The following is a 60,948-nucleotide window of genomic DNA, read 5'->3' on the forward strand; positions in this document are numbered from 1 at the left end:
GGAAGACTTGTAAATTCTTTCCATCAATTAAGGAAGTGAGCTGGACATGAAAAAACATTGTGTGCTCATTTTCAAGCAATTACAAATTTCTACTCTAATTGAGCTAGGTACCTGACTAAATAGCAAAAAGGCCACTCAGGCCACTGCCTGTAAATAAATAAGAGGACTTCCTCATAAGCTAGGTATTCTCATGTCATTTCAGAACCTATTAACAGCTGGGTGATTAGTCATAAGGTGCCCATAGTTTGAGTTTGGTGGAATCTAAAAACAGTGCGCCTGGGGGATTTGATCAAGTCTGCTTGAACTTTGTTTGCACAAATCATGTATGTGACAATAAGCCTGTGGAATACAGCAGAGGGGGAGAATTTATACGCAGTCATATGACTAAATATGCCTTCTGGTGCCCTACTTTCAGATTCCACCCAAGTAGTTCAGGTCCACAGAAAAAGCAGAGCCTGACATTCCACAAGAGTGATATGGTATCTGACACATCATCTTGATTGTTATGCACATTCAGTTCCCTGCATTTTACAGGTATAAATGTACGAAAAGCAGTAACTACTGCCTAGTACAAGCTTTCACTTTAACTTGGAAGGAGACACTCTTGTTGCAAAAAAAAACATTCAAACCATGATTCAGTGAAGTGAAACAGTACAAGAAAAGAGGCGATCGAATGCGGCTCTTGAATAGATATGCACAGATTCCAGACCTTATCAGTTTCAGATAAGTATTCACGGAAGAAATAAAATAAGAAAAATGGCACTGCCTTGGGCACTGCAATTACAACGCATCGGCAATCTAAATACATATTTGGCGCAGGGCGGCGAGCAGGACGCAGAGTATACTTGCCTGTTTTCTTTCGTTAAATCCAAAAACCAAAATATCACTCCATAGCACAGATTTCATGTAATGAGCTGAAGACAATTATGCTAGCAGCTATCAATTCATCTGTCGTTTCGTAGAAATAAAACGAGAAAACGCGGCCCACAAACAGATCGCAAGCCTCCACTGACTTAGTGACGGCAAGAAATTAAAGATAAGAACCTACTTTTTTAGATTTTTAAACATTTTTTCCATGGAATTATCATCCGAATGCTTCTGGAAATTTAATAATTTCAACATTTGTATTGGTCTGATCTTGTGTCAATAATTGCTAGATTACTCACTATGCCAGAAAGCAGTGGCATCTAGCGAGCATTTCTAAAACTTTAGTTCAAAATTTATTCGGCAGGTCGCAGAGTGGGGTGGGTACAGGGGGTACAGGGTATGTACGGCCCTCCAGCAAAAGAGTGGTTGGTTAGCCTATGTGCTTTTGGTGAAATAACTTTGAATGACAGAGACATTCCTGTAAAATGACCCAATAGAAATGAGAAGAGGGTTCGTGCACACATTTCGGCAGTGGTTTTCAATAGCCATTAGACGTATTCATCAATGCAGATCGCTTATTGTGATGTTGGCAACCAACCACTTAATACCTGGAGGGCCGTACAGGAGGGCCTTGGGTACAGGGTGCGGCGAGTTGGTTGGAGCTTGTGAGTTGTGCTTGACTCTAACCGGACAACACATCGTAAGGCAGAAGATCGTAGGAAGTTGATCGTATGCTAAAGATCGTAATGGATAAAGATCGTAGGTACATACGACACAATGCTCAGTCGTATGGACAAAATATCGTATTCGCTAAAAATCGTGAACGGGAAAATGATCGCAACTATGCCAAAGAGTCGTTATAATGGATAAAGATCGTACGACATAATGTTCGTATGGACGAAAGATCGTATTCGCAAAAGATCTTCGAGGTACCTAAATGATCGTACGCCAAATGATCGTATGCGGTATGAGATAATAAAGATCGTACAGTCAAAATGTGGTATTCACATGGTGCAACCCAACTCCAGCGCATACAAAGCTTATCAATTTCTTTGTTCGCGTATAGTAAGTGGCCGTCGTAAGCTCTGCTCGACCATACATTGATGTTGTCTCAGAACTTAGATGGCTCAATGGCACCAACAACGGCAACGCGTTGCATATGTGCCGAATAAATGAATGTATGTGCTGCCGTTTTCAATGTGGGTAACCCCGGGGGGGGGGGGAAGCCCGGCCACCCCGTTTCCGGCTAAATTATTCATAATAAAATGCTTAAGTGTTTGTCCTTTCAGCATGGCAGCTGAGGTAGCGCCAGCGTAAAAAAAATACGTTTACAGTGAGGGGCTAACTTAAAAAAAAACTATATATCAGTCGTGAAACCATATAGTGGGGAGAGTGTGGTAAGATGCCCAGGGTTTTGCAATGTCATATATTATTCGAAAATGACAATCGAAAAGCAAAAACTTGGAGTTTCAACGGAAGCCGACATCATTTTTCTCAAAAAAATATCACACTTTTGTGCCTGAAATATGATAGTTTTTTTTTTTTTTGCTATCAGGCATTTTCCTGAAGAAGTGAAAGGGGGCATCTTACCCCGCAGGGTGAAAAAGACGCCCCCTGGCGTTGGGGAAGATGCCCCCTGCACTGTAAGTGACATAAATGTGCAGTGTGCACGTAAATCGCCTGAAAGAATCAGTAGTCCCTTCGAGCCTGCAGTAGACACTAAACGTCATCGTAAGGGCCCTCAAAAGTAGTCGTAAGGGGCTTCAGAGATCATCGTTAGGACCATCATAGTCCAGCACGGCCAAATAAGCCTCCGTGGTGGCGTTCGGAGACCGTTGTGGGGCCCTTATAGGTCTTCATGATGCTTGAGGGCCCTCGAGCCCGTCATGGGGGCCTCAGATGCCAGCGTGGCCCGTGGAGCTAGCGTAGGAGCCCTCAAAGGATGTCGTGGCCGTGAGGGCTCTCAGAGTCAGATGCCGCCCAAAAAGTCGCTGTGTGGGCCGAGAGACCGGCATGGGGAGCACCCGACCGTACTGGACTCTCAAAAGTCCCAGGTCGGCTTTTGTCGCTCATCACAAGTATGCAGGCGCGTAACCACGAGTCTGAAGTTACTGGGGACCACATGGTGGGCCGCGAAGATCAAATACCTATTATATTTTAGGATAATTTTTTGCCCGAATGGAGAGGGGGGTTGCCCACACCTGCCATTTCTTTTTGCGCGTGTAAAGAAAACCGCGGCGCGCACCGCCGCTAAACTTTGTAGGTATAGGTAGCTTGTGATACCTCAATTTCGCATCGTGTGAATCTTTTGACCCCAGGTCACCTAAGGTCAGGTCACCAGGTCAAGCCTCTAAAAAACTTTATGACTGTCATTCCTAGTGTGGGGATGCTGGTTGTTTTGCATTTGAAATGTGCTTCCTGGATATATTTTTCTATTTGCTTCTGTTTTAGAATTGTTTTGTTGAATATTTTATTGTTAACCCTATTCCTGGCGGGGGGGCCTCAGGAGCCCCCCCCCCCTGAGGTTTTTTGGTTATTTCTCCCAAACGCGTTGAGCTAGGAAGCTCAAATTTTCTGACTTTTCCTAAAAGGCTTCTACGCAGCATGTCTGAAAATTTTGAGTTGATCTGACCTCAGGTCAGGTCACCAGAGGCGGTTTGGTGACCCTACCTCAGAAAAGTTTGCAATCACGCCAGAGCTAGAGTTTTTGACCGATCAATTTCTTCTCTTCAGGCTTTAGTTAGGGTACCAGTATGTGCAATTCGTATATCTCGGAATTTTGATATCGGTGACCTAAGGTCAGGTCAGTTTCGCGACCTCCCCATTATAAGTCAATGGGGGAAAAATCAACTCCCTGTTTTTACCACTAAAACGGGTCGGAATGGCCCCATATACCATACATGACTTCATATACGATCAACCTTCACTACCTTGAGGTCTGTTTTGCTGTTGGGCAGCTGTGAGGTCATGTGACGTCATCAAAGGTCACCAAAGGTTTTTGGCCAATAACTCCGTACAGGAACAAGATACAGACGCGTGGATGGTCTCATTGTGTTCAGCTCGTCAAGACGCATCGAATGATATACATGATGACCTCGAGGTCACGTGACCTGAGGTCAACCTTTGACCTTGACCTTTCGAGGTCAACATATACATCATTCGATGCGGATTGACGAGAGGACCACGATGATGCCCTTAGTTTGTTCCTATCTTGACTAATTCGAAAGTTATTCGAGAAAAACTCTCTCCATATCTAGCGCCGCCATTTTGACTTTTTCGACCCCTGTGACGTCATCTTTGACCTGACCTGAAAATGACCTTAGTAAAAATTGTAGACCTTGTCCATGCGTATCCGTTGCCGTTTACCGCTTGTCGCTATCTTGCTTCGTTCTCGAGATCTCGGGGGGGGGGCCGAATCGCCCCCCCCCCGCCAGTTTCTTGTCCCGGCGGAGCCCGCCAGGAATAGGGTTAACCTGAGCAAATGCACCAGGCATTGTATTTTGCATTAAAAAAAGAAGAAAATTATTTTATAGGTTCTAAGATATGACCGCCAAATACCCGCCAAACGACTAAGTTGTGCTTCTTGAACCCGCAACAAATCCTGCGGATTTTTAAAACCCGCAGAAAGCGGGTTCGCGGGTTCAAAAGTGGCATCTCTAATTCCTACAGTTTACATCCCAGAAGTCTGAAACTCGAGATTTTGCATGAGGAAAATCAGTATGGACAATTCGTATACCTCAAAGTTTTCACGTTGTCGACCTAATGTCACGTCAATTTTGCGACCTCAATTTTACGATAAGTCAATGAGAGAAAATTGAAATGCTCTTCTTTTGTCCGAAAACACATTCAAACACCGTGACACGGGTAAACATGACACACTGAACCGGAAAATTGTTCCTGTGGCTGTGACCCCTTCCATGCCCCTGACTCCTGAGGTCATCTCAGGTCATGAGACATCTCCAATAGTTTTTTTTTACCATAACTTTCGACAGAAACATGCTAGAGCGCTAAAAAACACCATGAATGAAAACAGCTCAACAATACCAATCGAATGACAATGCAACATGACCTTTTCCGTGACCTTGACCTCGGGTCAAATAGGTCAACTTATACTTCATTCGACGCGTCTTGACGAGACAAACGCGATGCCGGTAAAATCAGCGTCATACAAGTTTGGAGTTAAAAGTTATGATACAAAAACCTTTTCCGCAAAAACGCCTACCTGGAGGCTAAACCGTTGACCTTTGGTCAAATCTGAGAACACTTCAGAAAAGGCCTTTGAAAGAGCTATCGAATGCACTTTCCCGCAGCACTGCAGCTCTATTGGTTGCCGATTTATGCGCCGATTTGTGAAAAGTTGTCAAAATTGGGAACAAAAAGTTCGTGAAAATTTTACCTTTGGTGACCTCCAGTGACCTCAGCGGTGATCTGATCAAAAATGACTTAGGTAATTCTGAAGATACTGTAGCGAGCTATAGATGTTGCTTTTTACCGCGTCTTTCTAGCTTGTTTCTTTCCGAGATAATCTTGTTTGGCCAAAAAGAACCCACCCCCACCATGGCGAAGTTGCTGAGAGGCCTACTCGGGCGCGGGCTAAACAAAACATCCATAGTTTTGTCTTCCGTTGACCACATATTACGTCATCATCATTGTGTGTTACTTCTTATGGACCCAGAGTCTGCCAATAAAGGGATCTCTCTCTCTCTCTGTCTCTCTCTCTCTCTCTCTCTCTCTCTCTCTCTCTCTCTCTCTCTCTCTCTCTCTCTCTCTCTCTCTCTCTCTCTCTCTCTCTCTCTCTCTCTCTCTCTCTCTCTCTCTCTCTCTCTCTCTCTCTCTCTCTCTCTCTCTCTCTTCACGTCAATTTAGAGACAATATTTGGCTATTAAAGCAAGTTGAGGAGGTCATCGATTTTACTGGGGACGGTCCCCAGTAACCCAAAAGCTACTGGGGACCGGTCCCCAGTGTCCCCAGTGGTGGTTACGCGCCTGCAAGTATGTAATAAATAATTTGACGGATTGCTTGAAGGGCGGCCTACGGATTTAGGGGGGCTCTTTCTCCATCAGGGCAGGTGGAATCTTTCCCCACGGTACCAAATTAACATTAAAGGGACCCTCCCACCTTCAAAAAAGTTAATGAATTGGCATGAAAGTGATGTCACTCGGTTCAGAAAGAGCAAAAACGAATATCTACCAAATTTCATCGAAAAATATTCACCGGTTTTCAAGATATTAGACTTTTACTTTTGTTTACTTTTTGGGATCTCCGCTGTTCCTAGCGACTTTATTTGAAAGTGCGGCATTTGTTGCGCGCAAAGCAGCATATACCACCGCGTGCTACAAAACGTTTTAGTCAAACATTTAACGGACGTTCGAAAGCCTGATGACGTCATCAGATTCCCGTAATGGTTAAGAGATAGGGACCACGCTGGTCCCACCCTGCAAGTAAAGGGAAGAAATTTCTTGAATACCATAAAGCTGCGGGGGTTGCGACCAGGATAAATGGTGGTTTCTGAGCCTGGCCGCAAACTTGGCTATCTCAACTCAAAACTAATGTTAAGGTGGGAGGGTCCCTTTAAATCAGTACTATTCGTTAGCCATAAAACTCTACCCTGAAACAAACTGTTCGGGACACAAGTACACGCATGTTAATGTATCACGACCATAGCAAGGGACCTACAAATTATTTACCTTCTTTGATATTTACAATGTTTTGACACCCAAATATTTTTTTGAAAGCAGCAAATAAAAAACATGCGATCACCAGCCAGCCGTTGCTCAACTGAGCTTCGCAATTTTTTTTTAGTTAACAAGGCAGGCCTCCGCCGCTAAGAACATTAATTTCCAGGTTCGATTCTTTGTTTCGCCGCTAGAGGGGGTAGGGCGTCTTTCCCACCCTGGGCATCTTCCCCTACTCTCCCCTATATAGAACAACGGTGAAATGTACCAAAGTCAAGAGAGAACACGATGATCTGGTGCTGCTCCCTTAACTCCCCCCCCCCGCTCTCTTCTCCATCAGCTATAATGGCTGAATTTCTGCACCGATGCAGTTACCCACAATGTTCCAGCCATTCCTACGCCCATGCTTGAGAGTCCGTTTGTGAAAAATTGTGGGGCAAGGGCAGTGCTCCCATACAGCACCAATGTTGAGAACTTTCGTATGATCAGCGCCGAAGAAATTGTTCTCTTCACGCGTGACTATACTGACTATGACTATCAGGAACGGTTGTTTTATATCTATTTTGATTTATTTATTTATTTATCTATCTATTTATCTATTTATTTATCTATCTATCTATCTTTTTTTGTTTGTTTGATGGGAGCAAGCTCTTTCGGCCTGAAAAGACCATTGCAGAGCTATGCGATGATGGATAGGGCGTAGACCATGGGCTGTGCGGGACACCGACAGTGAGCCGCGGAGGCGACACCATCCGGGTGGGACCGGATTATCCCGTTGGTAACTATACAGTCCGCCCGCCTCCCACACGGTCAACGCGGAGAGGATTTACAGGTCCTGGTGTGGACCCAGCCTCATCCACCGGTTGTCAGGTGGGGTGACCGCCAGCCCGGAAAGGGAATATGTGGGAGATGTGGCGGGCTGGTTCTGAAGAATGGCGAGGACGGCTGAGGTCAGAAACGCAGCCAGTTGAGCTTATGTGGGCCTTCTTCCGATTTGCTCTTTCCAAGAAGGAATCAGCGCTGCAATGCCTATCAAATCTAATTAAGTTTAGCGGTGTATTGCACAATTTGTCGGTCTTATTAGTTATTACAGACTGTAGCAGCGCGGTTATGACTGTGAGGCAATTTGTTAAACGGTTCGGGTCGATCAGACTCACTAGAAAACTTAGACGGTCTAAAACTAACACATGGCATGCAGACTTGAAATACCACTGATCAGTTTGATATTTTTGCTTTTCACTCAAATACGGATAAAATAAATTTACCGTCTGTTACGTTATCTATTTTCATTTTCAAATGGGATTGCAGTTAGTCTCCTCATCTCTGATGCATTTGTCCAATATGCACGACAGATCCCACATCTTTCACCATAATGATCTGTCCTATCCCACCGGCATCATCTTCATTCAAAATGCGTGTAAATTCGCGCATTTGCTCAAACAAATTGCTGTAGGTATATATCATATACAATCGCACGATGAAATTCATCCACAAGCTCGGCTGTGGTATATAGGTATGGTGGAGATAGGGGAAAGTGGGGTAAGACGGGCACCTTAACACGCGCACCGACGGGGGGGGGCGGATATCCGCCCCCCTGAGGTTTTTCGCAAATAGCGGGAAAACCGCGGTGCGTAGCGCCGCGAAATTTGGTACGACTATTTTCTCATCAATTTTACACATGGTGTGCAAGTTTGAACCTTCTAACTTTTAAGGTCAGGTCACCAGGTCACTTTGAATGACCCAACCTCAAGTCACTTTTTTCAACTTTGTCACCGTGCCAGAGCTACAGTAGATGTCGGAGGTCTTTGAAAGTCGCAAGATGTTACAAGGTCATTAGTAGCTACAATTTGTTTATCTCGGAATTTTGATATCAATGACCTAAGGTCAGGTCAATTTCTCGACCTCGTCAATGGGGGAAAAATCAACTCCCTGTTTTTACCACTAAAACGGGTCGGAATGGCCCCATAAACCATAAACCCCATCTCATATACGATCAACCTTCACTACCTTGAGGTCTGTTTTGCTGTTGGGCAGCTGTAAGGTCATGTGACGTCATCAAAGGTCACCAGCGGTTTTTTGACAATAACACCGTACAGGAACAAGATACAGCCGCGCAGATGGTCTCATTGTGTTCAGCTCGTCAAGGCGCATCGAATGATATACATGATGACCTCGAGGTCACGTGACCTGAGGTCAACCTTTGACCTTGACCTTTCGAGGTCAACAGATATGTCATTCGATGCGGATTGACGAGAGGATCACGATGCTGTCCTTAGTTTGTTCCTATAATGACTAGTTCGAAAGTCATTCGAGAAAAACTCCATACCTAGCGCCGCCATTTTGACTTTTTTGACCCCTGTGACGTCATCTTTGACCTGACCTGAAAATGACCTTTGTAAAAATTGTAGACCTTGTCCGTGCGTATCCCTTGCCGTTTACCGCTTGTCGCTATCTTGCTTCGTTCTCGAGATCTCAGGGGGGGGGGCGGTCATCCGCCCCCCCCCCTGCCGGTACGAAGTTGGCGCAGACCCCCGTCGGTGCGAGTGTTAACTTTTGAGCCATTTTTTGGCCGTTTAGAAACATCATAGAAACGGGAAACTGAGTGAAACCCCTTTTTTAGGCATTTTACTTCCATTTGCCGGAAGTTGAGACTTACATAGACCTGATTCAACAAATAAACTGCAGCTATTTTTGCAAAACCTTGCAAAAACCCATCTTACCCCACCCCATGGAGTAAGACGGTCACATGGGTAGGGTAAGACGGCCAGCTTCTTTTACCGGCCAGCACAGCTCGCAACAAATGCCCGAGATTAGCCGCATTGATACAGTCGCTCGTTGGTCTCAAGTGCTTCGGAAATGGCAGTATACGAGATTCGTGCAGAAGGCGTATGCTCGTATAATAGCCCCTAGTTCAGAAGCCATGTAGAGCCGTTTTTCACATTCATTATTCGAGAATAAACTGTGTCGAAGGAATATTGCTAATATGTCTGTGAGTATCGGAATCGAACATATTCTTATTAGAAATGCTTCTTTTTTTCCTACAGCAACAAAAATATTTTCGACCATTACAAACCCATTGGATTCATAGTTGACCGTCTTATCCCAAACTCAATGTCAGAACTTCAGCACGATTTTTCTCTGGGGACAATTTGATGCAGACAAAGCAAATCCACGGTAAATGAACACTGGTGGCATATGAGTGTACCACAAGTGATTGTGAGTTTTTAACTCTATAGTGCTGCACACAAAATCTTGCACGATACATTATGGATGTTTTCAATGAAATGAGTGTTTTAAAGAAATTAAAATAAAAGTTAATTGACTGAACACAAATTCACCGATTTCAATGGTGGTGTATAGAGGGAAAGGCAATTCTGGTTCTAATTTTTCTCGCTCGTAGCGCTATTGGTTTGGTCTGCAGAAGGGGTGCCCGTCTTACCTACCCTGACCGTCTTACCCCACTTTCCCCTAATGCACAGTGCGATAGAACGCACTTACAAAACAGGTGAATGAGAAAATTTGGGAGCGTTTTCGAGACTAATGAAGTAAGTAGCTTGATTTTAAGTGACCTTTTCCTCTATAATTATTGAAAGGACGCCATTTAATTGCGTCCCAGAAAAGCTATTTCTGGCACCTAAAAGCTGACTCGCCCCAAAATTGGTCCTCAGCACCTATTTGGTGGATACCAGCACCAATCATGGAAAATGACCTTAATTAGCTGTTTCTGGCACCTATTCATCGGTACGCCTTACTCTTTTTTCTGAATCTGGCACCTAAATGCTGAGCGTAGCACCAATCTAGTAGAAAAATGAACTACTGGCTGGTAGAATCATGTTGTTCTGGTATAATGACCCCTGGAGTCTAGCCTAAAGGTTGCCAGTGCAGCTACACTCTAAGACAGCCCCGTAGTGATCTCAGCATTGTAGGTATATGACGTTTAAGTAAGCAAATAATATTAATTTGTTTAAAAAACAATGTCATTTAAATATTTAAAAGTATTTTTTGTAATGCTTAAAGGGAAACATTTTTGTGAGTAATTGTCTCGATTTTGACCATTAAAGCGGGTATTGTATTTTTTGACGTCATCAAATAGCTCCAAAAAAGAAATGTAATGTTTTCATTCCGTTCAAGGCCGCTGAAGAAATGCGGGATCTTGCGTGGGACATTGTCCGTTGTTTGCCGCGCAGAGCTGTGCCGTGGTTGTGCCTTTTTCATCCGTTTCTTACGTATGGCATATGTGTGCATGAAGCTTTGATTTTGTTTTTGGTTATTGTGTGGCCGGTCAGTCAAACGCCCCTGTAGAAACCGGATGCTGCCTTTGATCGAGATGGAGTCAGACGATGATTGCAGAAAGCTAATAATATTGAAAAGAGGGCTCTCTCTATCGTCTGGAGGTTTCGAAAGATGCTCTCCAGAGATGGCGCTAGTAAGTTTGGCTGACATGACGTCATGCTTAAAAGTGATGGGTTTTGTGAGAGCAAATGTAATAATAGTTAAAAATTTTGTACTTTTGCTTATTTGAGAAAAAGTAAATATACAATCGTTCAAAACAGCGTTTTTCTCATTCATCCTTCATTGTTTCAAGAGGAATATAGACAGTTTAAATATTTTTTCTTGACCGCAATTCGCACACGCACTAAATTAAAAGCTGGAGTTTTGTGCGTTCGTAAATCGTGATTTGAGAAAATAAATTGACAATAATCGTTTGCACTTTTGCTTTACAATCATTTTTCAATGCAGATAAATGCATAAATTATTCAAAAATAGGCATATCTTTGAAATATTATGATTTTCCACAAGCAAATTTTTCCAAAAACTTGAACTACTTACAACTGACGAACGCATCCAATAATCTGGATGTCTTAGGATGAGTTCGTCATTTTTTTCCCAAGGAAATACAACACAGTTTAAGCTACTTTACCGATTTATTAGGGTACTTTTGCCAATGAATTAATAAATAAATGACAACAATTAATCTCATTATCAACGATACTCGGAAGAATTTTCTTCGCATAAGCGCGAACACATCCGCGCTTTCATGAAAAGTAACGCCTGTAGATGTCAGGACTGCTGCTTTATGTTTCGCAAGGTGGCGCAGCGCGCAGGGTACCGACTACCGAGGCTGAGGCCTCCAGACTCTCCACCACGATTTAGCTTGGAAATGGCCAATGGGGAAGGTCTCACCCAAAAAACGGACGCCCTTTTACACAGCTGCATGACGAGAATGAATTATTGGCATAGCTGACCATAGTCCCCTCCCCCTCTCTGCCCCAGCTCAATTGGAAATATCGCCTATTTTCCTTAGTCAGTTATATTCTGACTAATTTCTCACTCTTCCCAGTAAACCTTAACATGCATGATGCAGATGTCAACTGCGTAAGTCGTGTGCTTGCTTAAGTGTGCCAACTATATAGTGCTGCCTACACTCTACAGTGCCTACTGCTTCCACCATTGTCGTTATAATTGGTGATTCTCAGGTCAAAAGTTACAGTGGTCTCAGAGAACAATCGTTTCAACAAATTAACGATTCAAACCGTTGCATTCTACTTATATTCCGGTCAGGTCTGCTACTAAACGATTCCGGCAAAACACTCTTAAGGTTATGTATTAGCGAACCACCACACAAAGTTCGCCCAATCAATGGTCAGTTATTACTGCTGGGCTGAGCCGTCATACGCTATATAGCCTATTGCAGTCAATATTTTCAGAACGATACCGACTGACGAAACACAACGTATTCGCGGATTCGCACATACGTTGGCACCCAGGTGGCCTGTCAGCAGCCGCACAAATTGAGATGGTACACCGTAAAGCATGCCTTTCCACACAGGCACAAGCACAGGGACACAAATTCTCAAAATCCAAACTTATTCCAATACTGGTCAAATACTAATAGGCATAAAGTTTTGAGGTTTTCTCATGTTCATTCTTCTTTCAACACACGCGGCAGACTGCAGCAGAGCATCTCACAGAGCTGCGCTGGATGCAGTCATGAGCTGGGACACGGTTTGTGACCAATGACCGATCGGGGGTGCCAGCCTCCTCCCGGCACGCGATGCACTGGCCGCCGCGCAGTCGATGTCGGGGCACCGCCGGCATTCGCCGACAGGGTTCCATCCGATTCGGTGTATTGGTGGCAGCCCGAAGAGTGACCCACGCGAAGCTGGTGGACGTCGATGGCCGATGAGCGATGCCCTTCCGCGACCGGCGGTGGCAGTCTGTTCCACATCAAGAACAGATACCAGTCATGCGGTAGGTCGGCGACGGCGCGGTCGCGAGCCGATCTGATGGTCGCGCGGTGGGCGTTGCCGACGTCCACCGGGACCGTCGACTGGGGGAGCGCGGCCGCCGCCTCTGGTCGGCGCGCTCGTTGCGCTGTGGGACGGCATCCACTGCAAGTCGTTCACTGTGAAGCGGTCGTTTGACCGGGCCTGGCAGGCGGGGAAAGGGGGCCTCAGATGAGGTAAAATCATCCCTCAGGCCAGCTACCTCTCCACCTCACCATGGCAGATAAGCGGACACCCTCGTGATCATCGCAGCGATGATTGCTTATTGGTGTGTCATTATGGGAGAGGATGCCAGCCTCCTTTGCAAGATAGTCTGCCTTTAATATAGCGCAGCCCAACCCATTGCCTGTGGCAGCAGACTGGGCTTGATAATGCGGTGCAGGACACACCAAACGTAAGCGGCCATCTGTAACCCCTGTGCAGTAGGGCTGACTCAAGAGCCCAGAGTTGCCCTCTCCCACCATTCTGCGCACGTGATAACTGGATGGGACACGCCATGGTCAGCATCTGTTCAAACGCTGCCCTAAGCATGTAAAGCTCCACTGGCATGCTCCAGCATGGCCACAGTCAGTTCTCACTTCTCAGTTGAACCTCCAATGGAAACCCATCATGAAGTAGAGATCAGGGCGCCTCTCACACTGCAGCACACTCAACGACTAAGGTGCCATCTCATCACTTGCAGGTGGTTCTTGCCAGGAGCAATGCCAGCCACTCACATCAGGTGATAACAGCAGTGTACAACTGCAATCTTTAAGCATCTATGCTCTTTCTGGTTTTCTCCTGTTGAGATCCACTGCCATAATGGGCTTTTGTTGCGCTCCTCCCATGTGCAGACAGGTTTCCACTGAAACAAAGTAAAACAAATGTGATTAATAATGGCCCTGTTTCACCACCCAGACACTGTGTGCGCTGGTAGCTACGGCATACCATAGCGTCACTCAAATGACGTTGCATGTGATCTCTTAGTTTATGATGAATCGCGTTTGGAACAGAGTGAGAGAGGTCTAGAAAAACTAAGTACCTACCAAGAACAAAGGTTTGAGTTCAAATACTGCTAGCATGCTGCTGGCGCTGGCGCCGCAGCGTGCTAGCATTCTGGGATGCTGTCATAGCTTAGCGTCAGAGTGAAGTTTGTTGACACTACCATGGAAATCCAATGTTCTGACACACGCAGCGCACTGCAGTGATCTGCCGTGAAACACCACCCATGAACATTAATTGCATGACCAGGATCGGAGCAGTGCGGCAGACAGTGATTTTAATTTTAACAGTGATTGCAGACAGGCAGACTCACTTCGCAGGTGTGCAAAGTCATGGAGAGGATACTGAAGCGACACATTGTTGAGCACCTGGAGCAGCACAATATCATCAGTGAGCATCAGCATGGATTTTTACAGAAGAGGTCGTGTCAAACCAATTTGTTGGAGTCATTCGAGGAGTGGACGGAGATATTGGATGGGGGTAAGGGACTGGATGTCGTATACCTAGATTACAAGAAGGCATTCGACACCGTACCGCATAAGAGACTGTATCGCAAGCTAAGTGCCTATGGTCTGAAGGGTAGAGTATTGAGGTGGCTGATAGACTTTCTACATGCACGGCAGCAGCAGGTGAAGGTTGGTAGTAGCCACTCAAGTTGGGCCCACGTCTCAAGCGGTGTCCCACAGGGCTCGGTTTTGGGACCGGTCATGTTTCTGCTTTTTGTCAATGAGATTCCCGAACTACTACATAGCAGAGTGAAGATGTTCGCTGATGATATGAAAATGTACGGGGCAGTCACCAGCACCAACGACACACAGGCACTCCAACAAGACATGGACACACTCTCGCACTGGTCACAGACATGGCTGATGAAGTTCAACATATCCAAATGTAAAGTGATGCATTGCGGCACAGGAAATCCTCGAAGAGTGTACCATATGACACAGGACGGAACCTCGGAGTCGCTGGAAGAGACCTGCAAAGAGAGAGACCTGGGAGTGATTGTGGAAAATACATTGAAGCCGACACTACACTGCAAGATGGCAGCCAGCAGAGGCATGTCAGCCCTGAAGCAGCTCAAGGCGACCTTCCGCACAATAAGCAGGAGAAACTTTAAGCCACTCTACAACGCTTTTGTCCGACCCCACATCGAGTACTGTGCCCAAGCGGTTGGACCGTACATGGCGCAAAACTTCAAAGCGTTGGAGAAAGTTCAGAGAAGGGCGACAAAGATGGTGAAGGGGATGAAGAACGTACCATACAAGCAGAGACTCATCAATCTTGGTATGACAAGTGTAGAACAGCGCCTACGGAGAGGAGACCTTATCGAGACCTACAAGATATTGACGGGGAAGACGAAGCTGAAGCCGGAGCACTTCTTCCAGCAGAGCCAGGAGGGGAGAACCAGAGGACACTGCCTCAAGCTGACCAAGAAACGAGTGACCCACCATGCAAGGATGATGTTCTTTTCTCAACGTGTGGTGTCCCCCTGGAATGCTCTGCCAGAGGAAGTTATATCGGCACTGACTACGAACAGTTTCAAAAACCGGTTGGACCACCACTGGGCCACAAGGAATCCTCACTGAGTCATTTCTGACCTTATCCGGATGTGGGCCCTGAATAGACCCGGTCTACCCAAGCCCACTAGTAAAACCTAAACCTAAACCTAACCTAATTTTAATTGCACGAGTAACAAGTTGTTGGTGAAATTGCTATTCATTATTCTTATTACCATTGTCTATATTTCACATTTCAAGACAGCATTGACATGTTATCTAAAATAAGGTTTAGACTTCAGGTGGTCCTGGATTCAGTTATTAAGTAGAACAAGGGCAAAAAATCGTCAAAAAAATATTAAAAAATACCTGCCTTCATCAACACCTCATCTAATGACATATCTCAATGCAATCAAACACAACAATTGGCCCTAAAAGCAAGAACCGTTTGAATAACAATGTAATATTTTGCAACCGCTGCACCATTACTGTCACGTACGCTATCCCTAGATTGGTTGCTGGTAAGTAAGTGGTTGTCGTCATCAACTCGTCATGCAGCAGCTGATTGGGATGGGCGGGGCCTATTTTTATCCAGACGATAGAGAGAGCCGAAAAGAGGGCCGGTTGCGTGGCATGTCTGTTCAGAGTTGACATTTTGCTTTACTCCAGTTTCAGTTTATGACCTGAGAGCCTGGCTGGAAGTGACGGATCCAAACTTTTCACGTTAAAATGGCTGAGGGTGCAATAATCTCTAGTCTCTACATAGCGGGCTGGTATAGGAGCGTCTTGCTACGCTGCACCATAGCTGGCTAGTGATTCTCTTTTGGCTAGAAATGGCATTAATCATTATCTCCACTGGCGAAAATGGCACTTGACATCACCGAATGCAACGTTCATGTTGTTAGAATACATAAAATCAGGAAGATTACGCGAATTAGGTAGGCAAACGTGGAATAAAATAGGTGCTGGATGTTTTGGTTTTGGTGCTGAATCAGCAAACAGCAAATACGGAGTGCAACTAGACGATCTGGCAACTTTAGGCTGTGTGGGAGCAATTAGGTGCCAGATTCAGATATTAGGGTCGAATAAGCATTTTGGGGCTGATCAGCAATTAGGTGCCAGAAAAAGCTTTTTAGGGACCAGAAACAAATATTCCCCTTATTGAAATTGGGATTTGGGATACAAATATATATATATATATATATATATATATATATATATATATATATATATATATATATATATATATATATATATATATATATATATATATATATATATATATATATATATATATATATATATATATATATATATATATATATATATATATATTACATTTGCTTGGCAGATTTTCCAAAATTGTTTACCACCCATTGCCGCTTGTAGAAATTGACAGTATGAATTCAAGCCTCTATCAGGCTATGAACGCCAATACATTTGTGACGACGCCAATCGAAATGGAAAGTCCCGCATTTTTCAGGTATCACGCCGGTCAAAATATATCAAACACTCCCCACTCTGGATACTATCATCCTCGGTGAGTGTTTATTCAGTCAACGACTTCGGTATGCAGTATTTGCTGTTGATATCTGCTTCGATCTTCAGACATCGGGGTGCGACTGCAGATTGACATGCACCAGGCTGTCAGTAGATAATTAAGATTTCGTATGTTTTTGCAAGCTTTAGAACTTGTACCGAGGCGTGCAAAAGGCATATCGCATGACCATGGGGGAAGACCCTGTATGTAGAACACGCAGTAGCCTGAATTCCAGCGGGTGCATAATAAACTTTGAGCATAAGCAGAGCATCGGTGCATTCCAGACCAGTTATCATTTTTGTTATAATTTGGTATACCTACGCTATTTCCCGAACTTGCATTTTTAACAGCCATAAGCACCTGGTTGGAATTGGGATCCATTGCATATTCATGTGAATTTAACTTATATTGCAATAAGTAGAGTGTAACTAAGCTTATAAAAGGTTTTAATTTAGACAATGAGCCAGTCTCCAACCGTTTGGAAGATTCCTCTTCCTCCGTCCCAGGTAGTCATACGGAGCCTTCGAACCGATCGAAGCCGGCTGACCCATATCTGAAATAGCAGCGGCATACCCGTGGGCACATCTGTCTATTTAACTCACCCAGGTGCTCAAGAGGTCAATTATGACCTAAATGGTCACGAAGCTGCGTACAATTATATTCGAGAATCTAAGGTCATCAGATACGTGGCTGGGCCACTTGTCGTTTAGACAGCCTCGCCAGCGCTTCTGGTCAGGGTCGGGAGCGCACTGGCCAAGGCTCAGACTCCTTTCTCAGGCAACACGTCACGGTAAGATAACTGCACAAACGGTACCTAGTTACAGCAACAACGGGTTTGCTCTTTTTTAGACTATGGAAGATTCCTCTTGCTTTGTCCCAGGTGGTCAATCTGGGGAGTTCAAGCTCATCGAGGAATAAGTCGCGTTGACAGAAGTTAGTTTGTCAGTGTTTTCAGGTATTGTAAAATGACGATAATAACTCAAGTTTATTATTGCAAGAACGTTGGTATCCTATTCGGTGTGTGTTTTTCTCTTTTCTTTTTCATTATTGTTGGTTATCTGCATGGTCAGCAACTCCTCCGGCTTATATAATGTCATGTTGATGCTGTGTCTCCAGATACAAAGTGGTGCTATTAGTAAGACTTAGTTATTGTATACAGGACAGCAGGGCAGACGACAACTCATAGCAAGTACGCTTTCATATCAATATGCTACTTCGGTACACTCTTCCCGCCATTCATTTGTGTTCGGACTATCATGTATTACGAGCATGTTCTCACTAATTACATGAATCCATCCTAAGAGAAATTAGCGTTTGAAGAAGATTGCGTCTTTTCGAGCGGTCATTATCACTTAGCATTCTCTTGGCAAACCGTATAACTACTCGCACGACCTGGCGGTGTCCGCTCCAGAGTGTCCTGTTTTCCAGACGATGGAACGCTACCAGGGACGGGTGGCGGTGGTCACCGGCGTCAGCTCCGGCATCGGCGAGGGCCTGGTCAGGGCTCTGGTAGCCGCCGGCATCCGGGTGGCCGGCTGCGCCAGAAACGCTGACAAACTCCAGGTGAGACGAGTCCGGCGTAGTGTCACCGAATCATAGAGCGGATATATGATCAGCAATAATCACATCATTAGAAGATTGGTTATGCCTATACACCGTATAATTAGGATATAGATGATCCGACTGGGGGACAGGTAAGTACTCAGTGACCTGGTTCATGGTTGAATCAATACCGCATTAAGAATATTTAGGCGGTCAGCTCAGTACAGGCAGAAGACATAATAATGAAATAGGCGCCCACTGCGCCATACAGTCAGCAATGTCGCTAAGTAAGAATCCTGCTGATCTGTACCTCGGGGGCGGGAGGGCATGGAGCTTCTGAATCTCAGGCCTAAGCCGACCAGCGTGCTAGGGAGAACTCGGTTTTAGCCGCTGGTGGGGGGGGGGGGGAGGGGGAGACTCTCGGTTCCTAAGTTGATGGGATGGTCTGCACTCCGCGCTCTGCTGCCATGAGGAGTGGAGACGCTACAGACCAGCTTAATCCGGCAAATGCGAAGATATATATTATATGTATATAGTTAAAGTGTAAACTTCTGACGCACTGAAGCGAAATATTTTTTTTTTCGAATACACGATGGAGGCTGTAGCCTACAAAAGAAGCAATGCTCTTGTGATATGACCTATCAAATCTAATAGCATTATGTGGCAGCATGGAGTAGCGACCGTGTTAACTGTTTACTGAACATAACATTTCAATACTAATACGAGCTGTGATTTCATTCTATGGACCCCAGCAGCGTATCATAGATTAAAATCTCACCCCTTAATCTCTTCTAACCATTGTTTGTCTGGTGGGCACTCCTCTGACCATTGTCTGTCCGATGAGCTCCCCTGTCTGTCCAGTGAGCACTCCTCTGACCATTGTCTGTCCGATGAGCTCCCCTGTCTGTCCAGTGAGCACTCCTCTGACCATTGTCTGTCCGATGAGCTCCCCTGTCTGTCCAGTGTCCAGTGAGCACTCTTCTGACCATTGTCTGTCCGATGAGCTTCCCTGTCTGTCCAGTGAGCACTCCTCTGACCATTGTTTGTCTGGTGAGCACTCCTTTCTGTCCAGTGGCATTGCGCACACCTCTAACTATTGTTTGTCCGCAGATCAATCCTCTTACTATTTGACTGTCAGTGTAACTATCCTCTAACGACGGGCTTCCCGACTTTTGCCTGTCTGGTGAGCACACAGACGCTGAAGGAATCGCTCGGCTCTAATTCAGAGCACTTCCTGCCGGTGACCTGTGACCTCACCGAGGAGCAGCAGGTGCGCAATTTCTTCGAGCGCGTGCTGGCTGAATGGGGTGCTGTCGATATTCTGATCAACAACGCTGGCCTCGCCTTTAATTCGTCTCTGCTGGGTAAGTAAACGCAGCCCCCGTCTCACTGGGTGGTAAACATTCTTTTACAACAAAATCGAGCATAGCTCGAAGGCTACGTTATAAGTTGAGAGTTATAAGAAATCAATCATAACACAGAGACGCACAATGTTCTCCACTATCAACTGGTCCACCATTAAATAAATTGTCAGCCCAGTTTAAAAACAAAAAGCATAATTTTCTTTTAAGGTCAAATGCAAACCTATGTCTAGTGCCGCCAAACCGGGTGAGAGAGAAAAAAAAAACAGACAATCAGGTGCCCAATCTTTGGTGTGGACCTAGCTCGTCTTGCTGTTATGATTTCCGGGTGACCTATGATGTACCCTTCCAACTATTCTCGGTATTGTCAAAATAGCTACCAAGTCGTGAGGCAGGTCCTGAACAGTATACATGCATAACTTTGCATACAGCCACATATAGCCTGTAGTCATTGCCGCATACGCCAGGTTAGTCGAGACCTGTTTTGGTCGAAGGAAATATAACGATTCAGTGAGCGTATACTGATGCGCATGAATATTGCATGCCCCGTGTATGTGCATGGTTGAAATGTGTTCGCGAAGTACCTGGCATGATTGCATACTGCTCCGTTTCAAGATGCAGATACATGCAACATATAGAGCGTAACTGGAATTATAAATATGCCAGTTAGAATCATAGGGACGGAGTCATCCATTCTTATTTCGGTTGGCAAAGCAAGTGAGTTCCAGGTACCTTCACTTGTAATATTACATCAGTAGCGCATTGCTTGGGCTAAAAATCAGCATGACACGGTTGACAGACAAACATTAATGGTGCTAAGGTGGGTCGTGTCTTTTTCAAGCCGTCGAGTTGGAATGCCATAGAATGATAATGTATTAATTGCATATCTGTCTAGTTTATATCCTCATTTTCAGATGGCACCGTGGAGGAGTGGAGGACTATGCTCGATACAAATATCGTTGCACTTTGCTTATGTACGCAGCTGACAGTTGAGAGCATGAAGGAATCAAACATATCAGATGGCTACATCATTCATATCAACAGGTGAGGTACTAGGCACTTTAGATGTGCAAGTAAATATTCATTGTCATTCACTGTCTCATAATTGTCCAGAATAGTTTGTTTCTGGATTTTTGTGCATATCCTGTGTCTTTTATGAAAAGGTCCCACTAGCGTGTAGAACCGAAGCACTGCTACATTTGTAATTATCTGTGCTGCAATGTTTGTTTGAAATGAACAAAAACAAGCATCCTCCCTTGCATAGTTTATTCGCCACAAGTCGCTCAAACGTCAGCTAACTTTTTTAACTTTGTTCGAATTTAATTCACAGCGAATCCGGCCATATGCACCCGGTGCCGTCAAAGTTTCATTTTTACTCTGCTACTAAGCATGCCGTGAGAGCTCTCACAGAGACGATGCGGCTTGAACTGGCAAAAACTCTCCCAGGATGCCGCATCAGCGTAAGTCAGCTGTAAGCGATAATATTTTCAGGTAGGTATGCAACTGTTCGTGCACTTTTTACGATTTATTTTCATGTGTTTTACAATAACATGCCGCCATATCTGAGGATTATCATTAAGTTCAATGTCTTATCCCGAAACTCCAAAGGAATTCCTAAATCCTAAGCTACTACTGCACCAGGCTCACTTCGCACGGTAGATGCACACACTAGACGGTAGAGTGTACCGCCGTGCGTGCGTGTACTGCGGTACAGTCTATCGCTGCGCTGACAGGCGGCTGCGCGCCGTTTCAGTCGGTGAGTCCCGGCCTGGTGGAGACCCAGTTCTTGGCCAAAATGGCCGGCCGACCCGCCGAGCAGCTGAAGGTCTTCTCCAGAATGAAGGCGCTGGAGGTAGAAGATGTCGTCCAGACAGTCCTCCATCTGTTGCGGACGCCTGCCCACGTTCAGGTGCGGAAAAAGCTCGAAAGAAACTGGGCACCAGGCTATGTTCCATATTTTTTATCCTTCTGTATACATAGTTGTAAGTTAGATGCGATGTATACTTGGGCTCAATTATCATTTAGCTGTAAAAATTCATGCTGCATTTTTACCGATTATTTTATTTCCAGGTTCACGACGTACTAATGAGGCCGGCTGGTCAGACGTCGTGATGGGTCAGGCGTTAAGTTAGGCTGCTGAAACAGACTTCAATGCTGCACTGGTCCTCTTAGTTACAAAGTCTCGCGTCAGGCAACAGAGCTGATTTGACGGCAGGTAAACCCATGAAATTCAGCATCTGGGATATTTGAAGAAGCGATCGAAGCATTAAACGATATTAATGACGGATATAAAAAGACTGACACTGCAAAATAATCCTAATAGTGGTAAGGAGGCACGCAACCCATTGTTGACTTGTCCTAGGTAAGAACTTAGGTACTTGCCTTGTACATGCCTTGTACATTAAACCATGGATGAGAGATGTGAACCACAGTATTTCTCAACCACGATTAAAGGATGAAAAACATTTTTAGGCAATTAGGTGAGGGAAAGAGGAAGATTAAAAACTGATAAACGTGAGCGAAGCTATAAACACAATTAAAGGACTAGCGAAGAAACCGGAAATATATTATCGCCAAGGCCTGAATGCGTCTGTATCAGTGAAAAATATGTTGGTACACATACCTACGCATTTCGCTATCATTATTCTATAGGTCTCGACACATCGGCCTATTATGTCTGTCTCAGTACCAGAACTGCACGACGGGAAGCGCCTGAGAAAATAACAAGGATCAGGGCCAGTAGAGCAGCAAAGCACAAGAGGACAAAACTAGATACCACATATCCTCGTATATTCGTTTACTTATGGCAATTTCCGCAAATAGCAGACATATCCGAACATATTTTGGTAAGCGTATCCTGATAAAAGAAGATTCGATCAATCAATCGACTGCATATAATGGCCAGAAAACAGCTTCTGAAGTGGTCGGCCTGCCAGACGGCAAGCAAAAAATCACAGCAGCCAACAGCCTTGTGAGCGACACAGTCTCCTAATATTTTGGTTTGCCCGATTTGGTTACCTCTTGTAAGAACCATAGAGACTTTCACCCATGAAAGTCTACATAGTTACGTGTGTGATGCACAAACTCAGTGATTATTTATTAGACCCCATTAATCTATGATAACTTAAGGGTTACTGTCCTTTAGAAATTATGCCTTTGTCAAGTAAACCTGACTTTATGAATTAACCTACCAACATGTCTTCCTTCTGTTTTAGCTAACCATGCATCGTGTTATGATATTGCAAATTAAACGGAGTGTGACATATTGAGTAGCGTAGCGAGTTTTCTTGTCTCGCGACGTGCCCATAAATTCTATTTCAGCATCTAAGATTTGTCTTGGTGATGCATTTACTGTGGGTGCTTTTCGTTGGCATCTTACCTGATTGTTTGATTTATCTATTATGTAGGGGAGAGCGGGGTCATTTGGCCGCCCGGGTCACTTTGGCCGCCCCATGCCTACGCGTTTTGACGGTCCCGAGCGATTATATTTTAATATGACTTCATCCGCCGTCATAAGAACTACTTTGGAAAGAAACTAAGGAAACTCGGCGACGCCCAGTTTTTTGTAAAGCCAACGATATTTGAATTTTGGCTAAAAAACGTAACTTTTTCTTCTTAACGAAAAGTTGCATGGTGTCCCTTATTTGGGTGACATCAAAATTTTAACTTATTGGTAGAACAATCTGGTAATTCAGGGAGCTGTCTGACCCTTTTACAAGTTTAAGTAACAATTTTTGCTTGTCTGCGGACCCCTTTTCCTAAAAATGTCACATTGGGGTAAATTGGCCGCCCCATACGGGGCGAATTGGCCGCCCAGCGACTCAGTTGATTTTTTGCCTAGTCTGCGAGCGACGCGCTGCGCTGGCTAAGTTCTGCGACTGAGAAGGGTAATGCGGCGCAGTCTAAATGCAAGGGACGATCTAACCAAGGTGTCCGCTGATTGACTTTCGGCACCCGGCGGCAGATGGTGAACCCGGGACGTCACATCGACCTCTACCAGGTGGCGCCGATTTTTCGTCGTGCCTAAGACGCCACCTTCACGCGGAAGAACATCCTTAAGGGATTCGAAGCAGCCGGGATGTCGCTGCTCTACCGGGATATCATCGACGACGAAGACTGCGCCGCCGGCGGTCTTCGCACCGGTCGTCGCCCCAGCGACGGCAGATCAGCACGCCGCGGCCCCGGCCGTGCTCCAGCCGCCAGCCTCAGCCGTGCTCCAGCCGCCTGCCGCGGCTGTGCTCCAGCCGCCAGCCCCGGGGCCGGCCGTGCTCCAGCTGCCTGCCGCAGCCGTGCTCCAGCCGCCTGCTGTCGCCGTGTCTTGTTGCTTGTCGGAAGCCCAGAGTCCATCTGACCACTTCCGCAGCTGCGCATCAAGGTTCGAAAAGCCGGTCGGAAGAAAGGGCGTTCTAAAATCATGACTAACAGCCCGGAGCGGACGGCTTTGGAGGGCGAGCAATAGGCACGTATGGCGAGGAGTAAAAAACGGGGTCTACAAGCTGGACCGTCGAACCATCGAACGTCGGGAGCTGGATCGTTGAAGAAACAGGGGCGCAAAGGTGAAAAACAGTGAAGCGCAGTGATGACTGGACATGTGTCCATGCCGCCAATAACTCCGACGGGGGGGGGGGGGCGGATATCCGCCCCCCCGTCGGTGCGCGTGATAAGTGCTGGGTCGAAGACGGGGCCTGCTGGAATCGTTTTTATTTCATGTTTACGACAGAGTTTGAAATAAACAAACAACTCGTGCACAAATGACTTCTTTTGCAGTGTGATTGTCGTCTAAAGCAATCTACGATTTGGCAGCCATTACAGTTGGCTGTTGTTATCACTGGGCAGTGCTCAACTCATAAGTCGTAAGCTCGTAAATCAAATGTGGCTCCTCACTTGCACTGATTCAAATGAATCGAGTGTAAGCCTAGTCTTTGGAAAAATTAAGGATTTCAGGCGAATCAAAGATGAGTCACGATGCTCATCATTTGTGTCAGCATTGGGGCGTCTGGATCGTCACATCAGTCATGCGTCGAGTCAATCCAGAATTCATGAGTTAAGCACAATCTTGGGCGTCAATATTTCAGGTTGTCTCAGCTCTGTAATGGGTATATCTCTGAATCACATGCCCGGCCAAATGACCCCACTCCCCCGGCCAAATGACCCCGGTACCGGGGTCATTTGGCCGCCGTGCAGTCTTTGAAAGAACGGTTTAATTGCTACCAAAACGAGATGTCCCGGCATGATGCAAGTAATAGGCCGGAACAACAATTAAACGCCCCACACCCCTCCATGGAGAAATCGACCAAACGCGCACTGGTTTTCTCAAAATATCATTTTTACAAAAGGGCGGCCAAATCGCCCCGTTCTCCCCTACCTAGATGTTTCCCTGATTTCCATTGCTTGTCGAGCATGATAGACACTAACCGTGTTTGAAAATTACATATCTAAGCTATCGATTTACTGTCTTTATTGTAGAATATGTATATTGGCATATCCTTCTCTCTCTTGCACATTCACAAGTCGCAATGGAGGTCTAAGGTTATAAGGTATACTCGTATGTGAACGACTATGAAGCGATTCAAAGAAAACAAATGTCCCCGGCAGCAGGCAGTCGCATTTGTGCGCCATCATTCAAATCAGATTTATTTCTGCATTTCTTGCATTAGTATCGCAATGATAGATATGAAATATACAAAACAATAGTACAGAACGTAAATGACGAAAGTTATGCCACATAAAGCATTGACGACCAAGGTTACAACATAAGTTGAACAGCCTTTATAATCTGTAGGTACGCACGTAATTCAGCATTTGGCTCACACTTTTATCGGTATAGCAAAACTGTAAAATCTATGCATAAAGCGGTTTCAAGTCGCTTAGCGTAAGACAGAACGACAGAACATCAAACACATGACATGCTATTGAATTGTCACTGTTATACCAACGAATCGGCGAAGACTCTCATTTAAGACTGCAAACAAATGTCGATTATAAATAAACCATGCTAATTCATCGAAATGTTTCTAGATATCAAGCCTGAAAATCGCTCAAGAGGTTCCTGTCCTAGTTATATTGAGCCTTCTGAGCTGGGTCCTTGGACTCAATAGGCGGCGTTAAGGCCTTAGTGACTGGCTCGCCAAACCGACAAGACGAGTCATCGGCCTCTGCTACTGTTTGGTACAAAGCACAACGCAAACAAAACTGACCACCGGGCGCCGCACGGAGCCTGTTGATGACAACGGTGTGTTGCGCGCCACCGAGGGTCGCAGCGACACGGCACCGCGGACGGCACGACGGCGGAGATCGCGCGCCGCGCCGCCGTCGACGGCACGGACAGCCTCCCCAGCCACTGGAGAAGGCGCCGGGCCGGCCGGCTACGGCCAGGCCCTGCCGAACCTCAGGAACACGTGGTCGACATCCTGCCGCTTGGCGCCGTTGTCACTCACGCCCAGTTCGCCCCGCACTGCGAACAAACGGGGTGTGAGCATCGTGTAGGGGAGAGTGGGGCACATTCGTGCATGGGGCACATTCGTTTTCAGCAGTTTATGAGAACACGAGTGACTGCACGAGCTCAAGGTAAATTATGGAAATATGTCTATCATTGCCGCCCTTCGTTCACCGTAGAAGACAACACTGTACCTGCTGTCATGCTTGATAAAAACGCAAATTTGTAACATTCGTGAGCTTTCCAAACTTTTCTCATATCATCCATTTTCGTGATCCTGACTCGGAAATGTGGTTCAGCTTTTCAAAATTGGGGGTGAAGAAGCTCACTCTATTCACGGAACTGCTGCAAACTTGTTTGTTGAAAAAATGTCATTTTTTCAAAAAGAAATTTTGAAATATATTACTAATAACGTTGTGGGGCAGGTTCGTGTACGCACTGCCTGGGGGCACATTCGTGCATATTTTTTTTAGTTTTTGCGATTTATGACTTTATCTGTAGTAGGTTTCTCTAATAACGTTCGCCTGACTCAGTCTCGACTGCTTGCGACGTCGTGACGAGCAATTCACGCGAACTTGGCGAGGTCACGGAGGCCGGCAGTTGGCACATTCTTGTTGGCCAGCCCATTCTTTCTACATATGTTGTGCAATGCATTCTTGTCGAAAGGAATCAAGTGAAATGACCCCCTGCCAATTTCCTTTGGTAAATTTCTGGTAATGCCCGGTAATTTCTCGAACTTTGCAGGGTGAACGGAAGTGCCCCACCTCTTGAACGAATGTGCCCCATAGGTGGGGCAGTTTCGTGCAAATGTTCAGAGTTATTAAAAGTCATTTTTGCTAATGGAAGCAATAATTTTAGAGGATAACTTTTAAAGAGGAAAACTATCTGCAATAGTTCCTTTCCATACTACAATCAACAATTTTGCCATTGCACTAACCAAAGAACAGATATATGGGTTTATCCATTTTTTGCACGAATGTGCCCCACTCTCTCCTAAATAAACAGGCCACCTCATGGGACTGGTGCCAGTCGCTGCACTCAGGAATCCGTGAACACACAGTAGCATGCTTAATGCGAGCACGGGGAAAACAAGTTTGCTAGCAATTGGTGATGGTGTCCATACAAGTTGCTGCTGTATTTTGTAAAGATAAAGAGCCATAAGTGCTACATGTGTATTGTGTGACCAATCCAAGATATGACACCTTTATTCATTAACGGCATGTATGGCTCAGACGGGCGTGCATACTACACACTGTGCAGTGCGTAAAAAACGATAATTTCGTCTGTTACACCGGACAGTCTCCATAGACAGCAGCATTGAGGCAACTTCCTTGCTTTTTTATTTGTTTTTCATCAAGATTAGGTACTTAGTGACAGCGTGAGCTAATAATACAAATTCTTTGTTAATTCTCTTTGTAAATAAATTAAATTATTTACTTTGTAAATACTTTGTAAATAAAATTGATACTTTGATATTGATAAATAAATGCTTTGTAAATAAAATACTTTGTAAATAAAATTTAAATTCTCTTTGTTAATCTTTTGGTAGCCAGTGTGGCTTCTGTTTTTATCATGAAGGATTTCGATATTTTTTATTGAAGCTAAAATGTTTACGACGGGTTACGATATTTACGATTTAACTTTACTACCAAAATGCTGTCTTCTTGACGAGCACACTCACAACTCGGGCAATATTGACAATAATGTCCAACTGCAAGGTTTGTTTTCGTGCTTAGCTACCATTCTTTCTGCTCAATATTGAATATACATATATTTTGGAAGTGCGTGTCAAATCGAAAGAAAGGACTTTGAAAACCCGACACCGCCATTAATTCGAGAGGTTTGCATTTTTATTCTAAAAGACTGAAATCCAAATTAAATAAACAAACATTTAGACTTTTTCTTTTCTTTTTATTACCCCCCCCCCAAAAAAAAAAAGTATGCTTTAATGAATGCAAGAGCCACATGTCCTTGTCTAATAGAAACTTGGAAGAAACTGTAACCACAGAATTGCTCATTTCGATGAAGCTAGAGCCAATAAACACAATTTCACATTCTCCTTCACTTGATTTCTTTTAGCTCGCAATGTAGCCCTTAATTGACATTGGCTGTCAGTTCGATAGGCTGTCTGTGTAAACAGCTCAAAAGTACACCGTAATCAAGGTGCAGTGCCAAGAAAAATCTGTCGGATGCTCAGCAATTAATGTGTCGTTGGAATTTGCGAAAGGCTTTTGTGTCACTTCGAGCAATCATTTCTTGTGAGAGATTTAACCTTTTATCGGCATCATGCTCATTGTACAGAGTTTTGGCTAAATACGTATACATCTTTCAGACTAAAACAGACCATTTGCAAGTAAAAAAAAAAATATGATCGCTTATCATATATACTCGCTTGTTTAGTATCGATTTACAACGAACCCTTGAAAACCTAATGCAGGCAAGGTCCCGATTTTAGCCCTGAGCCTTACGAGCAGCCCAACTCACGCTAGTCACCCAGAAACCCACAGTGAGTTCGTGTGGAAACTCACTCCCGTCGCCCCAGCACTCACTCTCATCTCCCAGGAACTCACTCTCGTCGCCTAGATAGCCCTCCATGGCGCGCTGAACCTCGCGCAACGCCAGGATCTTGGTGCACAACTTCTTGGTCCGCTTGGGCATCAGTTCGAGCTGCTCGAGCTGGCAGCCGGCGCCCACTGAGAGCGCCCGTGACGTCACGAGCAGGCTGAGCAGCGCGCACGTCACACAGACGATCGGTAGCTGCATCATCACTGCAACTGAACAGACACAGCCCGTCACAGACGATCGGTAACTGTATCATAGCTGCAACTGAACAGACACAGCCCGTCACAGACGATCGGAAGCTGCATCATCACTGCAACTGAACAGACACGTAGCCCGTCACAGACGATCGGAAGCTGCATCATCACTGCAACTGAACAGACACAGCCCGTCACAGACGATCGGTAACTGTATCATACCTGCAACTGGACAGACACAGCCCGTCACAGGCAATCCGAGCATATAGCTGCAACTGGACAAACACAACCCGTCACACAGACGATCGGTAGCTGCACCATAGCTGCAACTGAACAGACACAGACCATAAGAGGTGTGTCCCGCAGTCTGAACCACGGCGGCTGGCGACAGCAGACCTGATGGGAGCTACTGGCAAACACAAAATGTACCTATCGTAAGAATCATTTTATGGATCACAATCAATAATTTAAAAAAATCTAGTACCTATGTATAATCTAAACAAATACAACAGGACACTTCAGCTGAACAAAAGGACGGTATCATTCGTGTTTTTGATGAATCTAATCGCCGCCTGGAAACACTCTGGACTTGGCTGACGGCCTGGTCGGAGCGGCCGGACCGGTCGCAGCGTCGGCAGCGTCGGCACCGCTGGTATGCTGTCCGATGTCATTCAATCGCCACCCGCTCTACGAAATGGAGCCGCCGACCGGCGGCTGCCACCGTCGTGACCCGGCCGCCACGAATAGACCATCAGCTGTCGGCGAGCCGTGGTCACAATAGCTCGAGCGGCAGCCCTTTCGGAGGTGACCGCTTCCTATGTAGCGCCTGGGCCTCATTTCTGTCGACTAGTCTTACACAAGTCCGGTACAAAGAAGCAACAATAACAGGTTTTGGTTGGGCTTTAGTGGGTAGCCTAAGTATCCAAGAAAATACCAGGGAGTGATGGTGAGATGCACATGTTATGAAATAATTTGGGCTTGAGATAATATATGCTCACAGTAGGTAGGTGTTCTACAGTTTTGGTTTAGTCATTCTCGCTGGCTGCTTTAAATCCAACTAAACACATATGCTATAAATAAAACGAGTCGATGACAATCAATAAGCTGGATGGAGAGCTTGGCCAGTCGTTAGCTGAATGATCTGGTACATTCTGGTATTTTCCCGTGCTGCAGCCGTTGAAAATGTAAACATATCAAGAGCAGACCACTCAACGGAGCCCCTCCAACATGCCAGGGCCGAGGGACCACATACCGGGAGGCCGGGGGGAGGTGCACTCCGACCCGGCCCAGCCGCCGGTCGGCAGTTACCTCCTCGACTCGGAGGCGAACGGTCACCCCGGCCCATCTACTGCTGGGCTATTCCGTCCAGCATGGCCGTCCGACGCCTCGGCAGCTCCGTCTGCCTGCTGGCGGTGCTCTGTGCGGTCTCCCGGTGCGCACTAGCCGACAGCGACTCCGGTGCTGGCACCAGAGACGCGCTGGATGATCTAATCGGGCAGTGAGAGAAACTGTGGACCCCATCTCCGCCGAGCTCCGCAGCCAGCGCGAGCTGATGAGCGACATCTTGAGCAGGCTTAGCAGCCAGGACGCCCGCACTGATCAGCTGAACTTGCGACTGAGTGAGCAGCAGGATACCTTCAACTGGCGACTGGATCAGCTCAACGTAAGACTGGACACCATTAGCGCCCAATCTTTCTCTCAGTTGGACTCTTTGCGGTCTACCCTCGTCGCTCAGGCAGAATCGGCCAATGCTCGATTTGATACAATTCAAGTTGCATTTGACTCTCAATCTAAATCAGATAATACTCGGCTTCATTCTATCCAGGAGGCCTTAGAGTCTCAAATTCAGACCGTCAATGCCCGGCTTGATTCCTCGCAAGAGGCTATGGAGTCTCAATTTTCCCCCGTCAATGCTCGGCTTGATTCAATGCAGAAGGCTTTGGAGACTAAACCCCAACCCGTCAATGCTCGGCTTGATACCATTCAAGACGCTATAGAGTCTCAATTTATGTCCATCAATTCTCGACTTGATTCTATGCAAAAGGCGCTGGAGTCTCAGCTTCAGCCAGTGAAGTCTCAACTCGGCTCAATCCAGACTGAGCTTGGTTCTCAGCTAAATTCGTCCAACAGCCACCTCAGAAATCTGCAGTCTGAACTCCACACTTCGCTGGACTCGGTTACCTCCCGACTGGAGTTGTTCGGCACACGAGTGGACAAGCTGGCAGCGGCACAGCAGAACGCGACCACCAGGCCACGCGACTGCAGCGAACTGCCAAGCGGCTCCCCCAGCGGGGTCTACACTCTGCGTCTCGGGTGCTGCCATTCGGACCCGGTGGAGGCATTTTGTGATATGGAGACGGACGGAGGGGGCTGGACCGTATTTCAGCGACGCGCAGACATTCTGCCCAGGGAGGACTTCTACCGGAACTGGACCGAGTACAAGGACGGCTTCGGAGACCTATCAGGAGAGTTCTGGTGGGGACTAGAGAAGCTGTGGCTGATGACAGAGACGATGGGAAGGCGATATGATCTGCGCGTCGATCTGGGAGATTTTGACGGGGAGGAGAGATACGCACGGTATGAGGACTTTATAATTTCGTCAGAGTTTGACGGATACCGAGTAACGGGTGGGAACTACACAGGAAACGCTGGAGACAACATGGATTATCACTTCAGACAGAAGTTCACGACCAGGGACAAGGACCAGGACAGTGACTCCGGTAAAAACTGCGCGCAAGCCCGTGAGAGTGGCTGGTGGTTTAACTCTTGTTACAAGGCAAATTTGAATGGAGTGTACCTATCGGGAGAACTTAATGATACGGAGTGGAGAGGAGTCGTTTGGCAGGCGTGGAGAGGCTACCACCACTCCCTCAAAAGTGCTGAAATGAAAATACGTCCGTAAAGTTGCAGGGTCCGGCTACTTTTGGAAAGGGCTTGGAGAGCATAGGGACCCATGTTTTATATATCATTTATTTTTCTTTAACTATTTGCGTTCCTGTTTCATGTTTGCATATTTATTTATCACGAATATCGACGCGAAATTCTGGAGTAATCACGGAGCTCAAAATTCATACAACAGCATATATGTCAGCTGGGTGCATCTATGTATAGGTATATGGTCTATCGGCGATACAGACAGCCACGGTTTCGTGATCGTTCATATATGAGTAGGTACTGAGTAGTGCTATTATAGCTTCCAATGCGCCTATACATTTCAGTGCATGCATTGCGGGGACAGTGCGTTCGATGCTTTGTGCAAGTTTGTTGTCGCCCGTCGCGTCATACACATGTATGCTGAGCTCATTGCACATTGCACACTGGACAATCACATGTCGCTTAGGGAATAGGGACACTGCAAGTCAAATACATTGTGAGACAGCAAGACGACTATGTTTTAGTATCACTTTATATACATTTAGCATTGGCTGATCCTAACGGAGCCTGCTGCGTTCGAGTAGCCAATGACTCTTGTTGATCACATGTAAAAGAGTTCCATGTCCTCCCATTCCTGACTTTTTTGGCGGTTTGTGTGTTTTGATCTCCAATGCCTCCGTAGTACCATCGATCAGTTTCTTTATTTGCATAATTATTTTTTTTACGATTATAGTTAATGCGCATTCAACCACGCACTTGATATAAGCTCATGTGCAAAAATATTATTGCTATGGGATATCAGTAAATTGGGTGGATAGAATGCGATGGGATATCTTGCAGACAACAGTTAGCCTAGCCGATTGATTACCTGAGGGATTATTGACAAGCTCAGAAACTGTACTTAAGTGCTTTTTACATTCCACTCTCAAATAACGGAAACTGACATGCCCAAATGTGGTTCGATTACATGAGCTAGATAAATTGCATGCATTACATCGATCATCATATGAATGTGGGCGGCAGATAATTTGTCTGTTCCGTCGGGATATTAATAAGGAAATCTCAATAAAAAAACTTCTAACAACCTTTGACATTGTGTGAGGTGTCATTGACCTGTACTAAGTCTATGGCTCTTGCCTCTTTCACTTAATTACATGCCTACGTATTATGTACTAAAAATGAATCGTTTTGTCTGAAGTCTATGAGACCTACCATCGGAAACCGCGACTTGTGGGCGATAACCGCTAATATATGCATATTTTAATTCCTGGAAAATGACGTTTTGAGGATAACGACGCAGCAAAGAGCAACGACCGGAAACCAGTGGAGACTCTACCGAGGCCAATGACTCAGAAACGAATTGCTTCAGCATGAGCCTTGAGAGAGACGGGCTTATATTTACACTGTCACCATTCACGAGGCTGCTAGAATAATAAACTAGGTACCAGCTAGCATGAGAATATGTACACATAAAATCATTTACCTCGTATCGGCGTCCTATTCTTGTGATTGTGATCTTAATGTATAATTTGTGTCTAGGACAGTGAGAGTGGCTTTAAAGTCTTTATGGTCTGAGCTCAACCGGTGACCTCTGAGGTCAGGTAAAGTTGCCCAAGGCAATGGTTCGGTATTTGATGAATAACTTTTGATGAATAACTAAAAGCTACAATTGCTCGCAGAGCCGCAATTTTGGCATCATCGTGTGTGTCTATCTCAGGCTCTTTGAATTGAATACTTTTTGTTCGGGTAAGGTCAACTTAAGGTGTTGACCTCGGGTCAAGGTCAGGTCAAGCCCATCAGGTCACGAAGTTGGTATAAGGAGGAAATATTGCATAAAGCTTGATTGGCCAGGTCTTCCCGAGTCCAATGGTGGCTTTCTCGACTCGCTAGCTCAATTTGATCTGGAGTTATTGACGAAAAAGTCATATGACTTTAATGACTTTATAGATGACGTCACTCAAAGTCAATAATGCAAAAGTGAAGCTTCGGGCCTGGCAAGGAGTGCATCAAATCACGATTCCGTCTTCCTGAGATAGTTTTAGATCATTCCCGGTGCAAAAATAACATTTTCCATATTCTCCTTCATTGACTTATAATTTATGGTGGGGTCATGCGACAGATCTGACCTCATGTGACCTTTAGGAAAATCCGAAATATAATAGCTATGAGATCTCTTGATGATACTAGAACCTGTAACTTTCATCTCCCCATGTAAAAGCTCCTCTGGCATTGAGGGCGTCCGTCGCGAAGTTGCGACATTTCAGGACCGTGCAGAGGTTTACTTAAGATGTCATAGGTCAGTGGCCTGACCTGACCTGACAATGCGTTTAGTGTTAAAAGATCCGGCTTAAAGCAAGAATCATTTATGCCAGATTTCAACTCTCTATCGCCGGCGTGTTCCAAGCTATCGCGAAAAAAATGGGGGCGGGACCCCTCGGCTGGCGATGGTTAATTCTCAATGGAGTTTTTTTTTGATGTAGTTCAGTCAATACCTACCTAACCAGTATAACGCCTTTTGGGGCGACTAACGGAGCGAGCGAGAGGGTGGGCCTTGCACGTGCGAAATTGCGAGGAGGTACCTCCAACTGACTTGTGCACGGCACCCTACTAACCGGTCTCTAGCGATGTGCCAAATTTGAGCACAATCGGCCCAGCCGTTCTTGAGATCTGGAAGCGGCACCCTGCACGTGCGCACGTGCAAAATGGGTCCCAACTGACTTGTGCACGGCACCCTACTAACTGCTCCGTAACCGTGTACCAAATGTGAGCGCAATCGGTCCAGCCATTCTCGAGATCTGGGAAACGACCCCTGCACGTGCGCACGTGCAGCAGCACCCCAACGCTGGCACTTGGATATGCAGTGCCTAGTGAGTGCCTACCTACATGCCAACTTTCAGCGCAATCGACCACGTAGTTACCGAGATATTGCAACAATTACAAAACTGACACCTCTTCGTTTTGCACGTGGCACATGCATAAGGGGTCACCCACATGCATCGGGAATAGTCCAATACTTGGTAGAAGGAATGAAGCTACCCTACAAAAATTACCGCGTGTAAATCGGTCAAGTGGTTGCTGAGATATAAGCCTCGCAAAAGCGTCCGCACGGCCGGCCGGCCGGCCGGCCGGTCGGCCGGCCGGCCGCTCATACTCAGAAATTTCCGTTAATCTAAGGAAAGACTACGCTCGCTTCGCTCGCTCCGTAATAAAAAAGACTCGGGCGCGAATTCGTTAACAGTACTTATCCCGTGAAATCAGGCTGAGGCGTTTAGGGCTAAAAACTAAGCGTCCTAAAGGCTAAGGCCTAAACCATCAGCAATGCATGACTCTCAATGAGTGCATAAATTGCATAAATTGCAAAAATGAATACTTAACTCACAACTCTCTTTGAGTTATCTCAATGAGAGACATAAATTTCAGAATGTCAGTGGTCACACTATCAAAGCTTTCGTCTTCTTATCTCAGCGTCCCAGTGAACATACTCTGCAGGGTGACATGACTTAGCTAAGCGTTAGGTGTGTGCATGACGCATGTACCCAGATTCATTTCTCCTCACTTATGACTACATAAATCAGAGCTCCCAGTCCCAATTATCGATCGCCTTTAGAGACGCAGCAATAAATTGTCAGCTCAGCGCCGGAGAATGTGTAAAATTGTCAGCTCCGTGCCGAGAGAATGTGTAAATGTATGGAGAGGAAGCGTGGAGAGAAACCGAGTCGGAAGAAGCTCAGGTGGCCGCAAATGCGCTCTCTCCTCTCCACCTCCGACTATCTTGACTCGACTCCCTTCTCTGTCTCCGTACGGTGGGAGAACACTGACCACTCTATACCTTTCGCACTCGACGGGCCCGCGAGAACGAGCCCATCGCTGAGACCTCTTCCGGGATCAATCTGAATAGCGTAAAAAAGCTTTGGCAGCACTGGCTGAAGCTCAGCAACATGAATTGGCAATTAAAAGTAAAATGTTTTTTTTTTGCGCATCTCCTTCCACCGTATACCTATTAGATTTTCCAGGAATCGTTTCGTAGGCTCGGATGCACACTTGCAAACAACAATGTGATTTTATATGTTCCCAAAAGCGGCAAGTGTAACATAAAAATCTTCTTTTGGATGGGTTTCTGGTGCCACTGGCTTTTCCCACGTCACAGGCTTTCATAGGCGCGGGAGCCGGGTGGGCAGTGAGGGCAGCTTGCCCCCCCCCCCCAATTCTGGGGCCTTGGGGGCGTTGCCCCCACAGCTTTGAGACGGAATACCACACTTTTTTTTTGCAAATGTTTTTTTTTGTTGTTGAAAAAGCCAAGGGATGAAAAATAAGTGGCCTAAAACCGGTGAGAAAACTAGACTTGGGGGTACCCTAGGTTGATCTCTATTATGGTGTGCCCCCCCCCCCCCCCAGTCTGAACGTAGTTCCCGCGCCCCTGCAGGCTTTTTATGACAATACAATATTTCGGCACAATAATTTTAGCTAGTTCTGGATAATGGATATGCTTAAGATGCAGAACCAAGAAAATCAATGCACCCGCTATTTACCTGTAAATATCAGACAGCGCCCCATGGGCGCTCATGTTCATCCATTCTTTATGTGGCACTCTTGAACAAGACAGATTCGCACATAGGGTATGAATTACATAGTAGGTACGCGTTTATCCCCAGTGCTGCTCGTGTCCGAAATTAATGGTGACCTACGATTACGATTTTTCACATGGCCATGTGTCAGATGTAAATTACTCTCTCATTCATTGGCGGAGAGTAACTGCCATCGTGCATTTTGAGCTACTTCTAACATAGGTCACATATGTGAATTTATAACGATGTTCGTGCATGTGCACTCTGTAACACATGATGATTGTTTTCTAATTATTTCAAGCGAGTGGATGTGGAATTGGATAGTTATGAGAGTGCCCATTAGGTCAACACACCAGACACCAAACCAAACAACGTCGTACCCGGCGAAAACTTTGTCAGCATCGGCCGTCGCCAAGATAGTATATAATGGGATGTAGCACAGGTATTCGTCTATATCACACTACAAACAGTGACTTGTGTCCATATTTATAATGCGGCCAGGCATGTGTCATCAGTCAGAGTGGTACCAGTTTGACCTGCGTGACCCCTGCAGGACCCCGTGGCTGCCTGCGGGCGCTCTGTCTGCCGGTACGTGACCGAACAATGGCCCACCGTCCGAGTGAAGCGAGCAGCTGTCTAGCGTCGCGACCGTCGCGTCGACGGCAGGTCGCGCAGCCGCACGGCGCGCGCAGCGGGCCGGGGGGGGTGGGGGGTGGGGGGGGGGCGACTGGATGTCTCAGACGCAGCCGTCCAGGGTGACTGGTGGTTGGGGGAGGGGGAGGGGCGGCATGTCTTATCGAGATGAATGCAGCCCCAAGGGAGACGCAGTAAGGCTAGGTAAAACGCCGCTGATGGTGAGCTGCGATGCTTGTGTGGAGACTAACTGTCAACAAAATCGTTACGAAAAGAACAAGCATTGTTATCTAGATGCACGTGACTACTTAGTGGAAGTAAGTATGCACCTATAAACCACGAATTTTATGAGTATGATACAGGAGCAAGAGCCAAGCGATGCAAATGAATTTACTCGGAGCGGACGTGACACAACAGTGCTGGTGAATGGAGTGAAAACAGCACCTGTGGCATAAGGAGTAAGGAAGGTCTTGATATACCTCAGGGTAGACATATAGGACATAGGTATGCCTATTTTTGATCGAAAAAGTGTTCTACTTTTGAACATAAACGTGGAACATGTTGTCACCAACTGTCACCAACATCAGATCTGCCCGAGAGTTCAAACGCGCTATTCAATAGAAAGTACCATAGATCTCTCGCTACTATTCGTCACTCAGTGCATTCATTTTGTGTTTAATTTTCATGCAACACATTGTGCGAAGTCTTCGCTTTTAGCCTCACATTTTAAACCTTCACCTTTTTATGTATTTTATGAATATGGCGAGTGTCTGCTCTAATGTCACGTTTTATTCTGTCGTTTTATGAGTGTGCTATCTTGTAATGACGCAAATCCCGAAAAGCCATCATGTGGACGGATTTTAGATGAATACATACATACATACATACATACATACATATGAGGCCGTGGATGCGGATATTGACAGCTGAGGACAATTTAGCTGACTATTTTTTATGCGAACGGATAACCACATCATTCGCCTGTCGTTCACCTGGTCGGCTAGCGCTGTCAATTGTTTTGTCTCGTAATGTGTCACTCGCTGCTGGTCTAATAAACATGAAATTCATATCCTAATATTTGCATTGCTGTCCTTAAAACTACTAAGGAATGCCCTTGCTCCTTGTCTTATCTTTTTTTACGAATCAGCCTAGCCAATGATTTTATTTGCTTGATATCATTTCTTAAATTAATGTATCGCTGCGGTACGTGCACTTCTATATGGAATGTGGTAACATGCTATATTAACCGAACAAGTATGGGTTTTGGCTGGTCCAATACTTGACACAAACTAACCTGACGACATTACAAAAAGCGCTCCTTGTTACATAATTTTCGCAAATCATTTAAAAATTCATATAATAATTTCGAATTTTTTCCTAGACGGCACAAAGACCGGAACTGACGTAAGCTACTAATCCACATGCATAAGCTGATTATTTAGGGACATATTTTTTTTGTTTTTTTTTTTCCGACAAAAAGCTAGCCAGCTTGGATGTGAAATCGTTATTCACTAACGTATCCGTAGACGGTGCGATGCGTGCCATTCGTAAGGCAGTACAATCCATAGATGGTCGACAGTTGCCGCTACCCAGAAAGGATTATCTTCAACTTGTCGAGCTGTGCCTTAAGTTTAATGTGTTTCAGTTCGGTGACCAAGAATATGTGCAGCAGTATGGGCTGGCAATGGGCTCACCGCTTAGTCCAGCTGCAGCCTGCCTGTTCATGGAACTTCTTGAGGAAGAGCATTTCAAGCAAATCATGGGACAGGATACCACATGGCTGCGCTATGTGGATGACGTTCTAATAGTGACGCCCAGCGATACAAATGTGGAAGAAAAGCTCCGAAACCTTAACGCTATTGAGCCGAAAATTCAATTTTCTGTTGAAAAGGAGTCGATGGGTCAGCTTCCATTCCTGGACGTAGTAGTGATCAGAGATGGACCAACCGTGAAGTACAAAGTCTATAGAAAGCCAACTTCCAAAGAAGATTACATCCATTTTTATTCAGGCCATCACATGCGATACAAACGTGGGATTGTAATTGGCTTCTTTCTGCGCGCATATAGGATCTGTAGCCCAGAGTATCTAGGAGAGGAGGTGAACCATATTTTTTCTAAGTTCACCGACCTGATGTACCCAAAGGGTCTTCTCTTACAGCTCAAGAAGAAGGCACAAGAAATTTGGAAACGCCCACCCAAGAGCAGATCAAACCAAGGTGAAACAGCGAAACAGAACAAGCCAGATAGGCACATCAGCATCCCTAATTTCAGAGGGGTCGACACCATTGCTCAAAACCTGGAAAAGACAGGAATACGAGTCGTAATAACCACAGGAAAGAAGAGCGGCGAAATTATCAGAAGTAAACCAACGACCGGCAACGTAGAAAAGATCAGCGTAGTTTACCAAATACCATGTGGGGGGTGTCATAAGAAATACATAGGGGAGACGGGAAGGGGGCTCAAAACTCGCCTGACAGAGCACAAAAGAGATATACGGGACCATCGATTGAGTAACGCCATGGCTCTACACATGGAAGAGTCTGACCATTTACCAAGGTGGGATGGGGCTTCAGTTTTGCGGGAATGCGCTAGCAGACAACTAAGAAGAGCGGTTGAAGCAGCGTTCATCCGTCTTGAAGAGACAACAAACACGAGAGCTGGTTTCTTCACGCTATCAAAATATACTGCAAAAATAGCGCTACAAGTAGGATGAACAAAAACTATAAGTGTCACGTTCCACGAAGACTTTAAACATAGCCAGTGTTGACGCAGTTTGAATTTATCTCTGCTATGTTCTCAGTGTGTTTGAAATATGTGCATTTTTGAAATATGAGACGTAACTTGTAATTCTATTCTGACGAAGGTTGTTTGAAACCGAAACGTCAATAAAAGTAAGTACATTTTGTTATTTGTTGGCTCCACCGATAACCTCATACCACATGCATAAATTGAACGATCAGAAGCGGATCATTCTCCCAGAATAGCATCATGCCTCTGCAATAGAATTGCCAATTAATCCACATTAGCTGTATCCAGATTAAGACCCTAAAGTCGGCGTATCCATTCCTTTTGAGAAGTTACGTGACTATTGATTTATACCATCACATCACAGTATCATCCAGCGTTCTGTGAGTTAAGATGATTTTCCAAATATACGCCGCGCTTTTTGGTTTAAACATAGAAAGCATGACGAAACATGAAAAACTCAATATCTCAGAAAGTTTCAAACCCATGTTTAAAGGTTTGTCATAATGAAAATAAATAAATGAGCAACAAGTGTCCGACTTTAGTGCGCCTGCAGTGTGAGACTTTTTTTAGCTTTTGCTTGACGAAAAATGTGGGGGCGTTTAAAGTGACCATCGCACCTTAACATTAGTTTGGAGTTGAGGTGGCCAACTTGAAGTCCCTGGCTCGCACTTGCCGGTTTGGGCACTCGCAACGTTTAAATGCTTTAATTTGGAAATATATTACCCTCGACGACCCGAGGGGGGAGGGTAACTAACCAAAGTCAGCCTGTTTATACGTATTCTTCACTATTTAGCTCTGTTAATTCATGGGAAAGTGAACCTAAAATTGATCAGGTTATCCCACATATCACCCGCGGCGTTGGTTTCTTAACGGAGAGTACAGAAGGCACCCGATATAGTTATTAGGTATTGCTGATACGTTAATTACTTTAATTCATTATGTTCCTGAAGTGGCTTCGCGCATACATTGCATGTTAAATGATGATTCAAACATGAAAATAAACATAATTAGATAAATAAAAGAAGTTGACCTTTTCCTCGACATCAAAAATGTAAAAAGCCGAATAATATATTTTAAAAAACGGTGAGCTTTCGGCCACTGGCCTTTATCAAACCAACGTGATAACAATGTTAAAAGACGATCCTGTGAATAATCTGTCTGCCATTTTTCAAAAACCGAAGATCGTGATATTTTAGGAAAGGCGCTACTCATAAGGGCAAACTATTAGATCGATTGTCTACATAGTGTCCGATGTACGTAACATACATAATATACAATTGTACACGTAGCTGTCAAACACACATCGTATGGAAGGTATGCACACTAACGCCGATGTACATCACACACATAACAAAATAATATACACATACACATATTAATCGATTGAGTTGAAAAGGCTACACGCTCACAAGATACACATGATACAGGCGCTTACATGATTGGCCACGACGAAAGATTTGAGTTTATGTGCGGGCGGTTTGCTTTTATAAGTAGGGATTCTGCGATTTTTCTGTCCGGGTGGTCTTTGGAGCGATAAAGGACGCGAACCTGAAGAGGAAGGGATGATTTGTTTAGCGGCGCGCCGGGGTGGTGCTCACGGAAGTGGTCTCCCATCGGGGTCCCTTCGGATGCGCTCAAGGCGTCTCGTAAATGTTCGTTAAATCTTAGTCGAACAGGTCGTTTTGTCTCGCCAATATATGTGCCGTCGTCACCCTTTCCTTCACACAACTTACAATTTAGCCTGTAGACGACGTTCTTCTGTGTACAATCACCTGAAAAATCTGATTTACACATGTTGCATCGTGGGCCTCCAGGGCAGATAGGTTTAGATAGTGATGATCTAACCAGTTTGTTTCGTAGCTTTTGGGGGTTCCTCCATGCTATCCTGACAGCTAAGCCAGATTTCCTAACTTTACTTTGAATTTTGCATAGCAGTTCTTCATCTATGTACGGTAAACATAAGAAGCCATCTTCGCCCTTGTCTCGACTAACTTTACCCATCCTGGATCTGGACCCTTGCTGTTTGACCTCCCACAAGAGCCTTCTAAGAACTTTCTCTGGGTACCCATTTTGAACCAACAATGTCCAAATCTTGTCTATACTCGCCCTCTCTTTAGCACTGCTCGAAGAGTTCCTGATCGCTCGCCGAAACTGACTACGGACTATGTTTTGTTTAGTAGACTTCGGGTGGGCTGATTTATAGTGCAGGATGATCCCTGAGTTCGTAGGATCAGAAACCGTCCTTTTTGGTTCGGTACATTGACGATTACGCAGGCGTGTGGACCTATGGAGAGCAGGCTTTAGTAGATTTTCTGTCGCATTTAAACTCGCTTCATCCGACACTCCGCTTTACCATGGAGCATTCCGGTACAAAGTCGGGTGTGGCCTTCTTAGATACCTTAGTGACAGTAGTGACCCAGGGCCAGGTTACGAAGATTGAAACGGAACTTTACATAAAACCTACGAACTCAGGGATCATCCTGCACTATAAATCAGCCCACCCGAAGTCTACTAAACAAAACATAGTCCGTAGTCAGTTTCGGCGAGTGATCAGGAACTCTTCGAGCAGTGCTAAAGAGAGGGCGAGTATAGACAAGATTTGGACATTGTTGGTTCAAAATGGGTACCCAGAGAAAGTTCTTAGAAGGCTCTTGTGGGAGGTCAAACAGCAAGGGTCCAGATCCAGGATGGGTAAAGTTAGTCGAGACAAGGGCGAAGATGGCTTCTTATGTTTACCGTACATAGATGAAGAACTGCTATGCAAAATTCAAAGTAAAGTTAGGAAATCTGGCTTAGCTGTCAGGATAGCATGGAGGAACCCCCAAAAGCTACGAAACAAACTGGTTAGATCATCACTATCTAAACCTATCTGCCCTGGAGGCCCACGATGCAACATGTGTAAATCAGATTTTTCAGGTGATTGTACACAGAAGAACGTCGTCTACAGGCTAAATTGTAAGTTGTGTGAAGGAAAGGGTGACGACGGCACATATATTGGCGAGACAAAACGACCTGTTCGACTAAGATTTAACGAACATTTACGAGACGCCTTGAGCGCATCCGAAGGGACCCCGATGGGAGACCACTTCCGTGAGCACCACCCCGGCGCGCCGCTAAACAAATCATCCCTTCCTCTTCAGGTTCGCGTCCTTTATCGCTCCAAAGACCACCCGGACAGAAAAATCGCAGAATCCCTACTTATAAAAGCAAACCGCCCGCACATAAACTCAAATCTTTCGTCGTGGCCAATCATGTAAGCGCCTGTATCATGTGTATCTTGTGAGCGTGTAGCCTTTTCAACTCAATCGATTAATATGTGTATGTGTATATTATTTTGTTATGTGTGTGATGTACATCGGCGTTAGTGTGCATACCTTCCATACGATGTGTGTTTGACAGCTACGTGTACAATTGTATATTATGTATGTTACGTACATCGGACACTATGTAGACAATCGATCTAATAGTTTGCCCTTGTGAGTAGCGCCTTTCCTAAAATATCACGATCTTCGGTTTTTGAAAAATGGCAGACAGATTATTCACAGGATCGTCTTTTAACATTGTTATCACGTTGGTTTGATAAAGGCCAGTGGCCGAAAGCTCACCGTTTTTTTAAAATATATTATTCGGCTTTTTACATTTTTGATGTCGAGGAAAAGGTCAACTTCTTTTATTTATCTAATTATATTCAATATGTTCCTCGCTCGAGCACTTAGTAATATTACCAATATGAAAATAAACAGTCGAGGTGCATTTATGCCACTCCTCCATTTTAACGTAACTAAAAAAACGGCTAGATTACAGTTGATGCCAAGCAGAATTCAACTCAGGCGAGAGCAATCAATCAGTTATGTATATAGCAAGCTTAAATATTCGCTTTCTTGCCGACCTACACTTGTTCAGTCTGTCTGACCTCGAGGGTTACTTCTGTCCGCATTATGTGCTTTACAAGGCTTGGACAAGAATAATATAACAATATGCTATAAGGCCGATTGTCACAGCCATCACCATCAGAATCCATCATGTGGCATCCTGATCACCATTGGTAGTTGGTACAATGCACAATACGCTTTGCAATCCTCGTTCACGTCAATATCATTAGCTTAGTGCCAGCTGCCATACACATCCATTGATGTAACGTAAACGCAATGTGATTACAGCGTTTTTGTTTCTACGAGTATCAAATAAATGACAGCGGGATCAAAATTATGATTAAAAGTTTTCCCTGTGAACTGAAAAGAGCAATGCAGGCTACCATTTGCATGCACCTTAATTTCACATGAGTAAATGAACACTTCTGTGACCGGTGTGACACAGGTTTAATAATCTTTTTTTTTGTGGATTAATAAAGGGGCTCGCTTAACAGGCCTCGCATTCGGTAACCGCCTGAGCGTTGAAAGTTGAAGCTCACACTATGGCTTCGTATACATGCACTCATTCTGAATAATTGCGAACGGGGTAAGTGACGCATGGGAGCCTGAGCTAACGTACCGTACGCACCTTCTATGCGATTTCTCAAACGACCGAAATTATTCAATGCTGTCTCGTAGGTCTGGACCAGCAACATGGCTAGTTGCCAAGGCAAAGGCTGTGGAAAATTCCGCACGAACACTGCCACTCACGCAATTAAGGCCAGGCGCGCTTCTAATATATCATTGTCATGGTCAAAACAAAGGTAACAATTGATAAATTGCATTTGGGTTTTTGATGCTATATAGGTAGTGGACTTAGAACGGATGGATATGTCTCCCTCAATGTTTTGTCTTTTAACATCACTTTTATGGGGTGCACATAGAAAGAATCAATTTCAAGCAGGCCACTTCAAAAGCTTGGAATCACGGCAAAATCGTACAACACACCGCGTAGCGTTGCATGACACGAAACACTTAACCGGCTGACTTATCAGAAATGTTTGTCATTGATCCGCCATAATATTTTGGCTCCGTCTCACGGCAACGTAAATACTTTAGCCTAGGTACACAAACTTCTTACATTTAGTGGGGCTATTTTGTGGTGGGCTTTCCGAAAAAAACACCCACTAAATAATATAATTTGCGATAAGAAGTAGATCATGTCCAACACCATAATTCACAGAAGTTCATTGATTAGATTATCAACGCCGTAGGTGGAGAATGCACCACCGATAGGCCCTAACACGGCGGCAGCTGCTGAAAGCTGAGGGAACGAGGTCTGTCGGTGGCCAGCACACGTCTCGGACTTTATCTGCACAGGGAAGCCAGTGGCCGCCCCGACAGCCATCGCAAATGGCATCTCGTGCGTGGCCCCCGAGTGAATTGCCAGAGAAAATGTCAGACTGTTCCGCCCAGCATGCTCAACAGGATCGTAAGTACATGGCGGGCCGACCGTCCGAGCCACTAAGAGGAACAAGATCCGTGTCTTGGCTCTGAGAGCGTGCTCATGCGTCATAGAGTCCATGCGATATATAGGTACGACCGAAACATAATCACGGCTTTTTCAGCTATTCCCAGAGAGAAAACGATACCACTCTGGTCAATTGCATATAGCAGAATATACATATAAAGCTGATGTGCAGAAAATATAAAAATAAACTTTTTCACGGGAACTAAATGTTCCACTTCCCAGTCATATTCTATGATTTTTAAGGACAGCTAGATAAGCAATACCTTCAGCGTGCATGCCGACCTTATCATAACTTCAACCACGGCAACTCGCCACGATTTATTGTGTACTCGCGATGTGTGTCTGTATATGTTTGTAGGCTATCTGCGCACATCAATTTGTCGTTATATGCATTTGCTATTTGCTGAAAAGTAAAAAGATGTTTTTAACTTTAACCCGGCAGGCGGTGGGCCTACCAGCCACCTTCCGCGCGGTGGGGGGGGGGGGGCACTTTTTTGCCCCCCCCCCCGTATCTCCGAAACTACTGGACGAATCCGGAAAATTCAAACGGCGTTCGATAGCCCTGTCAAATTTGTCGAAGGAAACAAAATTTCATTGACCTCGGGGTCACCGATGACGTCACAGGTTAGGTCAAAGATAAAATGTTTCACCGTTCACGGGGCTTCTAGGGAAAGCGCTATAACACCGAGTAAAACGCATTTTGTCGAAAATCAGCGATAAGGCGTCAGTTGTCTAGTACATATGTTGCTATTAGAGGTCACTGGTCATACCAGGTCAGGTCACAGGTCAGGTCACCAAAGGTCACCAAGGGTCACCACATGAGCCCAACTTTACTAAGGTTATGCGATGCATGTTTTATGGCCAGTTTTTCATTTTCAACTCAATGGTGGTGGTTATAAGACCATCAGGTACGGTTTTGGTCACTTTCTGGTGGAGGTCAGGTCAAGGTCAGGTCAAAAAAGGTCAAATTTCAAAGTTGATATTTTTGCATAAAATGGGTATCGATTCGATGCACTCGTCACGGGGAGTCTAATGGTGGTCTTTGTTTTGCGCTACAAGGCCTAGAATTGCTAAAAATTGAGTTTGAAAATTTGACGTCATCAATTTTGAACAGTTTTTTTGCTATAACTTGGCCAGAAAAAGAGGTATCGATCTCAAATTTGGTATGTAGGTAGAAGGCGGTAGGGGCTATAACATATATTCCGGTTTTTTCGAAATTCAAAAAACTTTTTGGATTTTTTGGCTATTATATTCAAAATATCTATTTTTTGATTTTTTTGGGTCAAAATCCAAAAAATTCGAAAAACCGAAATAGCAGTTTTGTAGCCCTTTCAATTCTACACCTTTTATGTCTGAAACATTTTTCTATATCTCTAAAGCTGTAGGCCTGACAGCTCTTCCCGCGAAACCTTTTTTTGGGTCGAAAATGGCAAAAATGACGTCACTCTGACGTCATTAGCGGCCAACCTATCATAGCCTTTGGAAAATTTTTTGGTCACCATGTGCGCTAGCTGCTCCCGGGAGGGTACCGAAAATTTGGTGACGATCGGCGCAGCGGTTCTCGAGATATATCGAAAAAACTAAAGGGGGGCAAAAAAATGCCCCCCCCACCGCCTGGAAGGTTAACACTAAAAGCAAGGAACTCTCTTGGCCACGGCTGTTTTTTGTGTGGAGAAAAACCGAACTGCATGGGCTGGTATAGCTTGTAACACTTCAATCCTACAGTGCAGAGTTAGCTACTGTACCATGCGTACTGTTTAAATTATGTTATGACCGTTACTAACGATTGTCATCATCCACCAGGTCAAGTTAAGCATTCGTGTCTGTAAAAAAGCTTTAGCAGTTTGCAGGTCAGTCCTTTAGCAGCTAGCTCCTGCAAGTTTGAATTTTTGTGTGGGCATTGGCATGACGCCAGTGCTGCAATCTGGTACTATATATCTAGGATTTTTACATTCGTGATCCGACTCAAATCGATGACCTAAACATTATAAAGCAATTGGGAACATTTCAAATGTTTCCTGATTTAAAAAAATTCACAAGGTAGTTATTTGCAGAATCAATACATTTTTACCCGTATGCAAAAAGGATGCAGCGGATGCCCAGTGGCAGTGATCATTCATAAGATTAAATGAGGTCACATGAAGCTATAAAACATGTTTGTCATTCACTTTTTACAAAATAGAGCTAGTTGCTACTCGTACATCATTTCGCGCACTAGCTGCGCTCAACATTTTAAGCTTCACTCCACCAGTCTGTGAGATTTTGGAGAACTCCGTATGGCTGAGGCTGGCGCCCAGTCATGCCATGCGCTTTGGCCATCGATCCCCTGCTCGGCTCCACTTGCTGTTGACAATGAGCAAATAAACCCGTGCTTACGGTTTAAACAAGAGTTTATTACATTTCTGATCGACGTTGGTACTCTACAAAGGAGAGCATTTTATCGCGTCTAAAACAGCCAAGCTGAAGCTGGTTTTGCATTAAAATCTTTAAAAAAGGTGTGAATGACAAATGTGGTAATGTAGTATATCATCCAGGACAATAGATGCTACGTATATACAAAGACCCACGACAGTTATATCGTGAGAAAGACAACATGGTGTGACCAATGACAGCCAACTAAGACAGCCACATGACAGCCAACTCAGCACGGTATATTGCACCGCCATATTCAAAACGTTCCTCGTTTTATCCCTCACCCGTCTAGTGGGAAATCGAAATATTAATTGAACCAATGTCAGCAGGTTCAAAAATTGGGTATTATCGGCTTCCTCTTGTCACGGGCAACACGCTCGTTTTTTCCGCGAAACTCTAGCTCAATGAGGGGCCAAACGGCAAGGGGGGTCCAACCGACCCCCCCCCCCTACACATTAGAAGCTGGCAAACGCCGCACACATGCGAGGGTTAATTATAGCAAAAAACACTACTTTAGGGGGAATGTCTGTCAATTAAGATAAGTTTTCCTCTGCTTATTATGCTAGAAAAAGTAAAAAAACGTATTCACGAAACGTAAAATTAGGAATTTCTCGCAAATCACCCAAACCAAACGGTGCACTGCCCATACCTGCACTTCTGTTGTCGTCACGCTGCCAAAAGACAGTCAGCTGTCGCCCTAGACCTTTTTATATTTCTGATATCGGGATGGGCGCCCTGTCGCCCTAGAGCCCAAAGGGCGGTGTACCCCCATCTTCCTCTACAAGAAAAATTTGAGCCTAGAGATGGACAATTACTTGCTTAAGCTAAAGAGGCTCAACCACAATCTATGGGTGCAAGGTAACATCTGGTGGGTATAGCAAACTCATAATTAACCTTATAAAAGAACCTATATACCAGTCAAATGTCAAGCATTCTTTGGAGAACTGAGTTGGTGTTCTTGTCACATAAAACATCATGCATGAAGGTGAACATTGTTGCCGCTGGTATAACTACTTAACTGGCGATAAGTATGTTTCAGAGGGGTCACAAAACAACAATGTTTTACTGCTGATGAGTGTCATTCACGTATTGAACGAGCGAGCTATTATAAATGCTATGACATCTATATCTGTAAGAAACTAGCAGCAACAGCTTGTGAGACAACATATATTGACTTAGGGCAGTGGTTACACTCTCGCCGTGTGAGAACATTTGGGTTTTTGTGTTTGATTTATGCTGATGAAGCGCAAGACCGACAGCGTTGTGGTAATTCTCATGAATTAGCATACGGTGTCGTGCTTGTTTAACCCTCGCCCTGGCAGGGCATTTTTCATAACACGGCCTGGCAGGGGAGGGGGTCGATGCGACCTCCCCCCCTCGCTATTGGCTCCTATGGCACCTAGAAACACCAAATTTGGTATGTAGGTGGGTCCCCTGGAGTTCTCGCCCCTGTGCACATTTGGTTGCTCTAGGTCAATATTTAGGGGGTTTAGGGGGTATAAATTTAAAAATTTCGCTAAAAACAGGTCAAAAGTTATTCGCTTATAACTTTTGATCTAATTAAGATAGAGCAAAAAAAAAGCACCAGTGAACTCAGCACATCAAGTCGCGTCGAATGGTATGCTTTTTAGCTTGCTTAAGTGTGCTTAACGTTCTTCTTAAATTTTAAGTAAACTTTAATTAATTAATTAAGTTCACATTAACCAATTTGCATCATATCGCATATCATTCGATTCGGCTGACCACAAGGAACACAATGACACCATTTTTTTAGGCTCTATCGTCATTATGTGCCAAGTTATTGGCAAAAACGTCATTTGACCTCAGTTGACCTCATTTGACCTGACTCATGGATAAGTACACCAAACAAAGAAGCACCAAGCACCAGTATTTTCCGAATTTAGTATTTTCCCATAGGCTCAACATTACGACGTAATGACATCTAACTGACCTCAGGTCAGTGACATAAAAAAACCCGAACTATATGTTATACAACTCGGTGAACTTAGCACACCCTGAAAGTTTGAAGGAAATCAGTCAAAAACTGTGAGTTGGACAGGTGCAAAAAGAAAATTGAAAATTGACCATGACTTTGTACCGGTTTTTCTAACCTGGTGACCTGACCCAAGGTCACCCGGACCTGAAATTTTCAGGTCATATGTAAAAAGGTTGCCCCATAGCCTGTGGCAAATTTGGCGGCGCTGCGCGCCTCCGTTTTAACACTATCTTCGAAAAACCTTAGGGGGGGGGCGCATCGACCCCCCTGCCAGGGCGAGGGTTAACCCTCGCCTATGTGCGGCGTTTTCCAGCGTCTAACGTGTGTGCGGGGGGGGGGTCGATTTGACCCTCTGGTTGACCTTCCAGTCAGGTCAATGACCCAAAAGTCGGAGAAAAATCGGGACCTGTCAGAACATCGTCAAGTAGGGTTGGTATGGATGTTTTCGGAGTGCTAATCACGAATTTCATGTTAGTTTTGATCACAGATAATGTTTTTATGCAATTATTCCAGCCAGGTAGGGTCAGTCAGTTCAGGTCAGGTCAACCAGTAAGCGTCCAACAGGGTATCCATAGTAGGTGTCAGCCACCTGACAGCCTCGTGACATGTTATGAAGGCGTCTAAACTACTTGCTAAATGTTCAAATCGTTGCTAAATTCGAAATCAGCTCTAAAAACTGACTTAGAAACATGTAATACTCTAAAAAGTGAGTCAAGGTCATCAAAGGTCAATGACCTTGGCCACCTGATCTTTACGTGACCTTGACACACACCATAATGCATGGGATCAGCATCATTTCACGTCTGAACGTTTACAGTCACAACAAGACTGGAAAGGGGCGGATAATGTGAGCTGACATGCACCGAATCGCGATTCCGACCAAACATGATCTCGAGAAATAGGTCACAGGTCAAAGGTCATTTGGGTCAGGGTCATGAAATTATCTGGGTAGGTGCATAATTGGCCAACTCGAGGGTACTGAAAGTTTCGTCGTGCTCGGCTGCTTTTTGCGCGAGCTATTTGCGAAAAACCGAGAGGCATCTGATCCCCTACAAGTGCGAGGATTAACCATGCAATTTAGGAGCTCTGCTACATCACCTTTCCAGCATGGGTGTAGTTTTCCAAAAATCATTGGGGGTGCTCAATAGCTTTCAGAAAGGCATTCCATAGTTTTTGTAGTTATTTTTAGCTGTTCTTTTTTACTGTAGCCATCAGTCATCATGCAAGAAATGATGTTAAATCGGTTCGAGAGCCTGTTTTAATAGCGCCACTGTAAAACAATTTTGGCTCACCCAATGCATTAACCCGCGCGGGGCTGGGGTCTCTACTCTCCAGCCGAACGCGCGGGGCTGGGGGGATAAATTTTACCCCCCTGTTATCTCCCGAACTATTGGTCAGATTTGGAAAATTCAAACGCCAATCGAAAGATCTCATCACGAATAACTAAAAACATGCACTTAATTTAAAGTTTGAGGTCAAGGTCAAGGTCAGGTCAAGGATACAAATTGCAAGTTTCTACAGTATCGGCCTTGCACCGTAGTTGCCGAAGAATGGAGTCATGGACTGAGACTGATTGCCCAAAACGTGTTTGGGCCTGACCTTGGCCATAAGTTTGGCAGGCCAGATTTTGTACTGGACCATTTTGAGTCAACTTTGAGAAATACATAACGTACAAACTACAACGGTGGTAAAATCGTTGCTATACAAACGTTGCTACACGTTGCTGAAGACAAACAATCTTATCGCTCGCCAACAACATGGTTTCATCACAGGGAAATCTACGGTCACAAACCTACTGGAAGCTCTTGATATTTGGACGGAAGCGCTAAGCCACAGCTTACCAGTGGATGTTGTGTTTCTGGACTATGCCAAAGCGTTCGACACTGTGCCCCATGAACGGCTTCTAGCCCAGGTCCAGGCTCTAGGGGTGAATGCAAAGACTCATCAGTGGATAAGGAGTTTTCTAACAGGCAGGCGGCAAAGAGTGAACGTCAATGGATCACTCTCAGACTGGGAGTATGTAACAAGTGGAGTGCCGCAAGGCTCAGTGCTCGGGCCTCTCTTGTTTTCCATGTTTGTCTGTGATGTTCCCGACCTCTTAAATTGTCATATCTCTATGTTTGCGGACGATACCAAGGTCTACCAAGTCATCAACGAGCGCGATGGTGAACTTCACAATCTGCAAGAGGACATCAACTCTTTGCAAGATTGGGCAAAAACAATGCAGATGATCTTTCATCCACTCAAGTGCAAGGTCATGCATCTAGGACCAACAAATCCTGGAAGTGAGTATACCATGACAACTATGGGTGGAGGCAAACATACCCTTGAAGCAGTCTGTGAGGAAAAGGACCTGGGAGTCACTATAGACATGAAGCTATCCTTCTCAAAACATGTCACTAACCAGATTAACAAGGCCAATAGAATTCTTGGTGCAATTAAGCATACCTTTGCAAACATTGACAGCGACATTTTCAAAGCCTTGTACAAAAGCATTGTCAGGCCCCACTTCGAGTATGCAACTGTTATATGGAGTCCCAAGTTCAAAAAGGACAAAGATGCACTCGAACAGGTGCAGCGGCGGGCAACAAGGCTGGTGAACGGACTGTCTCACCTTTCATATTCAGATCGCCTCAGGAGCCTTAATTTACCTACTCTGGAATTCCGACGGAAACGGTCGGACATCATCGAGACCTTCAAAATTTTGAAAGGCTTCGACAAGGTGGACTTCCAAAGAGAGTGCCCGTGTTGTCACAACAGCATGTTCAAGAACTCTCTCAGCCGTGTCACCCGAGGTCACGATCAAAAACTTCAAGTTCAGCATCAATTGGGACCCAGAAAAGCCTTCTTTGCGGCACGAGTAACTCAGACATGGAACAAGCTGTCAACCCACACCATCGATGCTCCAAATGTCAATGTGTTCAAGTACAGACTGGGGAAGGAATGGAAGGACCACCCTGAAAAGTTCAACTACAAGTTCTCATACTAATGATCATCGTGGCCATCAATGTATGGCCTCACCTAGCATGGCAGTCTACTCGTCTTCGTCAGAAGAAGAGGAGGCATCTCTTGAGTAAAGGGTCTGATTACTCGAAAGGGTACCTAATGACCTTTACTTAAGGTAAATACTTAAGGTAAATACTATAGGTATAACACAGTTTACCCGCTCCAGGTGTGAGGGAGGGGTGTGGGGCAATGAGTGCACTGACGTGGCGCCCTCGGAGGGCCGGTATGGGATTAAAGCTCAGCTACACTAAGGACTTGTGTGGTGCCTTCAGTTATCGGTGGCACCCTCAGAATCACCGGCGTAGGGCCCTCAGAGCCGCCGGTAAGGGAGGCACCGGTGTGGGGCCGCCATGCAGGTGCCGGTGTGGGCGATCAGAGGTGCTAGTGTGATTCTCTCAGAGGCGCCGATGAGGGTCCTTACAGGCGTTGCTCCGGGCCCTCATAGACGCTGGTGTAGAGCCGTTACAGACGGGTGTGGGGCCTTTAGAGCTGCTGACGCGAACTCTCTACAAGCCGGCAGGGGGTCTCAGTGACCGGCAAGGGGTCCTTATTAGGCCGGCAGAAGAAGTCCTGCGGGGTCCTAAGAGACCGGCATGGTACTGTCAGACGCCGGTGGGGCCCTCAGGGTCACCGTTGTGGGGCCCTCAAGTCATCAGTGGGTGGCCTTTAGATGCGTAGGTGTTGGGTGGGTCTTCAGAGCCGCCGATATAGGGCTTTAATAGGCACTGGTGTAGGCACTCGGAGTTGGGGGGTGTGAAACCCTCAGAGACACCGGTGTGGGCCCTCATAGGCACCGACGAGGGCCCCATAGTTGCCGTTATGGGGCCCTCAGAAAAATAAGTGTGGGACCATCACAGGTGGGAAATGCCCCTAGAACTTTCCCTCATTGGCCGGTAAGACCTCTCAGAGGCCAGTAAAGGCTGAAGCAGACTCTTTCCGCGTTCAGGAAATCGCATGCGAGAGCCTATTCAAAAACATTGTAATTCCTCTCGCATCAATTGCTCGCGGGAGGTGCGTGCGATTGATGCGAGCGTGCTTCCATGTATTTGAATAGGCTCTCGCATGCGAATTCCTGACTGCGGAAAGAGTCTGTTTCAGGCTTAACGGGCCTTTGGAGACCACCGAGGTGTCCTTAAAAGCCGCAAGAGGCCCTCAGAAGTCGGCGTGGGGCCCTTATGGAGACCTTAGTGTGGCTATTTAGGGCACATGAGGTGCTCTAAAGAGCCCCACGGGGCCCTTCTGAGTAGAAATATATGGCCATCGTTAACCCTAAGCGGTCAAATGGCGCCGCAGGGCCTCTCGGACCCAAGGGTCCCTTTGAACCCGATGGGGGGAGGGGAAACGTGTCCCCTTACACCCCTAGCTATGCCACTGTTTTATATGCATCATGTCAGGTATTTTAGGCTCGCCCCCCCCCCCACTTCAAAATCGTTCCCGGGCCCCTGATAATATCAGATGTAATGTTAACACAAATATCATGCATCTTAATTTGTGGTGATTTATGCAATGTATATTCTCTTAGTCACTGAATTGAGTAAGCATAATATTTGCATGATTCACTGGGCTCATTACAGTACTAGGAGATGGACATTCTGATTACCTATTGAGGGCCTTGTCAGCTGGGAATGTTTTGAGGAGGCTGGGGGTGCTTTAAGAAGGCAGGGGGTGCTGAGCTCAGGATTGGGGGTGCTTGAGCACCCACAAAGAGATATAAAGTTACGCTTATGCTTTCCAGTTTCAATTCATTTCATTTTCCTTCATTTTTGGAAAAAGGACAAAATAAATGAATAAATTAACAGTGCTCGTGCATCAACTGATGAAGTATAGGTGTTCAATTTACATATGTAGTTATAACACGACTACGCATTATAAAAAGTTTGCGAACATCACTCACAACTTTGTGCGAGAACCTCATAACCTTGTGCGAGCATCACTTACAATTCGTAAGGCACATTTGCCATCTTTTTGCCGTGGGACAGAAGCAAAGATATAAAAGTTACGCACACAAAGTATTCTGAGAGTGAAATCATTAATTGTGATTCTAATTTCTAACCCTCGCCGGACCTATTGGTTTCCCGGCCGGGGGGAGGGGGGCACGATCCCCTCCCTCGCCGTTTCGCCCCTAATGGAGCTGGAGCATCGCGGAACAAAAAACGAGCGTGTGCTCGCCCCTAATGGAGCTAGGCTCTAGAGCATCGCGAAAAAACGAACACGAGCATAGGTACGAGGCGCAGCGATTGGTACCCGATTTCAAGATCTCAGGTCAACTGGTGACCTCTGAGGTCAGGTCATGTGGCCCAAAGCACGGGTTCGGTTTTTGGTAAATCACTTCGCCGAAAATAGTCGCAGGGCCGCAAACTTGGTATACTCGTTTTTGTATAGCCCAGGCGTGGGCTATATACAAAAAAAAAAAAAAACGCTCAGGCGTATAGTGTGACCTCTCGAGGATACTAGGTCCTGTAAGTTTCATCTTCCTGCAAAAAACTCCTCTGGCACTGAGGGTATTGCGAAGTTGCAGCACTTTAACCCGCGCCCTGCTGGGGGGGTTTGAACACCCCCCCCCCCTTGTGGTTTTTCGCGAATATCTCAAAAATGGCGGCGCGGAGCGCCGCCGTTTTTGGTACACCTTATTATACATCAATTCTACACATGTTGTGAAAATTTCAGACCAAGGTCATTCAAGGTCAGGTCACCAGGTCACTTGAAGTGACCTCACCTCATAAAAAGTTTCAATGTCTGTCATAGCTACACCGAGTGACTGATCGCTTTGAAACTTTCAGCGATTGCTAAGAGCAATAGCATGTACAAAATGTATATCTCAGAATTTTGATATCAATGACCTAAGGTCAGGTCAATTTTGCGACCTCCCCATTATAAGTCAATGGGAGAAAATTGAAATGCGCCTCTTTTGGACAAAAGACATTATAAACACTCCCAAACACCGAATTACAAGCTGTTTAGACACACTGAACATGAAAATGGTGTCCGTGACCCTTGTTTATGCCCTGAGGTCATCTTAGGTCACGAATGGTATCTAACAGTTTTTCGCAAATAACTTTTGATAGAGGCATGCTAGAGCGATGAAAACGCCTTAGATGTGTTCAGCTCGACGATACGGATCGACTGATATGCAAGATGACCCTTTCCGGTCAGGTCATGACCTTGACCTGAGGTCAAATTTTCAAGTTGACCTTTCAAGGTCAACTTATAGTTCATTCGATGCGTCTCGACGAGAGGAACACAATGCCGGTAAAAGTAAGCTCGTACAAGGCTTGAGTCAAAAGTTATTGCAGAAAAACTGTTTCCGAAAAAAATCGGCTATTTTTGCAGTTTTTGGCCCCTGCAGGCAAAACCGTTGACGTTAGGTCAAATCTGAGAGAATTACTCAGGAAGGGCTTTAATAGGGCTATCGAATGCGCTTTTCCGCGGCGCTGTAGCTCTATTGGTTCTCGAGTTATGCGTTGGCTTCTTGGAAATTTTCGACATTCGACCTGGAAATCGGCGAAATTTTGCCTTCAATGGCCTCTGGTGACCTGACCTAACTTTGACCTGACCAAAAAATTGACCGAAGTGATTTCGTCATTATTTTTGACGCTCTTTCGAACGCCGCCTTCCGCGTATCGCTACGTGGCCCAGGAGCCGAGTAACAAGGGGGGGGTGTTCAAACACCCCCCAGCAGGCAGGGTTGTATACCAATCAAGTCGATTGAATTGATTGATTTGATTCAACGCGTATTTTGAGTTGATTGGATTGAGTCGATTGACTTTTCGAGATGAATGGTTGACTGACTCGTTTGACTTTAGCGACTGGTTGACTGATTTGATTCCTGAAAATTAGAGTGACTCGTATGATTGAGTCGATTGAATGGAAAATTCAAATAAGTTTTAGTTGACGAAAAATAATGACACCAATTGATGACATCAAAGATCACAAAACTACACTGAAAACTGCTTGTCATCACAACTGCAATATGGGGTAGATGGCCAAATAAAGAACAGGCCTAAACAAAGTAAACATGAACAGCCAACTTTGACTTTCAACTGCAATAACTGCTCAATCCTGTGATAGAACCTGGCGATGCACCTACCTACCTTTCTGCACTCAGCAGGAAACTTTTTTTTTAATCCAGATGATAAAGTGCAAGGGCCTCTACACTAATAAAGTGTGATTAATTAATAATTCACATCTCCACATCTCCTCAGAAACAACCCACTGAACTCTATAAATATCTGAAACCCCTACAAAAATAACTGAAACAAAAGCGCCGTTTTCGTCTCGCTAATTACGTTTACGTAAATTAATAGCTAATTTGCTGCATTGTTTAATTTGCAGCAGAACGTTTGTTGATCCTTTTCTCCTGAGAGCCTAAGCACAACATACTTAATATATTTCATTTTCCTTAAAATATTTTACCGAATATTATTAAGTGGTTTTTTCAAATGAAATAATAATTAAAACGAAATTGGTGCTGTACAACCGATTTATTTTATGATGATCTATCCATACTACATGATAATCAATGACGTCATCTTCCCAAAAAATCAAAAGACGTAGAATAAGGATTTATAAAAGCTTAGCATACTTATCGGCAAAACGTTTTCTTGTTTTTTTTTTTTTCGCAGTCGCACCGTGCCGTTTTCGCTTTTTAATTTTCCTTTTCCTACTTCCTTTGTCCTTAACTTATCCTGTGGTTCCAGAGTCCCTGTCCTTTCCATTTCCCTTTAAATATATTTTTAATGCTCATCCCTATCCCCCAGTCCTAACAGTTTCAAATTGTATTGCAATAAAATGTTTTGAATTCTTCACATATAACCTATCTACATACGTTGGTACTGTTGGTAGCCAGTGACACATCTAGGCAGGTAAGTAGGTACCTACCTGCTTTCCTGCTGTCTTCATAAAGCATACCTAATGAAGTTGTCAAATTTGTAGCACATTTTCAACACTTTCATATGGTGTCAGTGTGGCATGAAAACTAGCTAGGTTCATTATGTTCAGGGTTCAATTCAGAAGAGCTCCGCATAACTCAAATAAGAGACAGACGGGGGCTTTACATGGGGTAAATGGCCTGATGACTTAGCTGGAATATGGCCAAAATTAAATTGACAACTTTTAGGTGAAAGGTGGTGATTTGGGTTAAGGGGCGTTTGTTGAAGTCAACTACTGGGTTATTTTGCACCAATTAAATGAAACTTCTGCTTCAATTCTACCCATTGAACCTCAATATCATGATCCACCTGTCCATCACTAGGTATCCTTCCTTATTACATAGAAACTTTGAATGGCATGGCAATTTATAATTTTAAATGACAATATTTTTATGTTTCTTCTGAAGGTAGGTAGGTAGATAGGTACACCAGACTGCTATGGACACTTTTCCAAGTTGGTGGGGCAAAAAACCTAATGTATATCTTGGTTTGAGTCGTTTGATTGAGTTGATTGATTCCTTTCATTGTCGCGTTTGAGTCGATTGAATCAATTCCCGAAAACTGTTCTGACTTGATTGATTTGATTGGTTTCCCAAATTTGTCGTGATTGAATTGATTGCTATTGATTGAGTCGTATACAACCCTGCCAGCAGGGCGTGGAAATCCAGGACCCCCAGCCGGGCGCGGGTTAAGACCGTGCAGTCTGCAGATGTTTACTTATGAGGTATCTGAGAATGCAGTTGATGTTAAAAGATCTGACTTTTATCCAAGGTTAGGTATGCTAAGTTTCAGCTCTCTATCGCCGGCGTCTTTCGAGCTATCGCGAAAAAACCCTATGGAAGAGGGGAGGGGGGCGACGGTATCCGTGCCCCTCGCCGGGCGAGGGTTTAAAGGTAGTGTGCCAGCTTTCTTGGACCGTTTGGAGTTAATGGCCCAGATAAGGAGAACCGGATTTTTAGAACTTATCCATACCTTCAAAACTCATGGAAACGTCTTAAATTCTTCAAATTTTGAGTACCCCAGTGCGAAATTCGCCCCGACGGGCAGTGGCGCGGGAACTTCTTCCAGACTGGGGGGGGGGGGGGGCTGAACCATAATAGAAATCAACCTAGGGTACCCCCAAATCTAGTTTTCTCACCGGTTTTAGGCCACTTATTTTTCAGACCTTGGCCTTTTCAACAACAAAAAAAAAAAAAACGAAAATATTTTCAAAAAGTGAGGTATTCCGTCTCAGCTGAGTGAAGAAACTACCGTTTTGGCAACCTGGAGTAAAGGTTTTAATCTGCCAAATGAGTTGCCGAGCCAGTGAAATAGGTGGATTTTTTACTTACATGCTTTCTTCCTTTGTGACCCACAACCCCTAATTTGGGGAGGACAAGCTGCCCGACGGTTCCTGGCCTCATGAAACGTTGTGGGGCACCGCCCCCACGGCCGCAGAGTTGTGGGGGCAAGCTTCCCCCACTGCCCCCTCCCCCGGTTCCCACGCCTATGTATGAATCTATGAAATTATGTTGGTAGATTTCCGATTTCGATTCCTCCAGCTGGGGGGGCTCAAATACATTACGAGCCCCCCCAGCCGAAAAGCTGGGGGGGCTCAGCCCCCCCTAGCCCCCCCGGTTCCCGCGCCACTGCCGACGGGTTGTCGGTCGTACCCCAACCACATTTCACACCACTATGAACAATAAATGCACACACTGAAATCGCTATTACCAGGGTTGTGCTCGACTCAAAAAAATTTGCCGACTCGACTCATCATTCAACCTCAGAAAGCCCTGACTCAACTCTGACTCAAACAAGGAGCTGATTTTTTCCCTTGACTCGACTCATGACTCAAGCAGCTCAATGAAAATATGAGTCGACTCAAACTTGACTCAAATTTTTTGTTGAGTCAAGTGAGTTGACTCAAAATTGACTCTGATAAAAAAAGCTCTTGAGCGGGGGGAGGGGGGTGAAAAAGTCCGGCAACAGGGTCAGGGAAGCGGGGGTGGGGAATGAAAAGCTTGTTTCTGGAAAGTTGAGTCAGCTGACTCCTGTTCCTAAATGTTTGACTCAACTCAATGTCAAAAGTTATTTTACTGACTCAACTCTGACTCAACTCAACGCCTTAATATTTTTGTCCGACTCAACTCTGACTCAACTCAACAGCTCAAAAATTTATCCGACTCGACTCAAATCTGACTCATTTGAGTCAGAGTTGAGTCAAATTTTTGACTCGACTCATGAGTCAAGCACAACCCTGGCTATTACCGATATGCTCATCCAATCAAGTTTCGATAAACCCGTTCATCATCAGCTCCTGCGGTTTCGAACACGCCTTTTAGTTGGCTTCTGATGCTCGTCGAGGTCGGAATTTCCAAATACGCGTGGTGCGTCGGGCCGCGCGCTCTGACTTCGGCCAATAAAAATGCGTCAGCTGATCATTGTCATTTCTGCCACTTACGTGTGGTGAAATGGGGTCATTACTTATAAGACGGCTTTTTCATATCAATTATTTTACATAAAATCATATTTCAAACCATAAATAATGTTCGACAGCCAAATAAAAGAAACAATACCAATACGGGCTTACAGTTTAAGGCTCGACATTGTGTTGTCTACGATTAGACAGCTGATAACTCATTCCCGTACGTCGTATGGTCGTAACACTATAATGACCTCTGCTTATTGTCACAAGTGCGCCGCATTCGCGATTGTTGCCCGACGCCTGTTTGCAGGTGAGCCCACTACAGTTGTTATACATATCTAAAAACCGATAAACTTTTAGGCGAAAAAGGCACTATTCCAGGCCCATTTTTGATTTTTTTTTTGCGATATTAGGTAAAAACAGAAGCTTCTTATGCTAGGAAAAATAAAATGGGAAATCTTTCAAAGGTGGCACACTACCTTTAATACCTGGTGACAGGTCATCACAAGCTGCATCACTGGCCCTTGGAACCGGCTGAGTATCGTCGAATCTCGCTGACTAGGCTCGATGATTCCAAAAATGCCTCTGAAGCTGGCCGAAACCTACCTGGGCGGACGGCGGCGCGGCAGCGGGCGGCGCACTCCGCACGGCACAGTGCCGCGGTGGTTGGGATCGCGCTGCTCGGGACGGCTCTGACCGCGTGCCCGATTCGAGCGCGTCCTGCGCCGGCCGGCCGCCGTCACCGACCTATAACGGCTCGTAGGCCGCGCAGCCGACCGGGCCACTGCGCGCGGCAGACGCGGTGGGCGGCCGTGCGCCACCAACGCACCTTCGCTGAGGATGCCCTCGGACACACCTGTCAAATTTCCGGAAGGCTAGGCGGCGGCATGGAGACATTCAGTGCTGTTCATGGCATACGAGGACCCAAAATCATCCTCCAAGGATCTAAGGAAATTGATCCAAGACTTAGGTTCAAGGATCCGTTTACCATCTGGATAGATATTGACACTCGACGGCAAGAAAGACGCATTAACCCGCGCCCTGCTGGGGGTCCTGGAT

At 45.3% G+C, this 60,948-nt stretch overlaps 4 protein-coding genes across 5 annotated transcripts in view; 2 read left to right on the forward strand and 2 right to left on the reverse strand.

Moving 5' to 3' along the window:
- Positions 1-1,012, reverse strand: part of LOC122392097 (serine/arginine repetitive matrix protein 2-like) — a 13,023-nt gene extending 12,011 nt beyond the window's left edge. Inside the window, exon 1 of the mRNA XM_043386611.1 lies at positions 850-1,012. The gene's annotated coding sequence lies outside the window, so the exon portion shown is untranslated. The remainder of the gene's footprint in view (positions 1-849) is intronic.
- A 16,545-nt stretch (positions 1,013-17,557) lies between these two features.
- Positions 17,558-22,334, forward strand: LOC122392083 (dehydrogenase/reductase SDR family member 11-like). Of its 2 annotated transcripts, none has more exons than XM_043386585.1 (7): positions 17,558-17,636; positions 18,258-18,409; positions 19,584-19,752; positions 20,664-20,793; positions 21,080-21,209; positions 21,503-21,658; positions 21,820-22,334. In XM_043386585.1, exons 2-7 carry the CDS (start codon positions 18,278-18,280, stop codon positions 21,859-21,861), a joined length of 759 nt encoding a protein of 252 aa, XP_043242520.1. In that variant the 5' UTR covers positions 17,558-17,636; positions 18,258-18,277; the 3' UTR covers positions 21,862-22,334. The 2 variants fall into 2 exon arrangements, with proteins under 2 accessions (XP_043242520.1, XP_043242519.1); XM_043386584.1 differs by having other exon boundaries at positions 18,275-18,409; positions 21,820-22,323.
- Positions 22,335-25,367: 3,033 nt separating this feature from the next.
- LOC122392085 (myosuppressin-like) lies at positions 25,368-60,638 on the reverse strand. Its single transcript, XM_043386588.1, has 3 exons — positions 60,496-60,638; positions 28,735-28,959; positions 25,368-26,203 (listed from the first exon to the last, which is right to left on the reverse strand). The coding sequence occupies exons 2-3, from the start codon at positions 28,949-28,951 to the stop codon at positions 26,115-26,117; spliced, it is 306 nt and encodes a 101-aa protein (XP_043242523.1). The 5' UTR covers positions 28,952-28,959; positions 60,496-60,638; the 3' UTR covers positions 25,368-26,114.
- On the forward strand, positions 30,243-32,323 carry LOC122392084 (angiopoietin-related protein 7-like). Its single transcript, XM_043386586.1, has one exon. It carries the CDS (start codon positions 30,494-30,496, stop codon positions 31,841-31,843), a length of 1,350 nt encoding a protein of 449 aa, XP_043242521.1. The 5' UTR covers positions 30,243-30,493; the 3' UTR covers positions 31,844-32,323.
- Positions 60,639-60,948: the final 310 nt, after the last annotated feature.

The sequence above is a fragment of the Amphibalanus amphitrite genome, unplaced genomic scaffold (genome assembly GCF_019059575.1).
Source record: "Amphibalanus amphitrite isolate SeventyFive unplaced genomic scaffold, NRLGWU_Aamphi_draft 000468F_arrow, whole genome shotgun sequence".
Classification (NCBI taxonomy): domain Eukaryota; kingdom Metazoa; phylum Arthropoda; class Thecostraca; order Balanomorpha; family Balanidae; genus Amphibalanus; species Amphibalanus amphitrite.

Coding starts and splice junctions, on each gene's coding strand:
- LOC122392083 (XM_043386585.1), top strand. CDS start 18,278: ATGGAACGCTACCAGGGACGGGTGGCGGTGGTCACCGGCGTCAGCTCC. Junction 18,410..19,583: donor GAAACGCTGACAAACTCCAG/GTGAGACGAGTC, acceptor GTGAGCACACAG/ACGCTGAAGGAATCGCTCGG. Junction 20,794..21,079: donor TACATCATTCATATCAACAG/GTGAGGTACTAG, acceptor TTTAATTCACAG/CGAATCCGGCCATATGCACC.
- LOC122392085 (XM_043386588.1), bottom strand. CDS start 28,951: ATGATGCAGCTACCGATCGTCTGTGTGACGTGCGCGCTGCTCAGCCTG. Junction 26,204..28,734: donor TGAGTTCCTGGGAGATGAGA/GTGAGTGCTGGG, acceptor GTTTGTTCGCAG/TGCGGGGCGAACTGGGCGTG.
- LOC122392084 (XM_043386586.1), top strand. CDS start 30,494: ATGAGCGACATCTTGAGCAGGCTTAGCAGCCAGGACGCCCGCACTGAT.